At 40.1% G+C, this 70,766-nt stretch overlaps 6 protein-coding genes across 8 annotated transcripts in view; 1 reads left to right on the forward strand and 5 right to left on the reverse strand.

Annotated features, from left to right (window-relative positions):
* The window catches only part of atf4a (activating transcription factor 4a), a 4,542-nt gene extending 1,437 nt beyond the window's left edge, over positions 1 to 3,105 (reverse strand). The window contains exons 1-4 of one of the 2 annotated variants that reach the window (XM_084932013.1): positions 2,939 to 3,105; positions 1,827 to 1,988; positions 1,257 to 1,571; positions 1 to 283 (exon numbers count right to left, since the gene is read on the reverse strand). The exon at positions 1 to 283 is cut by the window's left edge and continues 1,437 nt beyond it. In XM_084932013.1, coding sequence (XP_084788139.1) covers positions 1 to 283; positions 1,257 to 1,571; positions 1,827 to 1,875 — 647 coding nt within the window. In that variant the 5' untranslated portion in view covers positions 1,876 to 1,988; positions 2,939 to 3,105. Of the gene's footprint in view, positions 287 to 1,256; positions 1,572 to 1,826; positions 1,989 to 2,938 lie in introns of both variants that reach the window. The other variant, XM_084932012.1, reaches the window with a different exon arrangement.
* Positions 3,106 to 4,600: 1,495 nt separating this feature from the next.
* On the reverse strand, positions 4,601 to 8,781 carry LOC146386002 (apolipoprotein L6-like). Its single transcript, XM_084930033.1, has 9 exons — positions 8,718 to 8,781; positions 8,025 to 8,144; positions 7,813 to 7,905; positions 7,448 to 7,540; positions 7,317 to 7,356; positions 7,172 to 7,223; positions 5,838 to 5,967; positions 5,570 to 5,758; positions 4,601 to 5,248 (listed from the first exon to the last, which is right to left on the reverse strand). Exons 1-9 carry the CDS (start codon positions 8,724 to 8,726, stop codon positions 4,826 to 4,828), a joined length of 1,149 nt encoding a protein of 382 aa, XP_084786159.1. The 5' UTR covers positions 8,727 to 8,781; the 3' UTR covers positions 4,601 to 4,825.
* A 7,205-nt stretch (positions 8,782 to 15,986) lies between these two features.
* LOC146386003 (apolipoprotein L6-like) lies at positions 15,987 to 20,882 on the reverse strand. The gene is made up of 9 exons (XM_084930034.1): positions 20,818 to 20,882; positions 19,580 to 19,681; positions 19,367 to 19,459; positions 19,001 to 19,087; positions 18,870 to 18,909; positions 18,725 to 18,776; positions 17,218 to 17,347; positions 16,950 to 17,138; positions 15,987 to 16,634 (listed from the first exon to the last, which is right to left on the reverse strand). The coding sequence occupies exons 1-9, from the start codon at positions 20,824 to 20,826 to the stop codon at positions 16,212 to 16,214; spliced, it is 1,125 nt and encodes a 374-aa protein (XP_084786160.1). The 5' UTR covers positions 20,827 to 20,882; the 3' UTR covers positions 15,987 to 16,211.
* Positions 20,883 to 24,688: 3,806 nt separating this feature from the next.
* On the reverse strand, positions 24,689 to 47,391 carry LOC146386004 (uncharacterized). 2 transcript variants are annotated; one of them, XM_084932016.1, is made up of 10 exons: positions 46,910 to 47,391; positions 35,312 to 35,518; positions 35,097 to 35,208; positions 34,932 to 35,022; positions 34,175 to 34,262; positions 33,920 to 34,053; positions 33,553 to 33,757; positions 32,470 to 32,554; positions 32,263 to 32,341; positions 24,689 to 30,016 (listed from the first exon to the last, which is right to left on the reverse strand). In XM_084932016.1, exons 2-10 carry the CDS (start codon positions 35,400 to 35,402, stop codon positions 29,036 to 29,038), a joined length of 1,866 nt encoding a protein of 621 aa, XP_084788142.1. In that variant the 5' UTR covers positions 35,403 to 35,518; positions 46,910 to 47,391; the 3' UTR covers positions 24,689 to 29,035. The 2 variants fall into 2 exon arrangements, with proteins under 2 accessions (XP_084788142.1, XP_084788141.1); XM_084932015.1 differs by lacking the exon at positions 46,910 to 47,391 and adding an exon at positions 41,020 to 41,224.
* A 36-nt stretch (positions 47,392 to 47,427) lies between these two features.
* Positions 47,428 to 52,031, reverse strand: LOC146386005 (3-mercaptopyruvate sulfurtransferase-like). Its single transcript, XM_084932017.1, has 2 exons — positions 51,196 to 52,031; positions 47,428 to 48,329 (listed from the first exon to the last, which is right to left on the reverse strand). Exons 1-2 carry the CDS (start codon positions 51,773 to 51,775, stop codon positions 48,031 to 48,033), a joined length of 879 nt encoding a protein of 292 aa, XP_084788143.1. The 5' UTR covers positions 51,776 to 52,031; the 3' UTR covers positions 47,428 to 48,030.
* A 1,232-nt stretch (positions 52,032 to 53,263) lies between these two features.
* rps19bp1 (ribosomal protein S19 binding protein 1) lies at positions 53,264 to 56,605 on the forward strand. The gene is made up of 4 exons (XM_084932018.1): positions 53,264 to 53,448; positions 54,735 to 54,911; positions 55,168 to 55,265; positions 55,669 to 56,605. Exons 1-4 carry the CDS (start codon positions 53,394 to 53,396, stop codon positions 55,816 to 55,818), a joined length of 480 nt encoding a protein of 159 aa, XP_084788144.1. The 5' UTR covers positions 53,264 to 53,393; the 3' UTR covers positions 55,819 to 56,605.
* The last annotated feature ends 14,161 nt before the right edge of the window (positions 56,606 to 70,766 follow it).

Genomic DNA, 70,766 nt, shown 5'->3' on the forward strand with positions numbered 1-70,766 from the left:
ACATCCATCTTCTTGGCCTCAGCTGCCACAGGGAGAGGGAGCTCCAGAGGGGGACTGGGAATGTCGGGCAGAGGCAAACTCAGCTCAAGGCTGCTGTGTGGGACGGGGATGTTTGTGTTAAAGGGATCTAGATCCAAATCCATGGAGGAGTCCAGGGAAGCCAGGAGATCTTCAGGGGAGCTGGGAGACTCATCAGAGGAGCAGGATCCAATGAAAGACTCCAAGTCAAATTCACTCAGGTCGATTTTCTCTGACATCCAGTCCATGCCGGCAAAAGCATCATCTGCTGACAAATATTATTCATTAATACTCGCAATAAACAGTTCAGAAATTTGGATCATTATTCTTACAGTGAATCATTTCCATGCAATACTCCATAAAGCTACTTATTTGTTAAATACCAGGGTTGTGAAGTGTACTGGATCAATTTTTACAACCTATAAAAAAGCCGTATGACAATATCAACACTATGTGGGTTATAGTCACGTTACTACATATGACAGAAAAAACAATGGGCAGATGTGAATTACTGATGTGGTTACACGGTGAAAGCTGCCGTTTAAAATATTGACCCAAGATACAATATCCCAAAATATTATGAGAGCTGCTGGCTGCAAGCATCAACAAAACGTACAGTGTTTATTTTTTATACATCAAATTTTCTTGAAATGTTGTGATGATGTTTTGAGACTTTATAACCCAACCGTATTCAACACATGACCTCAGGCGTAAATTTGATGTCTCCCTCGTCTCACAAATACTCAAGTGAGACTAAATCCATAAAACAAGGAATTTTACACCTTCAACTGATGCCAGGAAGAACAAAAGGCTAAATGTGTCATTTCACAATGACGTCTAACAAAACCAGTTTGAGCCGGTCATTACAGCACAACTCTGAGCCACACCCGCCACTCACAAACCAATAAATATTTGTTGCCCTACAAACATCCAGGTTTCTCACCCACAGTCTTAACGTCAGGTCTCAGCCTGCAAGCAAACCTCGAATACTTAACTGACAGCGGGCCTCTCCTCTGAAATACTCACAGCACAAGAAATACTCCCAACTTCACAGTCTAATGAGAGTGGAAGATGTAGTTTGGTCCTAAACATACTCCAATTAGTAATCTCCCATCATTTCTTTTATTTGGTTTCTAATCAGCTCAACAAGTAGTCAAATTATTTTCTTTTGAAAAATAATTGTTAAAATTTAGGACTTGCCCCCTGCTCATTAAACATGTATTTTAAGGCACTCTCACCTTTGCCATCATCTGCTCCAACATGGGCGTCGAGCAGGTCGCCGGCACCCAGCCAAGAGAGGGACAGCGAGTCCGCTCCGGCCTTGGTTCCCAGGAACGAGGAACAATGGGTGGGAGGGGGAGAGGGAGATGGGGAGGACAAAGACAGTGGGGAGAAAGACATAGTCTGATAAGGGGACGAGGAGGATGGATAAGTGGACAAAGAAAGGGAGGGCGAAGCTGGCGCCTTCCCCTCTAGGGAGGAGGGAGAAAGAGCTTCTTCTTCATCTTGGTCCAGAAGGGGCCCCATGGGGTCAGCCATCAGAAAGGAGGGCCCTGAGAACAAAAGATCAGCCCGTCAATTTCCAATTTTGGGCATCCAAATCATACAATCTGTCATTCATCCAATAACTCACTAAAACATCTAACCCATCTACAGATAATTCCATGCTGACCATATGGAACTGTATTTCATTGGCTTTAGAATTGTTGGGAATGGTATTATCATTACCAAATGTTATGCAAACAAAGCAGCACATTCAGCAGTGTTTGTACTAGTGCTCTGGCAATGTGTGTCATCACAACACACACCTAAGTACAGGGCCTCCACGTCCTCCAGGGCTAGCTGGGAGAGGGTCATGGCTGCTGCTGGTCAGTGGTAGCCGTGAAAAGGGGTACAAGAACAAAGGTGAGTCGAGAAGTCCAGGTATGCTGTCGACGGCAGCAAAGCTGAAGGTGGTTGCCGGGAGAGACCTGGTTGGAGGGGAGAAAACAGAAATCATGTTAATGGGAGAAAAATAAGGAATATAAGCAAATGTAAGTGTTGATTCACATGGAAACTAAAATGAAGTGACACATTTTATTGCAGGAAGTTGTGAAACGATATATTCAAACTTTATGAAAATTCAATGTTTGGCAGGGCCAAGTTTATTTGTAAATGCAAAGTTTCCCCAGAGCAGGTGTACTTCCTGAAACAAGCATTGTGCAGACAATGTAGGCTTCTTTGGTGGCGTGTACTAGGGTCATTAAAGGAGTTGACATCCCCATTATGGGGGAGGGGGGGGGGTTGTATCTAATTTTGGCTAATCCGTTCCCCTTACGCGTCAAAGCTGTATTGATGGGAAACTCCGCCCTCCACCGGGGGGATAACTTTGCCTAATTTGGTCATGCATTGGCTGGTAACTCCACCCACGCCTATGAGTCATGGCGGAGATGTGGGAGGGCAAACCGCCATTTTCACAACAGAGCCATCTGCGTGAGGCGGGGAACGAGCTAAAAACCCACAGCGCGCGCCATTTTGGACGCCACGTTGCCAATGTGAAACGTATACAAAACACTAAAAATGTTTATAGTATCACACTGACAACAGTGTCGCAGCCATGGAAAAAATTACAACTTCAAATGAGACGTCTGAAATGTTTCTAGTGCCCAAACGACGGCTCGTTAGCATGCTTCACAACACAAAGTAAGGCGCCGGCTCGGTCTACTTCAGCTGGTATACTGTAATTTGACACCTTAGCTCCAAACAAGGAACTAGGAATTAAAACACACTTAAAAAGTTGTTTTTTTTTACAAAAACAAATAGCCTTGATCAACAAGTTTAATAGCCAGTAACACATTCTAGTTGACAGGTTGGTTACTACAGGAAGTGGCTATATTTTTTTTCTCTTTAGAAGACTGCAAACATAAAAAAAGTTACTTACGCCATTTTGCCAGAAAAAGCCAGTGCACTTAGCCGTTGCACTGCCGGTTTGTTGCCGCTGCAAGGTTAGCTGCCGCACGCCTCTACACTGCCATTTTGGCCCGCTAGAGCTACTATGCGCAAAGTGTGTTTACTTTAGGAGCTGTAGGAACGAAGAGCAGGTAGCGTCGTCGCGTGGGGATTATATAAGACCGAAGTACTGCTGCGTATATCACTCCGCACCCAGCGCGAGGGCGTTTGTTCACTGTGAAACCAGCAGCGCGAGTGGGAGGTCTTCACAACAGTATTTATAACGTCAACAAAAGCGTGGCCACTCGACTATGCTGGTTAACTTAAACAAACGAGCCTTTTTTGTGAGTGCGATCCCTCCGCCTGACTCATGTTTATAACTGGTTGGATGAATCATTTCTTTTGCAACGGACAAAGTAGATCCACAGGCTGCTGTGACGTAAAATATAGGTCAAATCCAGGATGTAAACATTGAGTATTGAGTATTTTATGGGTCTTTAGCTGTTTTACTGTTTGTAAAAAAAACCCCATCCAAATCGCATTCTTGCAATAATATTCACTGTACTGGAGCGAAGATGTCTATTGTTTTAACTGGCCGACAGTTAATTTAGATCACAACGTGTCCCATTTTATATTTTATTTACATACAGACGGACATGATTCACTGCTTATGTCTAACACATGTAGGGTCACACCCTTGTCATTTTGAGCAGTCTTTCTCTGGTCAAACAAGCCTGGTAACTATTATTTGGACTGAACAAGACTGTGCAGACTGCAGAGCGAGGAGTCTCACTTCATACATTTCATCATAATTATTTTTTTTCACCCTACATGAAGGTTTAATGTGGTTGGGATGGTTTTGTAAAGAGAAGATATTATTTTAGATGACTGTCAAAGTAGTCAGCGAGGTAAATAAAAGGCTGATTGTCACTCAAATGCACTGTTCCTTTTTTCAAACCGAAGATAAAGATGGTGTTGAAGCCAAATATTAGAGCAGCCCACTAAAACCCAAAATTGGCATCTGAATGAAATCTTCAGTATTGTTTGTAGATACACTTGTTAGAGCCAGTCATAGTGTAATAAGCAAGTAATGACAATAAAGCAAACATAGATAAAACAACCTCCATCCATAGTTGAAATAGGGGTGGAAACATCAAACTTGTTCTGCAGACAGTACTGAAAGATTCAAGCTGCAGGACAGTGACTCTGAAAGTACACCTGGATCTGGTTTGTGCTTCTCCAAAACCAGTGTCTTTTGCTATGTTTTTTGTTGTCGTTTTAATCTCACTGAGATATAGTTTGACTACATTTCAGGTCTGGTACCTGAGTAGGTTTATGGAGAACATTTAAAATGTTTCATTTTGAGCTTTCAGTTAACAACCACTCACATTTTTGTGTCAATTGTTTTTAAATGTTATACGTAAAACTATACCACATATAAAGTCAAGCTAGGAAGGTCAAAAGTTTATGTATTTTAAAAATGTGTACTCAGCATCAGCTGAAACATTTTAAAAGAAGGACTACACTGCCCCCTGGTGGATGGCGTCAGTCTTTATTTAGTAGTCTTTTTTAAAAATGTCATTGGATTCAGTTTAACACCTAGCTTAAGCTGTTAACTCATCTTGACCGGAAAAACCAGCTAAAGTAAGGGAGGTTAACACAATCTCAGTTTTATACAGCATTAATAACCACATGCCATTTAAAAGAAACTGCTTGAAGTTACAATTCCTAAAGTTGCACCAAAAGCTTTGTTCTGTTTTCAAACCTGTTGCCAAAGAGGTAATATATATATCGATCAATAAACTTTAGTAAAAGCTGAAAATTAACATTAAAAGACAACCCCAAAGCAAAAGATATTCAAGTGGAGAAAAATACCCTCCTAACAATACTTTTCAAACAGTTCTTTGATTTTGATGAACTCATCCAGTCCTTTCTGGAGATCCACTATCAAGGAGCGGAGTTTCTTTGCCAACTTTGACTCAAAGCCCTTCTTCACCTTGGTTCCATCTTTTCCTTTGGTGAAGTACATATCCATGCCGAGGGCGAAGCCTTCTATCATCCCAGATGCCTTAGAGTTTGCCTCCAAGGCTGTGGCACATGCACCTCCTTGACCACAGAACTCCAGCACCTTGGAGGCCCTCTCTGACTTCACCTTGGTCCTCTCAAGCATGATGACACCATGCTGCCTCAGCTGCTCTATGCCCTCATTAACATAAAACAATTTCTCCTGAATGCCCTTGCTGAGGGACTCATAGTCAGTAAAGATCTTCTCAATTTTCTTCTGGTCCTGGTTGCATTTCACCTGGAAAAACATGCTTCACAATCAGTTCAATACCAGAAATTTAGATAACTAGTGGTAGTTTCCAGTTAGTACCATTTTTTAAAATTGTGATAACATAAAAACAGGGCTTTTGATCTCGAGAGACTTTATATTGTAAAAGAAGACATTCAGCATTTTAGATTGAAGTCCTGGAACTCCAACAGTCCCCTATGACAGCAAACACTTAGACAGTGGGGAGAAGTGTTCTTGGCCAAGATCACTGGAGTGTGAAAGTGATAAAGAAAAGCTGCATGTGGCTTTAACAGCAGAATTTAATGAAGCCTGTGCCTTAAAGACCATCACCTTATTTGCGATGGCTGCTGATGCACCAGTAACACCGCCAGCTGCAGCCACGCCGACCCCGACAGCAGTTAGTGCCAGCGAGGCTCCCAGCGTGAACGGGGACAGGATCACCCCAGCAGCTGCTGCCACACCTCCTGCTACAGTTGTAGCGCCTCCTGTGATGCCAGCGATTTTTGTCCCCTTTGAAACCTGAAAAAGAAAATGATTTAAAAGGAAACCCATGGACACAGATGTACATATATCCATAAATATATCCACACCTTCTTACCTTATCCAAGTTGTCAGCGATGGAGCCAAGCTCGTCAATTTTTTCTTGCAGCCCGCCTTGACACCCAGATGTCGTCGAGATGTAAGAATTGAAAGCTTTATAAAGATGTTCAGCTTTAACTTCTATGACCCTAGAATGTGTTATAAAAACTTTATTAATTCACCTTTAATATCGACAAAACCATTTGCATTTTAAACACACTTATTCATGATCCGCAGATAACAGACTGTAATAACTTTGGTGATTCTCTGACTTTTTCTAAATTAGGAAAAGCACTGCATTTATCACAGATGTCATACCACACACTGCACTTTAATGTACAATCTAAGTCTTCATTTGCTTCACGAGCTGCTTCTTTTGTTCATGGTAGATTATTTGGTGAAACACGTGTGTCATGACTGCCTGCTGTGAGTATATCTTTTCTTAAGCAGGTCACTTAGTTTTACGTGTTTCATACTATTAAGATTTGTTTTGTATTAAAAGTCTGCTTTTGTTTAGGTTTTTTTCTCTACAGAAGTATTTGGACCAGATGGAAAGCAACACTCAGGACACTATTTGACAATGTCTGTTGTGTAAAAAAAATCAGTGTGAATCTGCGTGTCGTTAATCATTTGAAGCAGGAGGCATGTAATGAAATTACAGGAAAGACTCCTCCAAACAGCTCAAATCGACAACTAACCTCAGATGTCTTTAGCCACATCATTCTGATGAATCTCATTTAGAAAAAATAAATACTTAAAAAAAAAAAAAAAAACTCTGAACATCTAATGTTTGGTTACTAAGGCAAATAAAATGTTCTTTGTCCATGTTTATGGAACTTATTCCTGTTTAGCTTGTTTAACTTACTTTTAGAAAGTGAAACTAATGCTTAACAATAATGCATTCATATGTAACTAGATTAGAGGTATGAGAGTTGCGAGCATAGCCTTTTTTCTTAAAGACATTCTTTATGAAAAAAGGCTATGTGAATGGCTGGGAAGTAAAGTTAGGCCTGAACTTAAACACATGCAATCAGCCAATCAGCTGTATGGTATAAAAGAAGTGCTGTAGTCAAAGGAGTGCACGAGTAGGTTCATGACAGTACTGTCAGTCTGTCCACCCTCTGTTAAAGACTGAAGTACAATGATGTCTGAAGAGAGGAAAAACTTTACATTTGTGTGATGTGTCTGCATGTCACTGAATTGAATTGAGCTGCATTGAAGTGAATGTGCATTGAGGAATCCAAACACATATTTCAGGTAAAAAATAATCCAAAGACAAACTTGGTGCCAACAAACAGTCATTTTAACTATAGCTATTGTTCCCACATGTAAAAGCATGGATGAAAAACTTACACTTTTTCTGGCACTCCTCTAAGTTGGAGCTCACTGGACAGAGTTTTCCAGGCTAGAAGCAAATGACACTACAGTTCAGCAACAACAGGATACCACAAAAAACAACATCCAATTGAAATCTTTTCAAGCTGGATTTTTTACTCACATGTTGACTCTTTGTAGGAGTTTGACAGACTCTCAGCATCCTAATTAAAGAGAGATGATTTAAAGTGACTACAACATGACAAAACAATCACTTGATATCAATTTAATGCTGTGTTTATTTTAAGTAATTACCAGGTCTTCATTTTCATCATCAAGCTGCAGCCGATGGGGTTTAGAAGGCAGTGGAGGGGGTTCATCTTTATCCTTAAAACACTGATCCAGCATCTTAGAAAAAGAGAAACAATCCATGTTTATTAGATCAACCTCGAACATGGTAATCCTGTTTGAACTGTGCACATACTTTATGTGTTATCTTACATGACAGAGAGTTTGATCAGAGACACCAGTTTCAGATTCTTTGAATGCACATGTCTGACCTTTGTACTGCTGCAATTCAACTGCTTTCAGATAAACTACATTTCTGTGACACATTAAAAGCATTCATTGTGTGAGTAGATGTGGACAGAAAAAAAACATTAGATATAGACCAGCGGTACCTTTATTTTTTCCACAAAAACTTCATTTCCTGTTGAACTCTTTCTAACAGTCCACTTCTTTGGTGCCACTGGTGGTGGACTCGAGCAGATGTCCTGAGTTTATAATAGAGAAAAAATTCACCAAATAATTAAAAATGAATAGAATGCAACCATATATGTTTATATATAGCCACTGCTTAAACTTCTGAGAGTGTAGGCGACTGAACCCAAACCTCTCCAGATTTCGTGGGAGACAGGGGAACACTTTTTCCTGGATCATCAAGACTGATTGGAAGGGAGATTTGCTTCCTTGGCAGGGGAGTCGGACGTGGCGAGGGAGTCGGAAGCTTTGGCTGGAGAAAAGAGGGAGCATAATTGAAGGTGCTGCCACAATGTGACAAAGATAGTTATGTAACACAGAATAAGTTTATCAAAGTAGAACTGTGGTCTACAATTTCAATGGCCCCCTCCCTGAACCTACTTTTAGAGACCATGAGTGCATGTTCATGATACAACATTGAGTCAAATCTAGTGATCTATACATTTTTACAGTGAAATTTGCCTCAAGATTTCTAAGGAACTACAAATCTGAACACATTATATTTCAATTCAGAGTCAGCTTGCAGAGCTGAAATTCAAGACAACCAAACTGTTAATCTACCTGGTCAAGCCCGCCAAACAAGGCTGCTTACATCTCTGAAGCTAACACGCCCATTGTGGACTGGTTTCACTTTTGCTTTGAGTGCAAATCTAATCTAATTCAAATTTTTTAATGATTCTGCCAACAAAACCTTTGCAGTTCTTTTGAAATATGTTGGAACAAATTCCAGACAGGTAGGATATTTTGACCAAAACAATATGCATGGCAGTTTGAGTAAAAGTTGTTGTCGTCTGAACTTAAATAAAATTCTATTTAAATTTCTTACCTGTGGCATTGTGTAACATTGCCTGCTGTCTCTGTGTCACTACAGGATGCTGCACTTTGGCTGGTTGATCCACTAAATGAATGCTCATCACAAAAACCAAACAGATTGCATGACTGTGACTGAAACGTCACGGCATGGTATCCATTCATCTTTTTTCATTCACTTCTGTTGTTGGACTGGAAAATGTTGTTTTTAGGATAACAACACCTGCCACTTGTCGCAAGAAATATTAAAAGAAATCATTTAAAGGAACACTTTAGGAATACTGTGATGAATAAATAACAATTTTCTTTCACCACCTTTTTAAGACTTAGACATGAAGTTGTTTTTTACTTTTATCAAAACCTTACTGACTTTGCAAAGGTTTCTGCAAAAAATGTAGGCATAATGCAGAGTAAAAAGGATCCAGACAGAAAAATTACATGTGACGGGTTTATGTGAAAAATTGCTGAAATGGAGAAAAGCAAAATAATACTCATGAAAACATACAGATCAGAAAACAGACAAAGAAAATATATACAACCTGAGAGCATAGCACCAACTACTGTAAGTCACACTACATACATTCAGCAGCCACTTTATTAGGTATACCTGTTCAACTGCTCAATAATGCAAATACCAAATTAACCAATCGTGAGTCACCAATTCAAATCATTCAGGCATGTAGACATGTTCAAGACAGCCTCATGAAGTTCAAACAGAGCATCAAGAAGTAAGGTATAATAGGCATGGTTTTTGGTCTGAGTGTGTCAAAAACTACTGGTCCAAAAAAAGAGAAATATCCAGAGAGCAGCAGTTCTCAGGGTGAAAATGCCTTGTTGATGTCAGAGACCAGAGAAGAATCACCAGAGCTGATAGGAAAGCAACAGTAACACAAATAACCAGCAATTATAAACAAATCATGCAGAAGAGCACAAGAAATCTTACCTTGAAGCAGTTGGGCTACAGCAGCAGAAGACCACACTTGAAGCCACACCTATCGGCTATGAACAGGAAACTGAGGATACATTTCACATGGACTCACCTGTACACCATTGGCCTTCACAGTCAGCAGATCTCAGTCCAGCAGAAGGAAACTTCCAGGACACAGACAAATGTACGCAGACACATATCATTATGCGCAGAGGTCCACCCTACTAACCAACTATTGGATCTCCATGTATGCACATATCAATGTGCCTACATTTAAACACACGCAAAGTTAGCCTCTATCAAAGAAACTAAAAAAAACTAAATTAACTAATCAATGGCCATGAGTACCACTCACAGAGAGTTGGGGAGTAGCTGCAATCACAGCATTGTAAGATGGTCTTTCCCTTATCACGTAAATGGCCTGGTTGACTCTCCACTCAAACCAGAGTTCCTATGTATCCAGCATGTGTTCATCATGCCTGCAGGCATAAATAGACTGCAGAGTCCTGGCCTGATGAGTTAGGTCTTCTGTGTTGTCCCATCCGCTTAGCCAGATAGCATAAGGGTACATCTTTTTCCATCTTACAATGCTGTGATTGCAGCCATTCCCCAACTCCCCAACCCCATTGTTAGTGTCAGTCATTATTGTTCGTGTTGGTGTCAGTCATTAAGCAAATTTACTGTTTATGAGTTTGGGGAAACCTGCAGTCAGCTAAGACTGAAGAACTCACTGAGTTATGAAATGTTTCTCTCACTGAAAATACTACGTCCAAATGAACAGAATCAACTTTTTGGAATTTCTTTACCCGGATGATTGAGCATGATTGACAATTAAAACACGTAGAAAGAACACGTAGAAAGGAAGGATAAAAGGAAAATGAATAGTGTAAAGGAAAAAAATACCCAACCATCCATCCATCCATCCATCCATCTTCCGGGTCACAGGGGCATCAGCCTAAGCAGAGAAGTCCAGACCTCCCTCTCCACAGCCACCTCCTCCAGCTTGGCCGGGGGAACACCAAGACGTTCCCAGGCCGGCCGAGAGATATAATCTCTCCAGCGGGTCCTGGGTCTGCCCCAGGCCCATCTCCCGGTGGCACATACCCACAACACCTAACCCAGGAGGCATCCTTATCAGATGCCCGAACCACCTCCTCCCGGATGCCTGAACTCCTCACCCTATCTCTAAGGGAGAGGCCAGCCACCCTTCGGAGCAACCCCACTTCTGCTGTTTGAATCCGTGATCTCGTTCTGAGATTGACAGGTAAATTGAGAGCTTGGCTTTTGCACTCAGCTCTCTCCTCACCATGACGGACCGGTACAGCGTCACGGCAGCCACAACACCAATTCATCTGTTGATCTGGGAGGTAGGAGCTGGTGAGGGAGCTAGTCCATCAATAGTGAACAAGGCCCCAAGATACTTGAACTTCTCCACTTGGGCATTAACTCGTCCCTGACCCAGAGGGCACTCCATCCTGAGGACGGGGCCTCAGATTTGGAGGTGCTGATTTCCATACTTTACACTCAGCTGCGAACTGTTCCAGTGCGAGCTGGAAGCCATTATCTGATGAAGCAAACAGAACCACATCATCCTCAAAAAACAAAGATGAGATTCTGAGATCACCCAAGTGACCATGGCATGTCAACCAAGACAGCCTTACAACATCCAGAGCCTTCAGAAGGCTATCTTACCAAGGAGATGTTTTACTGCCTCAGTGACCTCACCCCCAGAGATAGATGAGCTGTTTCCCTCGTCCGCAGATTCTGCTTCCTCCAAGGAAAATGTGCCAGTGGGATTAAGGAGGTCCTTGAAGTATTTCTTCCACCACCCGACAATGTTCTCAGTTGAAGTCAGCAGCGCTCCACTCACACTATACACAGTGCAGGTATAACACCACTTTCCCCTGCTGAGTTGCCTGATGGTTTGCCAGAATCTCCTCGAAGCAGTCCAAAAGTCTTTTTCCATGGCCTCTCTGAACTTCTCCCACACCCGAGTTTTTGCTTCAGCCACTGCCTGTCGGTACCTATTAGCTGCCTCCGAAGTTCCACAGCCTAACCAAGCCTGATAGGCCTCGTTCATCAGCCTGGTGGCTCCCTTCACCTCTGGTGTCCACCATTTGGTTCGGGGTTACCACCACGTCAGTCACCAACCACCTTGTGGCCGCAGCTCAGTGGAGTGGCTTCTGCAATTGAGATGCTGAACACGGTGCGTTCAGACTCAATGTCCCCAGTCTCCCTCGGAATGTTGTTGAAGCTATGTGTGTTGAAGATCTTGTGGACAGGGGCCTTAGCCAGGTGTTCCCAGCACACTCGATCTATAAGTTTGGGTGTGCCCGTCTGTCCAGGATCCTCTCCCGCCATCTGATCTAACTCACCACCAGGTGGTGATCAGTTGACAGCTCAGCCCCTGTCTTTACCTGAGTGTCCAAAACACATGGTCGTAGGTCTGGTGATACGATTACAAAATCGTTCATTGACCTGCAGCCTATGGTGTCCTGGTTCCATGTGCACTTATGGACACTTATGTTGGTGTATGTTATGGACAAACTGTAGTTTCCAACAACAAACCATCACTCAGGTTCAGATCCGGGAGGCCGTTCCTGCCAACCACGCCCCTCCAGGTCTCACTGTCATTGCCCACATAAACGTTGAAGTCTCCCAGTAGGACAACAATCCCCATGTGAACATAGAGGCAGTAAGCAGAGGAGATATTAGAATACCCAGCTAAGCCCGCTGCCTCTCACCAAGTGCAACTTCAGACTGAGACAGAGTCCAGTCCCTGTCCAGTAGAATGGTTCTAGAGCCCAAGCCATGCGTTGAGGTGAGCCTGACTATATCTAGTTGGCATCTAGCCAGCCTCATGCACCAACTCAGGCTCCTTCCCCACTAGAGAGGTGAAATTCCATGTCCCTATTGCTAGTCTTGGCAGCCAGTGATCAATCCGCGAGGGCCTCTGCTCCTGGCTGCTGCCTGGCACAGATTGCACCTGACCCTTACGGCGCCTCCTGCAGGTGGTGGGCCTGCATGACGATGGGCCCATGTCCCTTTTTTGGGCAGTGCCTGGCAGGCTTCATGGACTAAGGCCCGGCCACTTGACACTTGCCCTTGGGCACCCTCCCTGAGCCTCACTCCAGGGTGCAGGCCCGGTAAACCTATCCCCCTTGATCTTGCACTCATAGGGGTCCCCTGAATCCCTCTTTGTCTGGTCCCTCACCCAGGACCAATTTGCCATGGGAGACCCTACCAGTGGGCAGAAGCCCCCGGACAACATAGCCCCTGGGATCCCTGGGGCACTAAACTTCTTCACTACGATAACGTAGCGATTCGTGAGGTTCCCCTCCGATACCCCAAAGGCCCAAAAAAAAAAGAGGTGAGAATCCACAAACTAGCAAGAGGACACAACGTTTAAAAGGAGACATTATGGCATAATAAAGGCACCAGCTCTAAGAGAAGAGCTTCATCAAAAATGTAACTTTTTTTCCATTAGGTTTTTTCTCCCACTCCTTCCAATAAATAAAATATATAGCAACAAACAACAAACTTAAATTGCATTGATTGTTTATTTTAGTATCATTCTGTGACTTTAACCTTTATTTTCTATAAAATACAGTAAATAATTTTAAAAGGGTGCTGTTATTGAGTGAAAAATTACAAAGATTAAGCCCCAGCGTTTCAAGATCCTAGTAACATTCCTGTTTATGTATCTTAAAAGATACAAGATTTTTTGGGGCTGACTCTGTCACGGTTGACGATGGCCAACCGTGGGGAAGTGAGGAGAAGGGCCAAAAATGCGGGACTCTGCGATGCAAACAGTGCATTTATTTACAGTGTGGTTAACAACAGATGCACACAAAATCCCCTTTGCTCCCTAAACGTGTGTGCGTTCCCCTCCGACGTCCATGCTCGTGCTCCCTGCTGTCATGTTTCTGCACACCCTGTGCGTGCTGTCCTTCTTCTCCACGTTCCTCCTGCAGGAAAACAATAGAAGCAGCTGTTAAACACTGACCCCCGCGGGCACACACGATCCGCACTTCGTAATACTACACACACTGACTTGGAGTTTTAACTTAATGATCCCGCGCCGGTGGGAGCTCCAACACTCTGTGGCCAGTTCCCTAGCAGGGCCACACCCACCAGGCCTGAAGGCGCTTGTGAATAGGTGTTCGCAGAAACACCTGCATCCATACACACACACACCCACCCACACACACACACATATCTGCAAACAGGGAGAAGAGGGACAGCACTACCAAAAATACATATAATGAAAGATAAGTCCATAACTGCTCAGGGACCCTGACAGACTTGACGATTTTAGTTCATCAAACTTTAATGTGATAGTTTAGTTTAAGACATTAAAGTGGCTACATTTTGGGTAAAATTTATAATAAAAGAGTGATGCTGGACATAAGCAGCTGGGTTAGTATGACACCCTGCATATTTTAAGCATCAAGATAAACTTCAGATTCCACTGAATTTGTGTTAACATTGCCTTGATCTTTTGTTTCACACCAGTGATGATGATGGTAATGATGAAGCTCTATTTGTCACTTGCAGTTGCCTGCAGCGAAACAGGACCTTTTCCGACCATACATACATTACATAAACATCACATCGGGGAGGCAGGTCAGAACAGGTAGCGTAAAGCAAAACAATGTTAAACTCCAGCCGTGTGCCTTCTTTTCACATTGAGTCACCCACTCTGAGCAGAACTACGAATTCGGGGATAAGGAGCTCCTGGCAATCGAGTTGGACCTGGAAGAATGGCATCCTGGCTGGAGGGAATGCAACAACCATTTCTCATATAGACAGACCAGAAAAATCTAATTTATCAATGAACAGCTAAAAGGCTTAACTCTCTGCAAGCCTGCTGGTCACTGTTCTCTGCTCTTTTTAACCTCTGTCTCTCCTATCTCTCAGGCTCTCAGAATATCAAGCTAGACGTGCTCTCCTGCGACTATTCTCCAAACACCGAGCCATCTTCACCGGCTCCCATCCTACCTGCCACCTGCAAGGTGGGCGCCCTCACCTGGCGTATAGAAGAGGTCATCCGCCAAGCATTCCTGGGGGACCCCGATCATGGTACCAGTCATCCTGGAGCTGAAGTCAGCGCTCCGCTGCTTAGTACCCCAAAATCCCACCACCTGGGCCACATAATTACCTTGGATGGAATATGCACATACCTCACTTATATCTTCTACTACAGGATTATCGCCATTTGAAGGTTCTCTCAGCTATCAACCCTTGCTCTTCCCTGAAAACGAGCTCAACCTTGCTGTCCCCTCCGTGCAGCAGCATCTTCAGCGCTGCCAACGAACTTGGTACAAGATGCGACAAGCTCTCCTCCGAACCAGGGAACGTCATCATCTCTTTGCCAACCGCCGCTGCACTCCGGCCCCCTTGTACCAGCCAGGGCAGAAGGTATGGCTAGCTGCCAAAGACATCCCTTCTCATAAGTTGGATCCCAACATCGTCGGCCCGTATGAGATTGACACTGCAATCAGTGTCTGCGGTTTGGCTCAAGCTCCCTGCACCCTGGCAGATACATCTGACGTTCCACGTTTCTCAAATTAAGTCAGTCCTTTGCTGTCCACTGTGTAGAGCCAGTTTCTCTTTCTAAGTTTTTGTTGTTGTTTTAAGCTCACTGAGATTTTTTTCCCCTGATAGGTGACTGAAGGATTTGAGACTGGCATCAGGAAGTAAAAGAGACCATTTCTGATCATGGCTATTTTTAACTATTCATGTTATGAGGGAGCTGTAAGCTTGCAAGGGACTCAATAAGACACTATTGGTCCTGAAGGTGACATTAATTTGGACCCAAACCCTAATTTTTTTTAGGTCATTCAAACTTTTTTTCACCACCCAAGGTGTCCACACCTTATGATAGTGTGAAAATGTAAAAAGGTTTATAGCATAAATAGGTTGAATGATAGGCAGAACTATTTGAATAAACACTGAGAAAAAGTTTGACTGCATTTCTGTAATTGTCATACGGTTTGTATGACACACAGTCAGGTCTGGGGCCTGAGTAAGTTTATGGAGAAGTAACATTTAAAATGTTTCATTTTAAGCTTCCAGTTAACAACCACTCATGACATATGAAGTCAAGCTAGGAATGACAAAAGTCTATGTATTTTAAAACTGTACTCAGTATCAGGTGAAATAAAAAACAGAAAAAAGAATTACACTGCCCCCTGGTGGATAGTGTCGGTCTTTAAGTAATTTATTTAGAAGTCATTTTTAAAAATGTCATGGCATTCTGTTTAACACCTAGCTTAAGGTGTGAATCAACAAAAATCTGATTAGATTAGTTTTAGAAATAATCTTAACAGGAAAAATTGACTAAAGTAAGGGAGGTTAACACAATCTCAGTTTTATACAGCATTAATAACCACATGCCATTTAAAAGAAACTGCTTGAAGTTACAATTCCTAAAGTTGCACTAAAAGTTTTGTTCTGTTTTCAAACCTGTTGCCAAAGAGGTAATATCTATATTGATCAATAAACTTTAATAAAAGCTGAAACTTAACATTAAAAGACAACCCCAAAACAAAAGATATTCAAGTGGAGAAAAATACCCTCCTAACAATACTTTTCAAACAGTTCTTTGATTTTGATGGACTCATCCAGTCGTTCCTGGAGATCCACCGCCAAGGAGCGGAGTTTCTTTGCCAACTTTGACTCAAAGCCCTTCTTCACCTTGGTTCCATCTTTTCCTTTGGTGAAGTACATATCCATGCCGAGGGCGAAGCCTTCTATCATCCCAGATGGCTTGGAGTTTGCCTCCAAGACCTTGGCACATGGCCCTCCTTGACCAAAGAACTCCAACAACTTGGAGGCCCTCTCTGACTTCACCTTGGTCCTCTCGAGCATGATGACACCATGCTGCCTCAGCTGCTCTATGCCCTCAATGACATAAGCAAGTTTCTCCTGAATGCCCTTACTGAGGGACTCATAGTCGGTAAAGACCTTTTCAATTTTCTTCTGGTCCTGGTTGCAGTTCACCTGGAAAAACATGCTTCACAATCAGTTCAATACCAGAAATTCAGATAACTAGTGGTAGTTTCCATTTAGTACTATTTATTTATTGTGATAACATAAAAACAGGGCTTTTGATCTCGAGAGACTTTATATTGTAAAAGAAGACATTCAGCATTTTAGATTGAAGTCCTGGAACTCCAAATTAACAAAATAACAAAAATAAAAGTGAGTCAGAATAGATTTGAAAAATGTATTTTCTCTTAAAAATTTAGGAAAACCTATCAACCTACAGAAGCCATGAACAAAGATGTTTTAAGCCTGTGCCTTAAAGACCATCACCTTATTTGCGATGGCTGCTGATGCACCAGTAACACCGCCAGCTGCAGCCACGCCGACCCCGACAGCAGTTAGTGCCAGCGAGGCTCCCAGCGTGAACGGGGACAGGATCACCCCAGCAGCTGCTGCCACACCTCCTGCTACAGTTGTAGCGCCTCCTGTGATGCCAGCGATTTTTGTCCCCTTTGAAACCTGAAAGAGAAAATGATTAAAAAGGGAACCCATGGACACAGATGTACATATATCCATAAATATATCCACACCTTCTTACCTTATCTAAGTTGTCAGCGATGGAGCCAAGCTCGTCTATTTTCTCTTGTAGCCCGCCTTGACACCCAGATGTCGTCGAGATGTAAGAATTGAAAGCTTTATGAAGATGTTCAGCTTTAACTTCTATGACCCTAAAAGTCCATAAAGTTATAAAAACTTTATTAATTCACCTTTAATATCGACAAAACCATTTGCATTTTAAACACACTTATTCATGATAACAGACTGTAATAACTTTGGTGATTCTCTGACTTTTCCTAAATTACGAAAAGCACTGCATTTATCACGGATAACTGGAAAACTGCACTTTAATTTACAGTGTAAGTCTTCATTTGCTTCACGAGCAGCTTCTTTAATTTTGTTCATGGTAGATTATTTGGTGAAACACGTGTGTCATGACTGCCTGCTGTGAGTATATCTTTTCTTAAACAGGTCACTTAGTTTTATGTGTTTCAAACTATTAAGATTTGTTCTGTATTAAAAGTCTGCTTTTGTTTTGGTTCTTTTCTCTACAGAAGTATTTGGACCAGACGGAAAGCAGCACTCAGGACACTATTTTTTTAATTTTTTTACTCAGGACACTATTTGAAATCAGTGTGAATCTGCGTGTCGTTAATCATTTGAAGCAGGAGGCATGTAATGAAATTACAGGAAAGACTCCTCCAAACAGCTCAAATCAACAACTAACCTCAGATGTCTTTAGCCACATCATTCTGATTAATCTCGTTTAGAAAAAATAAAAACACACACACAAAAAACTATTTTATTTGCCTTAGTCACCAATGTCAAATAAAATAAAATGTTCTTTTGTGCCCTTCCATGTTTATGAAAGTTATTCCTGTTTAACTTGTTTAATTAATTTAATGAAGTGAAACTAATGCATAACAGAAAGGCATTCATATTTAATTATTATGATGAGAGATATGGGAGTTGCCAGCCCTGCCCTAGTTGTGTAACATTCATGAACAAAAAGGTCACAGAGAACGTGCCCCTTCCAGCATCACTGCATGCCTTCACTTTCACTTGCATTGTTCTTTTTCTTCTTCTTTTTCTTCTTCTTTCTTTCTTCCAAATGTTTTGTGAAATTTTGTGGTTTTGAGTCTCCTCCTCAGCTTTGGGCAGCAAGAGCCAGTGTAGCATGCAAAGATGTTCTTTAAGAAAAAAGGCTATGTGAATGGCTGGGAACTAAAATTAGGCTTGAACTTAAACACATGCAATCATCCAATCAGCTGTATGGTATAAAAGAAGTGCTGTAGCCAAAGGAGTGCACGGGTAGGTTCATGAAAGTACTGTCAGTCTGTCCACCCTCTGTTAAAGACTGAAGTACAATGATGTCTGAAGAGAGGAAGATGTTCACATTTGTGTGATGTGTCTGCATGTCACTGAATTGAATTAAGCTGCATTGAATTGAAGATGAAATTAATCCAAAGACAAACTTGGTGCCAACAAACAGTCATTTTAACTATAGCTATTGTTCCCACATGTAAAAGCATGGATGAAAAACTTACACTTTTTCTGGTACTCTACCAAGTTGGAGCTCACTGGACAGAGTTTTCCAGGCTAGAAGCAAATGACACTACTGTTCAGCAACAACAGGATACCACAAAAAACAACATCCAATTGAAATCTTTTCAAGCTGGATTTTTTACTCACGTGTCGACTCTTCAAAGAAGTTTGACAGACTCTCAGCATCCTAATTAAAGAGAGATGATTTAAAGTGGCTAAAACATGACAGAAGAATCACTTGATATCAATTTAATGCTGTGTTTATTTTAAGTAATTACCAGGGATTCATCATCAAGCTGCAGTCGATGGGGTTTAGGAGGCAGTAGAGGGAGTTCACCTTTATCCTTAAAACACTGATCCAGCATCTTAGAAAAAGAGAAACAATCCATGTTTATTAGATCAACCTCAAACATGGTAATCCTGTTTGAACTGTGCACATACTTTATGTGTTATCTTACATGACAGAGAGTTTGATCAGAGACACCAGTTTCAGATTCTTTGAATGCACATGTCTGACCTTTGTACTGCTGCAATTCAACTGCTTTCAGATAAACTACATTTCTGTGACACATTAAAAGCATTCATTGTGTGAGTAGATGCGGAAAGAAAAAAACAAACAAACATTAGATATAGACCAGCGGTACCTTTATTTTTTCCACAAAAACTCCATTTCCTTCTGGACTCTTTTTAACAGTCCACGTCTTTGGTGACACTGGTGGTGGACTCGAGCAGATGTCCTGAGTTTAAAATAGAAAAAAAAAATCACCAAATAATTAAAAACTATTAGAATGAAACCATATATGTTTATATATAGCCACTGCTTAAACTTCTGAGAGTGTAGGCGACTGAACCCAAACCTCTTCAGATTTCGTGGGAGACAGGGGAGCACTTTTTCCTGGATCATCAAGACTGCTTGGAAGGGAGATTTTCTTCCTTGGCAGGGGAAGGGGATGCTTTGGCTGTAGAAAAGAAGGAACATAATTGAAGGTGGTGCCACTATGTTACAAAAAGAGTTATGTAACACAGAATAAGTTTTTTCAAAAAACGCATCTACAGTTTCAATGCCCGCCCCCCTCTATTTTTAGAGACCATAAGTGCATGTTCACATTACAATGTTGAGTCAAATCTAGTGATCTATACATTTTTACAGAGGAATTTGTCTCAAGATCTCAGGTCCGCTAAACAAGGCTGATTACATCTCTGCAGCTGACACACCCATTGTTGACTGGTTTCACTTTTGCTCCGAGTAAAATTTGATAATGGCTGTTTATCAGTTTATCTATCAGTGGCATTGTTCCAAAGTCAGCCTTTGACTAAGAAAGTAACAACGCTGAAGACATGCCAAAGATGCATTCAAACATACAAGCATTTCTAAGGGAATATGATGTTGGCAATGATGGTACCCATACAGTAAATATGGGAAGCAGTTGTATGCAATAGGAATTCCAATGATTTGTTCTGACTACATTATTACTTAATAACTCCTTTATTATTGACTCCAATCACCTTCAGCGTAATCAAGTGCACGATGCTTGTATATATGAATATATGTATGTCAATGTAACGTAAATGTAACATCTAAATAAAGTTTCAGAAGAAATCACCAAAAAAAGAAATGACAAACAAGCACAAACAAGCAGCATATTTAAGACATTTACATGCTCACACTGTAATGACCCCTCCCTACGTATGCTTGGTATTAAGCAGTGAAGACGATGTTTTTCTTGACTATGTGACTCAAGGTGAGTTGCATAAAGTTTGCAGTTTACAAAGCAAGCACAAAAACTGACATTTGAAAAGCTTTCAGCAACATGGTGATATGGAAAATACTAGAAAGCAGTTCTAAAGATAACAGTTTACTGTGAGGTTTGCGGAGACTGAGAGCAGGACAGAGCCTCATTGTTCAGTGCAAAATGACCAAATTAACTGCCAAAACCTGATTTTTAAAAAAATATTTTATGATTCTGCCAAATAATATTTTGGAACAAATTCCAGACAGGTAGGATATTTTGACTAAAACAATATGAATGGCATTTTGAGTAAAAGTTGTTCTGAGTCATCTGAACTTCATTAAAATTCCATTTGAATTTCTTACCTGTGGCATTGTGTAACGTTGTCTCTTGTCTCTGTGTCACCACAGGATGCTGCACTTTGGCTGGCTGCTCCACTAAATGAATGCTCATCCCACAATTAAAACAGGTTAGGCATGACAGTGACTGAAACGTCATGTCATGGTATTCATTCTCTGTTTTTCATTCACTTCTGTTGTTGGACTGGAAAATATTTTTAGCATAACAACACCCGCCACTCATCACAAGAAATATTAAAAGAATACTTATATTCTTTTTTCTTTTTCTAATGAAATTGAACGCATAAATGTCATTGTGTGAACAGAAAGACAACTTCCGCTTTTGCTTAAGTTTTTCTAAACATGGATATACATTGGGGGGGGGGATCTCATTAGTAACTGCTTATACAGAGCTCTGTATGCGTGCCTTTTCAAGTATGTTAAGCAGGATAACTGTCTTTTATGTCACTATAATACAGTTGCACCAGTAAGACAAAATTTCATATTTGTAACACAGTTTGTTTTGTTGTTTTTTAGTCACTTTGGTGGAAATCTCAGAGCTGGAACATTCTTCTCATCACTCTTTCCCACTAATGATCATTGTTTTGAGAAAGCAGCTACAGATGTGAGAATTGCACCAAAGCAACTGAGAAAAACTGCAAACCTTTTCTCAGGTATGAGAATGAAGAGTGCTAATGTCATGCCAGGATCCGCTGTAATTCACGCCCTGGCTTTACAGGTTGTCTCAATCAATTAGGCACAATGTTCACAGCAGGAATGTTATTCTCACTGCACTTCATGTAGTTCTCAAAATAGTTTTATGACACAGACTCACCTGTACTAAAGACAGGACAATAATCAAAACGTTTTTCACATTTGTCAAATGTGCCAGTAAGTCAATCACTTCAACTCTGTGATTAATGAATAACAATCTTTCACCACCTTTTTAAGACTTGGACATTAAATTGTTCTTTACTTTACCTTTGCAAAACCTTACTGATTTTGCAAAGATTTCTGCAAAACTCTAGGCATAATGCAGAGTAAAAAGGATCCAGACAGAAAAATTACATGTGATGGATTTATGTGAAAAATTGCTGAAATGGAGAAAAGCAAAATAATACTCATGAAAACATACAGATCAGAAAACAGACAAAGAAAATATATACAACCTGAGAGCATAGCACCAACTACTGTATGGTCCAGCAAAGTCATATTACATACATTCAGCAGCCACTTTATTAGGTATACCTGTTCAACTGCTCAATAATGCAAGTATCAAATTAACCAATTGTGAGTCCGCAATACAAAGCATTTAGGCATGTAGACATGTTCAAGACAGCCTCATGAAATCAAACAAAGCATCAAGAAGACCAAGAATACCAGTCAGACAAGAAACCATGTCCATTATGATTCCCTTAGGCCCCCTCCTCAATTCAGAGATGGTCTTTCCTTTTTCACGTAAATGGCCTCTTTGACTCTGCACTCAAACCACACTGTTAAAAAAACATCCTAAAAAACCCAGTAATATTCCGGCAGCTGGGGCGCCAAAATACTACTGTAAAATAACAGAAAATAACTTCCTCATAAAAATACAGTTATTTTCAGTAATGAAAATAGAGTTTGTTGCGCTAATTTTACATGGGATTCTGCCTTTTCCAAGTGCGTTTAGACATTAAATTAGGAACATTTTAACGTGATCAAACAATGAAATTACCTATAAACAAGGTCAATGAATGTGTCAATATGAATCATAATACGTAAATGTACAGAAATATACAGTTAACAGTTGGTTTAAATAATAATGGATTGCATGCCCTGGGACAGAGGCGAGGCTGCCATATCGCACCATCGGCCCCTCTGGCCATCACCAGTAGGTGAAGAGTCTCGACCACAGACACAACGACGGAGAGTGTCCGAGCCAGGGCGCGAACCAGCAACCTTCTGATCGCAAGGCGAACTGCCAACTCTTGAGCCACGATCGCCCTAAATAGCAATGATAATAATACTTATGTGATGTAACACAAGCTTATAGGAATCATGTTATATACTTTTCCATAGCATTACATTTGAATTCAACAGTTCAATCTTTCAAATAACGGACAGATATTTGTGAAATCATGATACATTTCTGAATGTATTTTAACAATCTAAATATGCATATGTACAGACAGATACATTTAATAATCATGACAATTATGTTTTATTACATTACAGTGATTTAACATTAATTTACATTTGAAATGTGAAATCACAGTCTATTTACGTAACTTTAATGATATTCTAGAAGAACAGAACAAAACTGTAAAATGCACAGTGAAATACTTTTATATTAGGATTTTTTCCTACAGTGCAGCCATACCCGCAACCTTGTGGTTGTTAGTTCACATTCATTGGCCGATGCTTAGCGTCATGTTATTATGTGTCCCAACATCCAATGGCATGTCACATTGTTTTCATGGCCACACCCTCACCCCAGGTGCAGAGGCCTATTTCTGTTCAGGAATGTTGTGAATACTTTGAGATTCATATTAATTGCAATTCCTACCTCTACATTTATTTTTTAAAATATATAATTAGCACAGCGTGGCCGTGCAATGTTTTATATGTTTTTTTTTAGTTTTTATTCCTATTAATTATATTTTCACTTGTTACCTCTGAATTATTGAATCAGACCTAGATGACATGAAATTTTCAGCACAATTATAATTCAAATACTCCTTTAATTATTGATTATTCTCATTAATTTTCAATCATTTTATATATTTTTCCATAGTATTACATTTGAATTTAACAGACCATTCATTCACATAACAGACAAATATTTGTGAAATTATGATACATTTCTGAATGTATTTTTACAATCTAAATATGCATATGTACAAAAAAATATATTTAAAAAACAAGTAAATTGTGTTTTACTATATGTACAGTGATGTTATGTTATTTTACCTTTGACATGTAAAATCACAGTCTACTTATGTAAATTTAATGATATTCTAGAAAGACAGTACAAAACTGTAAAATATACAGTAAGATACTTTGACATTACTATTTTTTGGAACAGTGCAGCGCTCCTCCCTGTCCAGCATGTCTTCATCATGCCTGTAGGCATAAATAAACTGCAGAGTCCTGGCCTTATGAGTTAGCTCTTCTGTGTTGTCCCATCCACTTAGCCAGATGGCCTAACGGTGCATCTTTTACCATCTTACAATGCTGTGATTGCAGCCATTTCCCAACTCTCTGCAAATGGCCATTGATCAATGGTCATAACAATTTGCATATTAATGGTCATGAAACTGACCTCACAGCACATTGTTTGTGTCAGTCATTGTGCAAATGTACTGTTTATGAGATTGTGGAAACCTGCAGTCAGCTGAGACTGAAGAAGTCACTTGGATGAGTAATGAAACGTTTCTCTCACTGAAAACACTACGTCCAGATTAATCTACTTTTTGGGATTTCTTTACCTGGATGATTGAACATTAAAACACATAGACAAAAATGGCGTAAAGGAAGGATAAAAGGAAAAGGAATGGCGTAAAGGAAAAATAAAATATCCCAAAAAACGAAATACTGCAAAATTTAAAAGTAAACAAAGATTAACAAAAGAGGAAGTGACATGACTGTTTAGACAGACGTCATGAGGTGGAAAGAGCAGAATGCTGACTGATGTAGATCTGTGGCTGCATTAAATACTGGCCTGTACTGTGCAGGCATTCAGTATTTTCTTTGAGGACCATTTAGCTCTTGTGGCAGGAAATCTTAGTGCATTAATAATTTGATTTTCTACAGTATGGTATTTGTTTAGTAATTCATTGATTCAGTGCATAAAATAAGTTGATAAACAACATGTTAAATATCTAATAATCATATCAAAAAGTGATAGTTTTGGGGGGAGTTTCTTTGACACGTGCTGACTAAACAGAACAGGAAGTGAGAGCAGGGAGAACAAGAGTGAGCAGTTTAGTGAAAGGAACAGGAAAGGTGAAGAAGGTAGCATCCTAAAGACGAGCAAGAGGACAGTTTAAAAGGAGACATTATGGCACAATAAAGGCACAGGCTCTATCACCAGAGCTTCATCAAAAGTTTTACTTTAGCAACAAACAACAAACTCAAATTGCATTGATTGTTTATTTCAGTATCATTCTGTGACTTCAACCTTTAAGTAGCATATAATGTTTGACATTTTACATAAATGTTACTATTAAATACAGTAATAGTATACAGTATTGACTGAAAATTCCAAAGATTTCAGGTCTGGATTTAGCCCCAGCATTTCAAGAGCAACGCTACTGTTTATGGACAAATTCTTAAAAGATACAAGGTTTTTTTTGGTGCTGACTCAGTTTTAGTTTTTTATTATTATTATTATTATTATTATTATTATTATTATTATTATTATGTGCAGCAATTTATTGAAACATAAGGCAAAAACAGAGTTACAGGCACAATTCTAAAGAGTGTGAAAGTCACTTTTCAGTATGTCGACCTTTTGTTAAATATACATTTTTTAAAATAGGGAACATAAAACACAACATGTACAACAAGAATAAACAAACAAACAAACACAAAAAGCAAGGGATGTACCTACTAGTTAACATATGTACATAACAATTCAAAAATATAAGATACTGGAATATGGAGGTTCATACAAATTCGGGACGCCTTGACTAAATGTAATGTTTCCATATGTCCCAAATTTCAACAAATGTGTCATATTGAAATCTGTTAGAGAATGTAATTTTTTCCATTTTAAACAACCGATACACAACTTCATGTCAGTCATTTAGTGATGGAATTTTTACACCGAGCCATTTAGTCTTTCGGGCAGCCAGACTCAAAATGCCGTATAACAGAGCACATTGCTGATACCAAGTGTCATTTGAAATTACCATATTTATTTCCCTTTCCCATTTCTGTTTGATGTAAATTGTGTTCATATTCTTAACTTCCTGTAAACACTTGTACAGTCTAGAAATCACTTTGAGACCAGGATCCGCATGGTATGCCTTCACAAATATATTCAGAACAGGAAGAGAGAAAAGATCTATTCTCTTGGGTATAAAGTTATGTAGATGATGCTGGATTTGGAGAAACCTAAAAAAATCACTATTGCTTAACTGGCATTGATCTTTTATTGACTGGAAGTCCCTAAGAGTTCCCTTATCATAAAATGTACAGTATACCTTTAAGCCTTTAAGTCCTGCCCACTTTTTGTATGTCGCATCTAACTTTTTGGGTAAAAAAATCAGCTGGATTTTAGTTGATCAAAACTTTAATGTGATTTCAGTTTAAGACATTAAACTGGCCACGTTTTAGATAAATTTTATAATAACAGAGTGATGCTGGACATAAGCAACTGTGATTCCCTGCATATTTTAAGGATTATGATAAACTTTAGTTTTCACTGAGTCTTTGTTAACATTATCTTGAGCTGTCTACATCATTTTAAAATGTATTAATTTTGTTGTTTGTTTGTGTTGTTAAAAGAGTTTTGTGTTGCTGTGCAGAGTGAAAATCTCACCTGATGTAGTGTTAAGGTGATGTTCACCAGTAGATGGCAACAGAGACAAATGGCACAGGTATTTCTATACAAAAAAAATTTCACACTGAAAAGCCTCAGTGGGAATTTTTGTTTGCATAGAAAGAAAAGGAAAAAGTGTCTTCAGGTCTTTCCAGTGTTTTTAAAATTGTGTTTTTCAGATTCACATCAAAACTTCACACAGACACACACACGTTCGTTTTCACATCTTAGTGAGGACACTGAATTGACATAATGCCCCTTAACCCACCATCAGAAATCAATGCCTAACCCTAACCCTTACCCAAAAACCTAACCATGACCTAATGGCACCCCTAACCTCAAAACGACATGTTGAGCCAAAAAACTGTAAAATTGCATGTATTTCTCGTTAATTTTTATTGAGATTTTAATCATTTTTAGTTTTCATGGAAAATAACTGTTATTCATGAAATGACATAATTTCAAATAACTTCTTAAAGTCAGTAAATAGCTGCCACACAAGAATAAATAAAATCAAATTTATGATATTTAACGGAGTTAGAAGTTAGCAGGAAGTTAGCTCACTAGCTTCTATCTAAATACAATATAGCATGTCCTGACTGCGGGGTTTTGGAAACAAATTAAAACGTACAGCTCTGTTATCACTTCCAACATAAATGAAGACAGAAAACTAAATAGCAGTGACGTTTGTAGGGTTACTGAAGTTTGGCTAGCTGGTATATAATGATGTGCTATGTGACCGCTAGCGACACAGCTATGTTAGCATAATATATACAAGCTAACTTTTTTCCCACTCGATAAAAGTTAATGTGAGTGTTCTCGGTGGTCAGGAACAAATGTAATCGCATGGCAGGATGCTGTAAAAGGACCAAACTTCAGCCACTGCATGGGCTGGGCTGTAGATTAGCGGTAATAAAAGCCGAGGGAGGTCAACAGTGATCACTGACTGTTTTAGGAGCTTTTTGAGATTAAATAGAAGAAAATACAAAACATTAAACATGTTAACAACACAAAAGCCATATTAAACGCAGACTACTTTAGGCCCGGAAGTAGGATTCGTCACGTCATCACTTAACGACCGGATATGTTTCCTGCAATAAAGTTACCAAGTTAGTCTGTTACAAACAAGCAATCCAACATTGTTAAATACGCTGCTATATGGCCAAAAGTATTGGGCCACACCTCTGACTCAATGAATTCAGGTGTTTCAGTTCCATGACTACAGGTGTATAAAATTAAGCATCCATGCAGTCTGCCTTTGCAAGTATTTGTGAAAGCATGGGTCTGAACAGTTCACTGCTCTCACAGTGTGGTACCGTAATACTATGCTACGAAGTGTCAGACAACATAAGCTGAGAAAGCGAGTGCAGGCGTGCATAGTCAGTAAAAGCCACCAAGGCTCTGCACCAGTGTTGGTCAAGTTACTTGAAAAAAGTAATCAGTAACTAATTACTGATTACTTCCCCCCAAAAGTAATCATGTTATTTTACTGATTACTTATTTTCAAAAGTAATTAATTACTTAGTTACTTAGTTACTTTTTAAAAACACGATTTACAACCTGAATAGGTGATAAAGCGATAGATCTTTCAGCCCAATTCTACTTTTTCTACATAATCCATCATACAAAATGTAATCAAATGGAAAAGTCTCTTTTTAAAACTTGTTTTATTAGTTTTAATCTTTTAACTTTATGCATCAAGCAAAAATGTAATTATATGCAACATTCTCTGACTGGAAGAAATTTGTTTAATATTTAAACCTTTTTTCTGCACATTCCAGCACATAAATTTTTTTTTTGTGTTTACACTCATTCTTTCAAATAGATGCAAGTGAAACACAGCAGAAAATAAATAAAATCAAAGACTCAGCGGTCCTTTTGCTCTATTTTCACCTGTAAAGCAGGAGTGGCGTAGGAGGAGGTTTGCCCTGGTGCAGGTTTTTGTCACTTTTTATGGAATCAAACTCAAAGTAAGGTCAGTACTTCCACGCTTTAAACGCTGCATGCTCATACTCTCTCCTGCACTCGATATATTATCCATTGTTGATCTGCACACAGCTGCTGTCATGAACGTCGCACTCGCTTACCTCATTGTCATGAGACATTCTCGCAAAAAAATCACGGTTTCAGTAACACAGTAACGCAGCGTTCCTACGGGAAAGTAACGGTAATCTAATTACCATTTTTGCAATAGTAATCCCTTACTTTACTCGTTACTTGAAAAAAGTAATCGGATTACAGTAACGCGTTACTGCCCATCTCTGCTCTGCACAGCTCCAAACCTCCTCTGCCACTGACATCAGGATAGAAAATGTGCACTGGAAGCTTCATGGTTTGGATTTAAATAGCTCAATATGTATGTGGCCAAAAACTTTAGTCCATGTAGGGAAGTTTACCACAGTTTACACAGATTTACGCAGTTTAGAGTCAGTCAGGTCAGCTAGTGTGATGGCAGAGAGGGCAGCCTTTACATTGTAGAAAGAGTCACATTATTTTATTCTGGGGTGACTGTCTATGAGCTTCTGAGCAGGCATAAATATTGATATAAATATATAAAAAACAAAAGTAAAATACATTCATGAAACTGTCAAAGTTGCTGAAAACTGAGCAGAAGAGAAAGAATTATGTGATGTTACATTTTCCTGAGAACTGACAGACTGTGATGACTCCTCCAAGTGCTACATGCTATTTTGTCCTGCTAGTTGAGCCTGCTGTCTGTTGTCAGCCCTCCTCCTGTTTCACTGGCATATATCCATCACCAGAGGGCTCCACCGACCTGCCTGTTGACATCAGAGCAAACCCCTGTGTCATGTGACCTGGCTGGAGCTGCAACGCTGGACTCAGTCGTGGCCCAGGCAAGTTCAGAGGCAGTTGTGGAAAAGAGAGCAGGGAGCATGGTAAAGCACTGGAAGGATGAGGTGGAAACAGGAAGCGTGTAGATTCAGTGGACTTATCAACATCCTCCATGCCCTCATCCTGACTCAGCTGCTCCTCTCCCCCACTGCTAACACCTGAATCCAAGCTGGGAAGCTCCGGGCTGTCAGCCTGCTGTTTCTCCACTCGCTCATAATCAGAACAAACCTGGATAGACTTGCCAAACACACCTCCGCTGCTTCCAAACAGCCTCTGAAAATCTGCCTTTTGTTTATTCCCTCCCTCCTTCTCTTCCTCAGCCTCAGGTTCCTCATCATGGCTATCAGTCATATTGATGCTATCTGCCTCCATGCTCTCTTCACTGACCTCTTCACAACTGCACATGCCTGAATCTAGACTCTGGAGCCTAAATCGATCATTGTCGAGCCTCTCAGTTTTCTCGTAGTCTGAAATCACCTGCACTGGCTCACTGTTACTGCTGCCTTTGAGCAGCAACATTAACGTCTCCTTTTCTTTCTCTCTCGCTTCATCACTTTCCTGTTCTGCGCTTTTTCCTTCACCCTGAGCACCAACAGGACCATAAGGCGTGTCAGCCGCACAGGGCTTCAGATTCCCAGCAGTGAGTGAGGAAATAGGAGGAGGGCTACAAAGCTCAGAGTAACTTGGGTTAGTGAAGGTGGAGCTGGTGGAGTCATAGCTGCCTTTGTTCAACACCATCTTCTCATCTGGCTTGTAGGCCACAGCAGCGTCAACAGGCGAGATTAATTCTACAGTGATCATTTCCACTGGTTTCAAGAAGGAGTGAAAGTATTCACTGGGGAACCCACTCTGGAGGAGAGAAAGTCACAGAACAGAAGAGATTAGAAAGATTTGAAATATATAAAATTATCAATCTGCACTTCAAGAAAAGGATTAAAAAGACGAATGGATCGGTGATCAATTTTGTTTGTCTGGTTTGACTGTCTGCAGCACAACTGTCAGTAATTCTCTTTATATTTTGCATGCTGCGTCTGTTTATGAGCTGCAGTTATCCATTTTTATTTGTAGATGGTTATGACAAAGTATTTGAACTCAAAACTAAAGAAGATTCAGTATTCGACTGTAAACGACCACGGCAGACCCAGTGGCATTTTAATCATTCTTTATTAATACTTGATGGTTGCTGTCCACAATACACACAGCGCTGCAGCTCTCCCACTGCCAGCTCAACGTACCAACCACACACAGGACCCACTACAGTATTTAAGTAGGCGGGGCATGATTGCGAATGCCATGCAGGTGCGTCTGCCCTCCCTGCACGGCACCGCAAGCCACGCCCTGTCACATCGACTTACAGTCATATGTGGCTGACACACAGCTCAAAATAAATGCTAACGATAGCTGCTAGTCATGTACATTTACTGCAAACATGTTCACCATGATAGTACACAAATGATATTTTTTACTGCCCTGAAATGGCAGTTTCAATTTTTTCCATTTTAAACTGTAAACTGTAACCTGATTACACGATTTAACAGTAGACAGTACAGAGGACGCATCTAGAGCCTGCACAGCAAATTTAAAGGTGTTAAATGTTTTGGTGTTAGTAGTCTTCTTGCAAAAGTAGAGTTAATTTTACTCTAAGTAGAGTCACATTCTTTTAATGTAACTCTGAGGTGTAAAATGATAGTAGTTAAAATCGAGTGTTAAAAATGAGTGTTTCTATGTCAAATCTGGAGGTGTTACAATGGAAACATTAACTCTTGACCTCTTAACTCTGAACTCCTACAGGGGCTATGACACCAATAGAGTAAATTCACAGACTCCGCCCCCAGCACCATAGGCTCCAATTGAAGCTGAAGTGAAGCCGTTTCAGAACATTTTGCTCTACATATTTGAGTTGTTTGCCATGCTTGGTAAGTCATTTTTTCAAAGATTGTTTCAATTATTATTATTAGCTTTTACTTCTGTGGCTCTTTGGAGTTGAGACAAAGCTGTGTGAAAGGCATTAGCCATGTTGCTCGGTGATAGCATAATATTCTGTTTTAGCTAGTGAAAGGTATTGTTTACGGGCAAATACCACAGCCTTGAAAAAAAGCTTGCATGTGAATTTTCAGTCAAATTTTTGGTCAAATACACCTAAAACAATGTCTAGAATGTGAAATGTTGGTATAATGGTGCTACTTGAAGCCTGAAAATGATCTCCCATAAAAAAAACCAAGCAAACAGCAGTAGCAGATGTCCTGACTGGGTTCTACGTTAGCATTTAGATCCCTCCAGAGTTTTGTGCACACGGTTTAGGTAAAAATGAAAAAGGTTGAGGTTTTACATTTAGTTCAGTATTACCTGTTTCCTGTGTCCTTGTCTTTTGGGAAACTACTTTACACAAGTAATGGCTCAAAGAGGATTCCTTTTTTTTACTGTGCTGCAATTGATTACTGGATTATTTGTGCCATTAATTAGTGTCAACTAATTTTTATTCAATCTCCACATAGGATATGCTTGTGAAGATGGAATATGGAGGAGAGCAGAAGTGTGTTGAAGTTCCACAAAGTGATGAATGAAGGACATGCATATTGTATTGAAGAAATAAGTGATGAGAATGCTGTTATTTGCATTTACCAGCTCACCTATGTCAGACCTTTTGATAAACAAATTTCTAATGAAAGTGAGAACATGTACACTCTTACATCTTTCAGAAAATGTTTTGAAACAGTTTAGAATAAATGTTTTTCAAAAACCATTGCGTCTTTTTAGTAAATGTTTATTTCCAAAAGAAATTTCTAGAAGTTCAGAACAGGAAAATTCCCGCTTTTTAGAATTAATTAGAAGATAACTCTCACGTAGTTAAACTAAAATACTCTTTGAGAGTTAATATATAAACTCTTAACACCTAGTTAGCATTAGTAAGTGTTAAATTATCAACTCCAGACAGATTTGGTGTTTAACACTAAATCAGAGTTAACGTACCAACTCTCCAAAAAGAGTTAAATTAACACTCTCTGGTGTGGACCCATATAGACACTTTAATAGTGTTGAAATCAAATCTGACAGTGTTAATTTGGACATGCTGGATTTGCTGTGTGTATGCTTACCTTAAAATGTACATTCTGCAGGGAGGATTTTCCTGGGTCTGGTACGGGCTGACCTTTCATTGTCTTTACTACATAAACCCTGAGGCAACAAAATTAAAACCAAAACCAAAGCCGTCAAAAATAATCTTTTTGTTTTTAATACATCACACCAGAATAACTAATCATAATATAATGCACATTGAGATATTTTTGGAAACGTTTTCTTACCAGTGTTTTTTAGTTGTGCAGAGAATGACTGCCATTAACACTACAACACCTGCTGTAATTATGCACACAACAAGACTAGGAACATCTGAAAAATACAAAAAAATAAAACAGAATAGAATAACTGTATCGTCCACACTAATGGAAAATTGTCTTTGGTTCACCAAGTCAAAAATCAAGCAGGCAATAAAATCATAAGAAAAATATTGGTAGGAATCAGACCACATTCAAACCTAAGCATAAATAAAACTCCAATATACCTATAGAAATACTTCACAGTATATGATGGATTTTTTAAAATATTAAATGCTTTTGACACAAAGGATCTCTTATAGACTTTTTTGCTAGCTAGAGGCATTTTGTAACGTCATCCTGACAGCATTAATTCAAAATCAGAGTGAAGAGGGTGTTTGGGGTCAGTAACAATAGACCAGGCTTTCCTTAAGACAACTTGAAGATACTAGATTCCAATCAAGGCTGCTATCGACCAGTAATTGTTCTGGTAGTTCTAACAATCATGTTACAAAATAACAAAATATTCTCCAATTAGCTTTCCTGTAAATGGAATGAGCATAAAAACATAAATCTTGTCCTTAAAATGTGTTTCCAGATACTTAAAGATATTAATGACTCTCACAGACTGACCAGAAAGTGAAGCCGGTCATGGGGATTGGGTAATTCAAGACAAGCTTTTTCATTTTTCATAAGGAAATAATGAAATTTACACCCTTCTTCCAACCTGCATCCCTGAGCAAAATCATTAGGGCTCGAGTTCCTATAGAAGACCAACAATAGCCATATCATCAGCATATTTTCACTTTTCTATCTTGGAGCTGCATGTCGTTTACATAAACAGAGAATAACAATGGTACTGACTGTACTGACTATGGCTTCATCAGGTAAAACAAATACAGATTTTCTGTGGGCTTTAGTTGCTCTTATAAAATGTGTGTCCTTGTTGTACTGAAACAGAAGACAGAGCCGATCACGTTAGCTTAGAAAAATGAGAGAAGGCAGGACTGAGAACTCTGCAGAGTTTCTTAAACTAAACTATTTGGCTTTGGAGCCATTTGGCAAAAAAAGTACCTGATGGTGGTTTTCTTTTTCCTACTGGTGACTCCCATGATGCAGTGGGGCTCCAGTCGCTCCAGGCTCCCTCGGGTTCAAATTCAACAGACCGCACACGAACTCGTACCTCGTACTTCTCGCCTTGTATCAGTTTGTCTGGCTCCAGCTCTGCCCTGCACTCATACTCGCACTGAATGTAAATTTTTTTCTGCATGGTGGGATCCTGACAGACAGAAAGATTTTTATATCACTTTATTTACTCTTGCTCTAAATTCACACAAACACAGGGCAAGTATCGTGTGTACACACTATTTAAACGTGCACTTTCAGGATCTCGACTTCATACCCAAACTCATTCACTTTGTGATACAAAATCTAAACTTACACTCCATGACTGATCCTGCTGCTTCCACTGCACTTCACTTTTGTATGAACTGATCATTTCATGTTCGGGGTCTTCGGACAACCAGGAAACAGAGGTGACGTTGACTTCTGGCTTCGAAGGAGGATTCACCTTTACTGTAAGAGTGTGCACATGAACAAACACACACACACGAATCACACAAATATGTTCTATGGGCTCCGTAAATAGGTCATATTGTAAGTAACAATGAGGTAGTATATTATAGGTTACACTCACTGTGACAGGATGGCATGTAGGAAGTGATTAGACTCTGCTTCATATGAGCACAGCTCAGATTCATGGACAACACATGGAAAGACTGAAACTGAAAGAAATTGTTTTGAAAAATTAAATAAAATGATCCAAAACTAGTGAAGATCTAAATCGATTGGTAAATTTAAAATGTTTTGATTTAAATCTACAGATAATAGTTTCGATGTAAATCTAGAAGTGATGTATATATGCTTGAGGCTTGAGGTTTTCCTTGGTGTCACAGAGTGAAATTCAGATTGTGATCACAAGAGTGGGACCAGTTATGCTTCTTCTTCAGTTTTGACATATTATTATTTCATATGTGCAGGTATACCCGCACATATTAGAAAAAAAGGGGTCCAGAATGCTCTCTCAGTTTAGCTTCTACGTTTTGAGAAATTAGCATTTTGACTTTCTTGTCAGGAATACTGATAGTAGTCTGTGTCTGCACAGAGGCCATAATTAGCTTTAATTTCACTTCATGTGCAGAAAAGTAAAAATAAAAAAGAAGCCTGATCCTGTCTGAGTTATACTTCCTGAAATTCATGCATAGATATTCTAATATAAAATGGAAACCAGTGTGCTTTAAATGTCCTGCTGGCCATATGCTCATCACAGGATTCTTCACATCTGTCTATACCTTAAAAAGCAGATGATTCTTTTTTTCTCTCTTGCACAGATTTTAAACATATTTTTAATAAACAGGGTATCCACCAACAATGCTAGTTGTTTACACACTCACAGTGTATTCCATTTCAAAGATCAGGGAGCACTCCTTTAGGTCTGGTCTGGACATGTCAACAGACTTTAGGTCACAGGAAGTGCTGTAAGAGCTGAGAAGAAGAATATTCATTTGATTTTGCTGTATTATGCATCTAGGTTTTCTTTTTGTGACTGAGGTCCTTACATGTAGTGAGATTCATACTGAGCATGTATGGTGCATGCAGTGTCATCAGACACGTATTTGCTGTTCCATAAACATGTGATGTTTCTATTGTAGTCAGTGTAGCAAGTGAGATCTGTGAGAATTAAAACAGGAGAGATGGGATGAGAATGAGTAAATATGTCAAACAACAGATCTTAAAATCAGTTAAACATGAATAAAGAGGAATAAAGACTAACTCTCTGGAAGCCTGGGACACTCATCACTTCTGCAGAGCAGCAGCACAGGCAGCAGAATAAACAGGGAAAGGCTTTTCTTATTTCTCTCCATTTGTTAAGTCCTTTGAGGCCACTGGGATGGTTTGTTTCCAAAGCTCAGTGACTGGAAGATTTGAAGGATTGTAGTCGCTCCAGACTTTGGCTCACTGCTTCCCAATTTTTCTCATCCTGCCCAGATAAAAAAAAAAAAAAAAATTTAAAGTGTTTATTAAATCATCTGGTTGACAAGATGCAACAATGTGACAGAGGAGTTTGTCACAGTTTTATTTCTGCTTCCACAAATAGAAAAAAACCTGCTGCCTACAAACACATCAAGAATAAGTTGTAACATAAGCAGTCGATGGAAAAACAGAAATAGAAGTGTTTCAGATCCTGCCCCATTCCTCTGCGGTTCCACATCTGTACAAATGTGACATTTGTTCTCTTGCAGAAACAGGATAAATGAACAATGATGATTTGAGACAACAAAGTTCCAATGTAAATCAGGCTTATGCATCAAAATCAACACCAAATACAATGTCATTGATATTTCCTTTTTCAGGGTAAAACAAGACCAGCTGTTTTTTCTGAAAGGCCACACTCATACAGCCATTAAAACAGGTAATGAAAAGAAATACTCTGGTCAAATTCTCATTTTACACTCAGCCACGCACACTCAAGACATGCAAAACCTTTCATCAGCTTCCTTTTTGGAACATACAGCAGTCTGCCTTTTTCATCCCACCCACATTTGTGCAAAAATGTCAGCAGTTTCTATTCAATCTCCATTGGAATTCAGTAAAACTATTTAATAAAATACAGTTTAAATATCAAACAGTTCTCTTAATAAAATAATAATAATAATTGTGTCAGCTACACAAACCCAAACAGATAAAAGGAAAAAAAAAGGTTGAATTCATTGCTTTTCAATTCAAGCAATTCAAGCAATTAACACTGTAGAGGATCTTACTTTGAATCGGCACTGCTCTCCAGACTAAAATGTGAACTTCTGATTAATTATTCTTCATTTCTGAGCATCTGAAGCACGTCAACACGTGTTTCTTACTTCCTATCATTTCCTTCAACTGACAGATAAGGTTAAATTTAGTACCTGATGACACATTTAAACATGCAGTCAGGTAGAAACTGGCAGCTTCTGCGTTAATGTTTCAGTTTTACACTTCATCATCATTTATTAGTTTGTTGACTACAGCCTGCCATTTCCCCCAGCCTGTTGGATTTTTAACCGTGCACAGCAATGCACACAAAGGGCATGCTACAGCTAATACTTATAAATGTATTAGCTGCAGCTGCCTTTGCATGTGGACCGCAATGACATTTAAACTCTGTGAAAAACAGGATGAAAAAAAAAATGTGTTTGTGTGGATTCGTGGTTCTTGTGGTTTTGCAGCCAAGTGCAAGCTGACCCACAAAGACCCACAGCCTAACCTAAAACTTTCACATTGTGCGTTTACTGCAGTATTATCTGTAAAGACTTTTTTTTAAAGCATTTTATCTCATTGATATTCAAGCGAACCTTTCTTTTCATTGTGATTAACGCAAACATATTAAGTTTATACTGCACAGCGCTGACGCAGATTCTTTACGTTTAGATTCACATTCATAACATAACATATATTCTGCTTTGTAGCATAATAGAAAACCTAAACCTGCAGCTAAAACCCTAAATATTATCTTCAGACACAATCCATAGAATAACTGTTCCAAGTGTCATGCAGAAGTCAACACTTGTGGCAGTTTGTGGCAAGCATACCATGAGTTGCTGCAGTTTAAAATGCAGAGGAACATTTTAAAAATCATTTACTGATAAATATTTGTGGTGCCAGTAACATTTCTTTAAAAGAAAAAGAAAAAAGAGAAAAAGTGTTGTTCTCCTTTTTTTTTTAGCCTAAACCGCTGCACACTACTGTTTTTCTTCCATTTCCGTGCACGGGGGAAAGCACATTATGTTGGTGCTTCTACGGTCACCTGTTTGCAAGGTTTAATAAAGGTCAAAATGTTTTTCTGAGAACTCAAATGTTCCATTATTCTGACAGGTTCACTTGCTGCTAACGGCACTTAAAAAAACTTAATCTGATTGCATGCAATGAGATGGGTGACAATGTCGCATGTAGTGATCCAAGAAGATAACAGCCTTGCAGTCTTCCAGAATAAAAAAGAGAAACACCAGTATGGGATAGGAAATGAAGTAGATTCCTTATTGTGTCAGATTATGATATGAGACTGCTTATATTTTATTCGTTATCTGATCTTCCGCATGCAAATGGTCTGACAACATACACCTACCTGACACCTCTAATGCACTGCTGCTCCTCAGTGTGAGGAATCTGTAGAAACTGACCTTTCACTCTACCAGATCTATAAACGTCGCACTGCAGTCACATCAATCTGTAGCAGACGGCTCAAACAAGACGCATGTTTGATGTGGGTGTTTTGGTTTAATCACAGCTAACTCTTTCTTCTTGCCTGGGTAGAAGTCCTCTGCAGTTAAAGCATTCAGACAGACTTTCAAAGAACGGTGAGTCTTTTAAATGCAAAAGATTCATCATGAAGTTCCATGAGCTTCTGTGCCAACACTTACCTTTATTCAACTTCAACAATATTACTAGTAAACACTGCACACATTTTCATAGCTATGATGACAGAGCCAAGCTATATTTATCTTTGAAGCCAGGTGAAACTGTCCATTTAGTCATATTTAAGCATTTCTTAAAGACATAAAGGTCTGGATTATGTAAAATTGTCTACTTGTAACCTCTGGTGTTGTGTATGGAATACAGAGCATGAAATTATTCACTGTAATTACTTTGGATAGGAATGCCTCAGCCTCAATTATTCCCACTCTGACAAACCATCTTTTTTACCCTTACAGTGTCATCAAAGCCAAGTCTTATGGACAGCCTTGTTTCAGCTGAGTAATATTGTCCAATTATGTCCAATGTTTCTGAGTTCAAGTATCTCGGGGTCTTGTTCGCGAGTGATGGGAGAAGGGAGCCAGAGATCGACAGACGGATTGGTGCTGCGGCTGCAGTGATGCTGCACCGGTCTGTTGTGGTGAAGAGGGAGCTGAGTGTAAAAGCGAAGCTCTCAATTTACCGGTTGATCTACGTCCCTACCCTCACCTATGGCCACGAGCTGTGGGTAGTGACCGAAAGAACGAGATTGCGGATACAAGAGGCGTAAATGAGCTTCCTCCCTAGGGTGGCTGGCCTCTGCCTTAGAGGTAGGGTGAGAAGTTCAGCCATCCGGGAGGGGCTCAGAGTAGAGCCGCTGCTCCTCCACATCGAAAGGAGCCAGCTGAGGTGGTTCGGGCATCTGACAAGGATGCCTCCTGGGCGCCTCCTGGGTGAGGTGTTCCGGGCATGTCCCACTGGGAGGAGGCCCCGGAGCAGACCCAGGACACACTGGAGAGATTATATCTCTCGGCTGGCCTGGGAACGCCTTGGTGTTCCCCGAATAAGCTGGAGGAAGTGGCTGGAGAGAGGGAGGTCTGGGCTTCTCTGCTTAGGCTGCTGCCCACGCGACCCGGCCCCGGATAAAGAGGAAGAAGATGGATGGATGGATTGTTTGTTTTTGGTTAGACTTCAACAAGACTTTTTCTGTTCTGGTGGATTTTTTTTTAAAAAAGTTCATAAGACTGAAATCACAAGTTTGTTTTTAATCAAACCTGAAGTCATGTGATTAATGACACGGGTCAAAGTCATACTGGACAATCCACAGACTTCCCCACCTAACAGGAGTTTTGAATGATTTGCGTCAGTTGACCACTTATCCAATCGTGGAAAACCCGCTTTGTTAATAACTTCAAAAAATCAAGATTCCTCTTCTTGCCTCTTCTTATCAGACACTATCTTAATACTTTACCTTCTAAGAACCATTTTTCATGTGTTAAGCACTAGTTCTCTTTATATCATTTGTCGACTGACTTTTGGACTTCCCCTACACTGGTCCTACAGCAAAGTGAAAAAGTTGACACTCTTTGATCTCTTTTTTTTTCTCTTTCGTCTCTTTCTCTCTTTCCTTACTCACTTCACTGACACACGAGAAAAACAACCACAAACTGAATACAAATACACACTAAAAACTTAAACCACATCCTAACCCCTTTGTCTTCCCAGAAAGGTATGTTTATTTCCAATAACAAAAAAAGCACAAAAAAAACCTCATTCACAATCCATAAAAGTCTGCTCTTCATTTCTTGAACTACTTTTTTCTTGACATTACTGGTGCAGCGGTTTCTGAAACCACAACTAGTGGTGAGCTGGAGTAACATGTTTTACTCATTTCTGTGGGCATACAGATCAGAACTGCTTCATAATAGTCATCATGTTAACCTTCAGTCACATGGGCTTAAAGTCCAGTCCACCCTGTCAACCTACATGACTGACAAAAATGTCACTCATTAGATAGTTGGTGTCAGGAAATGCAGATTTTCCCTAAGCAACTGGTGGTTACAAGAAAGTTGCTGACCTGTCTGGGTATTTTTTCTTTCCTTCTTTTGTTTTTTGGCTGATGTTCAACCAAAAAGAGGCAGTAAAGATGTTTGTTGCTCTCTGACTATAAGTAGCTAAAATGAGCATGGTTGTCAGTTGGTGGAACCTTGTCTTGTTTACTGTAAGTGATTAACGGAAGCATCGTTATTATTATTATGGTGTCAGAGACAAGAGCAGAATCTGCAGAGTAGTTTTTATGTGATCAGATACTTGGAAATGAGATTGATTGATTATGCCGCTATGGCTTGAATTCTTAACTGAAAGGGTTGAAGGTGGGAGAAATTAGCATATCATAGCCGCAGTCTAGGAGTAGGCGTATCCTGAAACAACAGCGGCAGCAGCAGTATGACTGTTGAGCATGCAGGGACACATAATTTTGTACAGACATACAATAAATTCCCTGAGCTGTTTCCTCTAATGCTGCTGGCAAGCAGGAATTTGGGTGTTTACAGCTTACCACGAGCTTTGTGACATGTCTGAATTTCAATTTGTTTAATACTGTTTATGTGTAAAATCAACATGATAAACTTGCTTGTTAGCATGCTGACACATTTCAAACTGCAACCCCCAAAAAAGCTTTTGTGTGCATGAAAGACTTTTGTTTATTTGACATCTATCCACATGTCCTTTTAGAAACCCTTTAACTCTGGCGTCCTTTCCTTCTCTCGCTCCTCCACACTATTTTGTGTCTTTGCTATTCTGCCACCTCCCCCTGCCTCACCCCCACACCTGTTTTCCTGTGCCTTTTAAAGTGCACCTTTCCGAGTTAGCATTTTTATTAAAAAAGACAGCATTAGGTATCTTACTGGGACTAGTTTTTATATCTAAATATATTTCTGTCTACATGGACCTTTAAAGTTATCTTTAGTGCAGAATATATTACAATTACAATATAACTGAAAAGTGAGTTGCATAAACACAATAGGTGAGCTTTAACTTGTTATGATTTTATGAGTTAAACACAGAAAAAAAGAAAGCCTTTTCCATTCATCACATGCACGTAACCAGCCACTTCTAATCTCACTTCAGAGTAGACTTTATCACTTTCTTCATCACGACTGTAACTACTGCAACACCATCTTTCCTCACCGCAGGTTCATTCATTCATAGCAACTAAAAATTGTGTTTGATGTCTCTTAGAAAAGAGCTGATAAACCAAGTAAAAATTGAACTTACTGTTCCAGAGTTGTTCAGCGTGCCATCATTTCCATGTCTGTAGGGTTATTCAGGCCGTGTACCCTAAACATTTCTTTGACTAAAGTTTTGCCGTCTTGCGTCTAGTGACGTATTGGAAAATTTTCTGAGAAAAGAAGAGGCTGCGGTGCTGTGGTTTCCCTTGGGGTTGTTACTCGGTGACATTCAATCAGCGTGTCAAGAAATGTGAAACATGGTGAAAACCCCTTTTTCTATGTTCGCATAAACACTTTCTGTTCCCTTTGCACTGAGTTTCTATTATTTGTAAAAAAGAAAAAAAAAAAAAAAAAAAGGCATGTTACTATGACTTGGTAAGAAGTAAAAGAAACTATAATTTCATGCCTCTGTTTTGTTTGCTTTGCTAACTGAAATTCAGAGTCAACTCTTTTTAGGGCCAGGTTAAATGATTAGTTGGGAAATGTGCTTTCTTACTGAGAGTTTGATGGAAAGTTCGATATCTCATATGTTTACATAAGAAATATGAAGGTTAGCTTAGCAAGTGAGAAAGGCTGAGAATGGGGGAAACAGCTGGCTTACTACATAAGCTTATTGGTTAATTGTGAAAACCTCTATTTGTCATCCTACCTGGTTTTTCTGTGGGTAAAAAGCAGTGTTGGTGTTACTGTAATCACAATGCATTTACCCGTTACTGAGTAATACAACACATCACTGTCCTAAATTTAGTTTTGTTCTCGTGTGCATGCACTCACACGGCAATCATCCCACTGCAGTTTCCTGGAGGCACGAACAGTCTATACTACAAAAAAGTGACTGTGCCCAGTTAATAAACAACTATCCACTGCTGGTGAAATGCTATCAGTTTGGGAAAGGACTTGAAATTAGAGGTGCTGAAGTGTGCACGTGTGCTAGAGTGTCGTACTTTTTTTTAATATGCCACCGTTGCAAGTACCACATCCAGCTGCACACAGCAGATGAAAACAGACAGCCTAAATCTGACTGAACTGGGCCTCACAGGTGAGAAAGCGTTAAAGACAATATTTTAACACAGACACCGAAACAAATATTAATCATGTGCTGTGACACGTCAGGCACACACAAGCAGATAACCAAAAAGTAGGCCAGTCTCACGATTAGGGGGGCTTTTAAGCCACAGCACACAGGATATACAAGAAGCCAACTTGTGCATAACTTACTAGAACCTGGCCAGACACGTATAAAAGGTTTAGGCAATACATTTTGTTCATGAGGGGTTGAATATCCTGAAACCCTTAACCCCTCCAAAAATGATTTTCAACAAGAGCTATACCTCTCATGTACTCATTTTCAATTCTGTCCATCCTGGTCACTCTTAGTAAAACATCTTGGCATTTTCAACTCTGCCACCTCCACGTCAGCCTCCTGCCTTTTTGTCCAAACATACATCATAGCAGGTTTCACCACCACACTGGAAATCTTTCCATTCACTCTTGTCACACATCAACCTTGACCCTCATCTCCACCCACTGCACTCTCTTCTTCACCTCTGTTGTCTACTATATGAGGCTTTGGATGGTTGACCCCACCTTCACCACCTCTGCTGTTTACCGTTCCACCTGTATCCCTCTCATTCTCACTCATGTATTCTATCTTCTACTGACTTTCATTCCTCTATTCTCCAGTGCAAACCTCCACATGTCCAGGCTCTCTGCTACCTTCTCGCCACTGCAAAATATCATCTGTAAGCATCGTTAGTCCACGTAGACCCTTGCCTGACTTCACCTGTCAGGCTGTCCATCACCATCAAAAACAGGAAGGGACTCAAAGTCAAACCCTGATGTAATCCCATCCCCACCTTGAACTCATCTGTCACTTCTACCACACACCTAACCCACTGTCTCGCTGGCGTCCTGCATGTCTTGCGCCACACTCACATACACTTCTGATTTCCTAACACACTACCTCAGGCGCCCTATCATATGTTTTCTCTGGATCCATGAAGACACTGCAACCCCTTTTGACGTTCCAGCAACACTTTTTAAAAAAATATTTTTTGGCCTTTTTCTGGCTTTATTAGATGGAGACAGTGAAGACTGACAGGAATGCAAAAAGAGACAGAGGGGGAGACGTGCAGCACATGGTCGCCTGCTCATCCAACTATGCTAAACCAGTGCCCACCCAGCAACACTCTTAAAGCAAACATTACACCTGAAGTGCTCTTTCACAGCATGAAGCCATACCGCTACAGCTTTTCACATCATCTTTGTTCTTGGAAAGGAATGAAGAAGATGTGTACTTCTTCTCCATTACTCATGGGTCCTCTCAATCTCCAGGATTGTGTTAAACAATCTAGTTAAAAAGTCCACTGCCCTCTCTCCTAGACACATCCGTACCTCCACTGTATGTCATCTGGATTAACTGCCTTTCCACTCTTCTATAGCTGCCTCACTTCCTTGCTACTAATCCTCTGCACTTCCTCATTGGCTAACTATCCACTTTCCGTCCCCCTCTGGCTCTCATTTTTTACATTCATTAGCTTCTTAAAGTATTCCTTTAATCTTCTCAGCACACTCTTCACTTCTTAGCATATTGCCTATATTATAACTAATATTATAGTAGTATATATTATAATAGTATAATATTATACTAATATTTTGTACTGTTGTGACATCTTGTGGTGGGTATTAGCTGATTGCTCATTGCACCTTTTGTAACTACTGTTGACTGCTATGTAATGTCATTTGTCGATGATGCTTGATATTTTAAGGAAAAAATATGATTATGTTATATTTTTACTTTCTAAATCATGCATTTCTGAGACGGATGAAAAAAGGAACAGTTTATAAAGTGTTTTTAGAACTTTATCTTTTATCTTTATCTTTTATAGGCGATGTCTGCCTTTGCACTGCTGCGAACAGAACATTAGATCTCTCTAAGCATCAATAGCATGCTAAAAACAGCTAACAGCAAGAGACCAATCAGAGATGGAAATATCTCAAGACTCTAGTTTCAAAAAAGCCTTGAACTCTAAAGAAAAAAAGACCTGAGGAAACACTTTCCTGATGGGTCTTAATGACAAGTTCCAACATTTATTTAAAACGTGATTTATATAAGTTATGGTGCCCATTAGACTCATAAAGGACATTAAAGCCAAGTTAAGATCACCAACTGTACATTAATAGTTATGTATAGACAAATAAAGGATCGTAATATGAATTTAATTATGTAACTATAACCAAAAGATACTTAATAAATGTCAAAATGTTGGAGGTGTTCTTGAAGAAAAACCTTCATTTACTGTTTGACGAGTAAATGTTTGACTGTTCCACAAGTTTTTTAACAATGTCAGTTTCAATTCTGTTCAGTGTTATTTACATAGTGCCAAATCAAAATAACAGTTCCCTCACAGCACTTTTTATTGTGATGTAAGGCCACTATAATGATAGAGCGAAGCCCCCAACAATAACATGACCCCCAAATAGCAAGCACTTGTCGACAGTGAGAAGGAAAAGCTCCCTTTTAACAGGAGGAAACCTCCAGCAGAACCAGATTCAGGGCGAGGCAGCCATCTGCTGCGACCGTTTGGGTGAGATTTACGGCAACACTTTAACAAGAACTATTTAAGAATTAAAGCCATTTTATATACAAAGTAACACATTTTTCAAGTGGATACAATCCTGAGACAACTCTGTGTGTAGATGCAGGTGCTCAGCAAAGCTGCTCAGAGAAACTAATTAAAAATACTCATGATTAAATGTTCAGACTATTTCACCTGAGCTCCTATTATACAACAGTGCTGAATGCCAAGGTTTAAAACTCTAGTGTAGTGCCGCCCTCGAGTGGAAGCTTTAGAAACACAAAATCAAATGGCATTTAATGTTGGTTATTATAAAGTGGAAACTTCACAAAGATAACTTCACATTAAAGCCCTGAAAATATAATCAGTGTTAAAACAAGCGAGCTTTTTCTTATTATTAGTATTTTTATTTGTTTTTAGTCTAACTAGAATTTAGGTTGTGTTTTGAAATAAAATTAAATTAAACTTAAAATGTAAAAAAAAATCAATTATTTATGACATAGTCAAAGGAGCTTGCAAAGAAAAGCGTCTGGACTTCTTTAAGTTACTTGAAGACGTTTCACCTCTCATCCGAGAAGCTTCTTCAGTTCTAAGGTCAAATGGTGGAGGGTCCCAGATATAAACCTAGTGGGAGTATCCCCCCACAGAGGGACAAAAGGACCCCCTGATGATCCTCTAATCGCCTGAGCCAAGGTGTGAAACTGGGTGTGGGTCCCAATCAGCCAGAGTTTCGGGTGTGTTCATTGTGAAACCTGGCCCCACCTTATCATGCGAATTCCTGAGGTCAGATGGCCCAGGATGTGAGTGGGCGTTAAGGCGTCTGGGAAGGGATCTCAAAACTGGATTATAGATGGCAGAGAGTTGGTGTCGTAAACCCCCGCCTCTGTTCAAAGATGGTCGCTCACAGTGGACATAGATGGCTTCTTTCACTCCTCTTTCAAACCATCTGTCCTCTCTGTCCAAAATGTGAACATTGGCATCCTCGAAAGAGTGTCCTTTATCCTTAAGATGCAGATGGACTGCTGAGTCTTGTCCTGTGGAGGTGGCTCTTCTATGTTGTGCCATGCGCTTGTGAAGTGGTTGTTTGGTCTCTCCAATGTAGAGGTCTGGGCATTTCTCGCTGCACTGTACAGCATACACCACATTGTTAAGTGTGTGTTTTGGCGTTTTGTCTTTCGGGTGAACCAGTTTTTGTCTGAGCGTGTTGCTGGGTCTGAAATGCACCGGGATGTCATGCTTGGAGAAAACTCTCCTAAGTTTTTCTGATACACCGGCTACATAGGGGATGACAATGTTGTTGCGTCTGTCCTTCTTATCCTCCCTCGCTGGTGTCTGGTCTTCAGAAGAAGACGCAACAACATTGTCATCCCCTATGTAGCCGGTGTATCAGAAAAACTTAGGAGAGTTTTCTCCAAGCATGACATCCCGGTGCATTTCAGACCCAGCAACACGCTCAGACAAAAACTGGTTCACCCGAAAGACAAAACGCCAAAACACAGACTTAACAATGTGGTGTATGCTGTACAGTGCAGCGAGAAATGCCCAGACCTCTACATTGGAGAGACCAAACAGCCACTTCACAAGCGCATGGCACAACACAGAAGAGCCACCTCCACAGGACAAGACTCAGCAGTCCATCTGCATCTTAAGGATAAAGGACACTCTTTCGAGGATGCCAATGTTCACATTTTGGACAGAGAGGACAGATGGTTTGAAAGAGGAGTGAAAGAAGCCATCTATGTCCACTGTGAGCGACCATCTTTGAACAGAGGCGGGGGTTTACGACACCAACTCTCTGCCATCTATAATCCAGTTTTGAGATCCCTTCCCAGACGCCTTAACGCCCACTCACATCCTGGGCCATCTGACCTCAGGAATTCGCATGATAAGGTGGGGCCAGGTTTCACAATGAACACACCCGAAACTCTGGCTGATTGGGACCCACACCCAGTTTCACACCTTGGCTCAGGCGATTAGAGGATCATCAGGGGGTCCTTTTGTCCCTCTGTGGGGGGATACTCCCACTAGGTTTATATCTGGGACTCTCCACCATTTGACCTTAGAACTGAAGAAGCTTCTCGGATGAGAGGTGAAACGTCTTCAAGTAACTTAAAGAAGTCCAGACGCTTTTTTTTGCAAGCTCCTTTGACTATGTCATAAATACGATGACCTGGATGACTGAGAACCTTCACAGACATATTTATGACATAAAAAACAAACCAAGAGAAAATAGAGAAACAAACCAAGAGATTATCTTGGGACTTCACTGCTGTTCTAAGTTATCACCAACAACTTTCCCAAAGGAACTCATGTTCACAGCAAGATAACAGAAATCATTTATCAGAGCAGCACACTCACCAGTTAAGAGCCAGGACAGGGTGACTACTCCCACACTGCAACAGCACAAATAATGAACATGTCCTCTCGGTGACACATGTACAACTATACTGCTCAGAAAAAGCAAAAGGCTTTTTTAATGCGAAAGAGGAAGAGAGGACATTTGAGTCTCACTTCCTTGTCACAGGTCAGCTTTAACATTTCAACTTATGTACAGCAACTCCTTTGCTATGCAGTGGAAAAAAGCCTTACGTGTAATACGTGTGACTATCACCAAGTACGTCACAACAAAGTGGGTTTTGACGCCACCTTTTTGTTTCCTTTAGTGCAAGTCTATTTTATATCTGTTCATGCTGAACTTTACTCAAGAAATGACTATTGTATATGGCAAAAGTGATTTACTTGTTATATTAAAAGCAATATTTTTAGCATCAACATTGCATCACTGAAATCATTTTAAGCCACCACAGAAAAACAGTCTTCTAAAATGCTGTACAGTAATTGGCAATGTGTAACATGACACGAGACAGTAGCAATCATGATGATATATTAATTTATTTTTTCTTTAGACACAAACTTCTGAGGATATCTGACTTTGGAAGGGGAAAAAACAAAAACAAACAGAAAAACATCACTATCCTTAGGCTCTAATCAGTCAACAAGTCAAAAGTCCATCGTTTAAACTGCATTATTATAAGAGCCTAACAAAGTAGACTCTGCTCTTTGTCCATTTTCAGTCCTTTTTAATCAGTTACTGCGTCGATAAACATGTTCATATTTATTTTACCAAAGATTAGACGAGATTACAAAGTGTAGGTGTCTTTGAGTCCGTGAGCTGCCAACAGGTGGAGACTTGAGGTGGGGGGGACGGGGTTAAGAAGTTCAGTTTAGTGTCCACATATTGTTGACTTTAATCACAAATCATCTATCAGTATATAATAGATGAACAATTTAAAAAAAAATCCCCAGTGGTGTATTATTAATACAAGAGCTTTTTGGACATTCTGGGAAATTTTGCTAACCTGCTGCTGGCTGTGGCTTCACAGGAGGAAGTCATACAAATCCCAAATGACCAAACTTCAACAGCAACAACAGCACAAGCGATCCAGCCTAAAACCATCGGTCACAGGTCCTTCCTGTTATCACAAATGTTTCCCTCTCCCATCTGATATGACGTGCTCGGGCACAGCGCGGGTGTACCACTCCGACCATCCACCGTCATACACCGACACCCCCGGGTGCCCGCACTTGTGGGCCGCCAGTGCCACGTGGCACGCGGTCACTGCAGAGCCGCATAAGACACAAAGCGGGCGGTCGAGATCCACACCAGCACGGGCAAACAGAGCCTCAAGTTGTTCCTTTGGCAGGAAGTGGCCAGAAGGTGACAGGAAGGCGTGGAAAGGAATGCTGATGGAGCCAGGGATGTGGCCCGGCTCTGTGTCTGTCAATCAGAAAGAGCAGATACATACAGAATATGATTAAATAATCTGAAATAGCAAATGTGTACTCTTAATTAGTTAAGAAATGGGCAGTTACACAGAAACATGCAATTAAAAAGACCTTTAGAGATCTTTATTAGCCTTGGTGGCTCTGAGGCTTTTAAGTCATGCTAACCCTGTGTTGATCCCTTCTGTTTTTCTCAGTCTGGATTATGTTCTACACTTTGAATGTAGACTACAGTAAAATTCTTGAGCTGCTGCTCTTTTTTTCTAAATATTTTGCAGGGAAAATGGAAAATATGTGCAGCAATTTATTGAAACACATGAAAAGATACATGGAAATACAGTATATGAGGCAAAAACAGAGTTTGTCGTTATTTGGTTAGACAACCTTTATTCTTCAACACAGCCCAAACTCTATTTCTTTAAGTAGCAAGTAGTAACTATGACATCACCCATTGACTAGTAAGTGAAGTCTCGCTGTGACGCATTTTCATCATTGTGACTGTGGTGTTTTAAAACCACATGTGGCAAGCAACTGTGAAACCAATGACACGGCACAATCATTGGGTAAAAGCTTACTATTGAAGTTGTGCCAGCCATTAAAAAGAATTCAGGTTTAAGGCACTTCTGTTTTGGCTTCACTTTTTAGACCTTTCTAGCTACACCCCTCCTTGATGTAGTCTCTAATCCTGGAGTGACCTTTTACATCACAAATAATTTTACCACACATGTTTAGTGCCATTAGTAAAACTGTTATGATCCCCATTTCTGAATAACTTGTTATAGAGTACACATGATTAGCAAATCATTATAATCTGCCTTTGTATTGACTGCCTCTTATTATGGCATTTCCATCTCCACTCTGCTAGCATCAGAAAGAGTAAGAGGCGTAAGTTATATTGGTCCAGCTCAGCTGCACTCGACTCTGAATAAATCAGTAGAGAGGCATGAGACAGAGGACTGTTAAAGTCCATGACCGAAGATGACAGTCTTAAATATAAGATAAAAAAAGGAACATAATGTGATCATTGATGACTCAACCCTGTGACCTTTTGGCTACAGAAGGACCATGTGGACGAAACCCCAGAAAGGGTTTCTTCAGATCACATTTTAAATGTGAAAAAAAAAAAAAAAAAAAATAGCCAGGTGTTAATAAACCACAACCACACTGGGACAGGTGGTATTTTAGTCTTGACTATATCAGTTATAGTGGAAAATTGGTTCAGTGTTTCAAAAGCAAAACTCTGAATCGAGGAAAAGAAAGCAAAACCCGCATTTGCTACGTTTTTACTACCACAGACAAATATGTGTGTTTGTATCGATGTTTGATATGAAAACAGACATTACAAAAACTGATGCGTATACTCCCAAGAGAGTCAATCAGAAGAGCAGATTTAGCATGTGAAAGTTTTATTTGTTCCCCCCCAAATTAAATCCAGGCTGGATTTACACATGCAATGAAAAGGGAAGTTCTTTTTTTTTTTTTTTAAGAGAGCAGTCAGAAAGGTCACTGCTCAAACTGCTTTCAGAAGTGTTCTGCCTGCAGAGGAGCCCTGTAACAGCACATCAGAGCTTTACCCTCTAACAGTGTGTGTACTGTGAGAAGTATATGGATAAGACATCTATACCTTATCACTGTTTTGTCCATTCACTGAGTGCCGTCTTTAAAAACATCAGCAGATCAAAGGTTGGACTATTGCTGCATCTAAATGTTTAACCATTCACTTTGTCTGCTACTGTGGAACAGCAGTGTGTGTGTGTGTATGCATGGTTCATTGACTATAACTAAAATGTGGGCTATCTAAGTATGACCTGTCTGCCTGACCTCTTTTCATGTTTGTGTTGTTCAGTCATCCAAGCCCAGCCTGCTGGGTTTGCACAGAGCAAACTCCATAAAACTCTATGTACAAGGAACTAGCAAACCATTATCTTGTTTTTTTTCCCCCCATTGCATACCTGTGTCACCCTGACGTCACTGTCAGAGTCAAACTGTAATTGTGTTTTATAAGATACTAATTATTGTCCATGTTTGTTCATTAATTATCCCATCACTAGTAAAGAGAAGGGTGTCAGGGGTCAATAACATAAAATATCATGAGCCATGATATCCTCCCCTAATAACAATAATAACTTATTGTGACACATTTGTGTGTCTATTCACCTCCACTGCCATGAGTTTGAAGTCTTTATTTTGCAGTGTACAACTGCCAGAAAAACAAATCTGCACAGACAACAGGAAGACATTTGGAGAATTTCAAACTGGTAATTGATATCCGCCGCCAGCTGCAATCCTCGAACCAGTTTTTGATCAGTCATTCTTAAACACTCTTAAACAAGATGATTGGTTCAATCATTCTGTTTATCTTAAAAACAGGCACAATAAGATCATCAATGTTGTCTATAAACCCTTTAATGAAAAGTGACGATCAACGAGTGGGACGTTACTGTGAGTCACTCAGTCATCACTTTGACCAAGATAAAAATTCTATAAAAAAATGCATGTCACCATCTTTTCCAAGGGAAAAGAGTGTAATGTTGGGTTCTTTAGAAGTATTTCAGTTACACACGGACATGAGTCAGACCGGAAATCCTGGCACAAGTGTGTCCCAACAATAGCTGAGTTGTGAAGTTATCTTAATCATAATCAACGCATTTGTCATCAAGAGGCAATAAGAATAAAGATACAGTACACGCCCCCTCATGTCAGTGTGCCTGTAGTCTGAGGATGCTATTTGAAATAAGGGTGTCAGTAATCTGAAAATGTAATGAAGTTCTGAGAAGAATGGATCTCTTCAAAAGCCTGAGTGGGGCATGCAGGACTGTAACCATGTAACCATCATAAAGGCTCTAATGCAGACTACTCACTGTCTCTGGGTTCAGGGTCCAGCCCTTTGAACCTGCCTGTGGGCCTGGCATCCACCACCTGGAACTTTTTAGTCTCCAGGTTATCCAGGATATCCTCATAGGTTTTTATCCACGAGCGGTTCAGAGAGGCTTTGAACTCGGTCGCTGTGGGTCTGACGTACCGGTCACTCACAGGTCGACCCTCCAGCTCCCAGTTCCTGAGCCCCCCATTGAGCATAGAGACCGCACTGTGCCCGAACACTCGGAACATCCACCACACGCGGGGCGCCGAGAACGCCCCGAACTCGCTGCCATCGTAGACCACGACGTGCGTGTCGTTTTCTATTCCCAATTTCCCGACGTATTCCGCAAAATAGTCCTCTGACGGCAACATATGGTCCAGAGGAGAGGTTTTATCGCAGCACTGGTCAATGTCAAAGAAAGCTGCTCCCGGCACATGCTTCTTCTTGAACTCGGTCTTTGCGTTTCTCCGCAGTTTGGGCAAATACCACGAAGTGTCCAAGACCCGCATTTTCCCCTGGACCTTTACAGCCTGAGCCAGCCACTTAGAGGTGACCAGAGCGGTGGCTTGGAGAGCCATGGTGAACTGGAGATGCAGACAGGCTACAAAGTTTACCTAAGTTTCACAGTATTTAACAAAACCGAGCCAAAAGTCGGGAGCGGTCGAGTGAGCAAAGGTACTAATGGTGGCGAGAGAGCGCATGCCAAACCGTCACGCCCCTCGGCTCACCTGACACTGATAAAAGTGAAAGGGGGACACAGTAAAAATGGCATTAGCCTACATTTTAGACAAAGTCTGAAGCGACACTCATTCATAAGCCTGCAGCGAGACACGCACATTTTTCCAACTCCAACAGAAAACGTAATCTATTAACCTATCTCCGTGTGAAGTGAAAATAACATAGGATTGGAGTCACTTGTTCCATATTTGAACACGATCAAATATTGTAGCATATTTGATTTGAGAGTTGGCAGTTCGTCTTGTAATCGGAAGGTTGCCGGTTCGAGCCCCGGCTCCGACAGTCTCGGTCGTCGTGTCCTTGGGCAAAACACTTCACCCGTTGCCTACTGGTCAGAGGGCCCGGTGGCGCCAGTGACCGGCAGCCTCGCCTCTGTCAGTGCGTCTCAGGGTGGCTGTGGCTACAATGTAGCTTGCCATCACCAATGTGTGGATGTACTGTAAAGCGCTTTGGGGTCCTTAAGGACTAAGCAAAGCGCTATACAAATACAGGCCATTTATCATATTTGCACAACCGACTGTTATTAACAGGCCAGTAAACTTGGACGCCCCATTGGCTAATTCTCTTCACCTAATCTGGAGACTGCTTCGACCTACATTTTAAAATAGCATGACTTATCATTTTACTACATTTTCTCCTTGTCCCACAGTTTCCATAGTGCGCCTGTTCTGTTTTGATACTACTACTACTACTAAAATGGCCTGTATTTGTAGCGCTTTACTTAGTCCCTAAGGACCCCAAAGCACTTTACACCAGCGGTCCCCAACCCCCGGGCCTCGGACCGGTACCGGTCCGTGAGTCGTTTGGTACCGGGCCGCGAGAGTAGAGGCTCAGGTGTGAAATGTATGGTTTTCAGGGTTTTTATAGGTTTTCAGCGTTATTTTGTTATCGTTTTTATCGTTAACTCGGTTTTCCTGGGTCTTTTCACGTGTGTTATGAATAAATCTTCTTTTTTTTGGTACCGGTACTAGTTTTATTTTGTTGTATTTATCCGCGACACCTTAAAGGCCGGTCCGTGGCGCAAAAAAGGTTGGGGACCGCTGCTTTACACTACATTCAGTCATCCACACATTCACACACACATTCACACACTGGTGATGGCAAGTTACGTTGTAGCCACAGCTGCCCTGGGGCGCACTGACTACTACTACTACTACTACTACTAATAATAATAATAATAATAATAATAATAATAATAATAATAATAATAATAATAATAATAATAATAATAAGAAGAAGAAGAATAAAAATTTTAAACTAAAGTAGTAGAAATAGCACAACAGGTCATCCAGGTAGGAACTTTGTTCATTTTACGTCGTCAAGCCGACTGCTTTTAACCGACGCACGCGAGCTTGCCGGATGTTTATGGAACCACATGTTGTTTCCCGGTTATAAAAGCAGATTTCTGTGGATGTAGTTTGTGGAAAGTAGAAGAAAACGTTTGTAGCTTGAATCAGGATGTCGGCTTCGTTGATCAGGAGAGGACTGGAGCTGCTGAGCGATGACATTAAAGGTCAGTTTAGCCTCTTGAGCTTGCTATGCCAGTTGGCTAACAGTATTGGATATTAGCGCTCTCGCTATTATAATTCTGACCATAACTTGTGACTGATCTCTGTTTTTTTTATATTATACATTGTTATAGTTAGGCCGTAATAGAGGGGGTTTACAATGTTGCTTTAAGGTCTAAAATTGATTACTTGAATATTATTTCGGAGGTTTTCACGTTGTCGTCATTAAACCATAGCAACGTAGAGCCCGAAGAAGACGTATTTGAATAACGGTACTATGCTTAACCTCAACCTACATAACATTCCTGTGAGGAAAGCAATTCCTCATCCGGGTGAGCGGGTACTTGGTCTCAGCACAGCTGATGTCAGGAGGACCCTGAGAAGAACTGACGTACCCAAGCAGCGCCTCGGGACTGGTGCTCAAGGAATGTGTCATGTGAATGGGTCATGTCCTCACAGACCTCTTCAATACCTCACTGAACCATGCAGTTTGTACCATCATTCTTCAAGAATTTTACCATTATACTAGTTCCTAAAAACAGTCCACAGTTCCATGTCTTAATGATCATCACCTTTTAGGACTCACAATGTGCATTTCAGTTCCGCATTCAACACAAATCATCTCCCAGCATGAAAGCATGTGGCAAGTGGAGACAATTGATGGGGACTGGTGTACCACAAACAGCACTGTCTTACATACACAGCTTCTCATCAATAACATTGTGGAGGAGGTGGACAGCAGCACTAAGTTTCTAGCTTTGTTCTCTTGTAATGGGAGCACAGCAATGTCTGCACTTCCTGTCTCAGATGAAGAGTGTGTATTTGGAGCAGAAGAGCCAGATTCTCCAAGTTTCTTTCTCATAGCCATCAGGCTTCTAAATTGTAATTTTTTTTAATACCCCTCCCATCTACCTACACACACACACACACACACACACACACACACACACACACACACACACACACACACACACAGTGGACCACACTTGGACTGATCTCCCTGCTGCTGTGATGCTCCATTGCTATCTATAAGTGTAATACACTGGTAATTTAACAATACTGCTGTTTTTTATGCATTTTACATTCATTTTTTATAGCTCTGTTTGTTACTACAATTTTTTTTATTAATGTTGTGAGCCAGTGCAACGCGATTCCATTCAGATATGCTATAATTAGTGTATAGCTTTTGAATGACAATAAGATCGATTCACACTCTTAAAAGAACATGTTTCCTTGTCTGCAGCTTACTTTGGGTTTTGTGCGTGTCTTTTTGCCATGTGTTTCCTGCCAGATGTCACTAAAATGAAGAAGAAGAAGCAGCAGCAGACCCCCAGCTCAGCCACAGTGATGGAGCTGGTGAGCACCAAGCGGCAGGGAGTTACCAAGCAGGTCAAAAGACTGCAAGGCCGTCTCGGGCCTGGCAAGAGCAAAGCCACTGTTAAAGACAAGAGGATCAAGTCTGCAGTGGGTCAGTCTGCTTGCTGTATTTCAGTCTTCTTCATGCTTAGAATAAAAGACATCTGTGAAAAAGTAAAAACAATTGGTACAGAGGCTTTTGCGTTTTTATGTAAGGACCAGTAGGTGGCAGCATTGGTCTTAAACTCAGTTGTAAAATGTACAGCCTTTCACTGAAAAAGAACTTAAACCTGAATAATTGTTCTGTTACTCTTTTACAGTCTAGTTGATGTTGCTCTAAATTTCTTGTTCTTTGGTTTGAATTGTAGAGGAGTTCAGGAAGAAGCAGGGGAAGAGCCATTTGAGTGAGAACCTCAAATATTTTATGGCAACTGGCTGTAAAGCAACAGATTCTGACACACTGAAGGTAACCAGGTCATCAGTCCCTCACATTTTACAAGTACTGTCATTGTCTGTGACTTTTATCTATTCTTGAAACACTGGAGTCCAAAATGTTAAGCAGGATTTAAAAAGAAGAGTCATATTTACATAAAAAAGCAGCTTGCTCACAGACACAAATACTGGTGGCATCCGGTGGTACCTCTCAGCCTGCTCGTAGATTCAGCAGTGGTATCAATTTTAATGTCGGCAAAAAATAAACATCCTGTACAGTAAAGATCCAAATCCCAGGATTTTATTTATTTATTTATTTTTTGCATTATTGATAACCCAAATAGATTCATAGCCATCACTGGCTACTGATGAACTGCTTTTGTTGTCTACAGGTGGCTTTGGCCCTAACGTGCTGATTTGATTTCTGTCTGACTTAGATCGTGAACCACAATAAAGGGAGGCAGTCAAGAAATCACCCGGACAGGCCTGTGAAGAAGGCCAAAGAGACAAAGTCTTTGTTCACAGAGGAGGAGTTCCAGCAGTTTCAGAAGGAATACTTTGGCAGGACTGTGGAGGAAAAGAAATAAAACAGACACAAAGACACTGCGCCCACAGCAGAAGCTCCAGGGCTGCGTTTGGAGGATCGAAGTGGATTTCTGGACCAGATTTTGTTCTCATTCATGTTCATGTAGTGTCTGTATGGTTTGGGTTTTTTTTTTTCTTCTTCTTCTTTTTTTTTTTTTTTTTCTTTCAAGGGTGTCTGTGTGAGTAATATGTGTACATTTTGAACCAACCACAGGTTGAAGTTCATAGACAAAGTATGAAAAATCATTTGCAAAGAGAGAGGAAATGACTGAGATATGACTTGTGTCAGTCATAGCTCGCGAGTCCTTTGTTTCTTTGTTTGTGAACTACAAACGTAATGAAGCTCACCTTTAATTCACAGCCAAGAAAAATACCATATTCATGGCTTAATAACCAGATAAGCTTAGGAAGAGCCATTACAGGGCGGTGTGAGAGAGCAAATTCCTGAAATTATGGGCTTATGGATGACTTATACAATACATTTGTTTCTCATCCCTTCTTCTTTGATAACTTCTTAGACTTTTTTTTTTTTTAAGATTATTGAATTATTTTTTCAATAAAAGCTTTAGTTCTGGGAATAAAGCTGCATGACACTCGATAGATCAAAAGATATTAGTTGCTAATTAATCAATTATTAAATAATATCACAGTCAACACAAAGGTTTGTTATTTCTATTGCAACGACCTTGAATTAATAGCTTCCATCATTTTCATCATTCCTCCTATAAACACGTGTTTTGATATGGTCGTCCTCAAACTTGTTGCTTTATTAAAGTAATGAAATAATGACTCCTGTCATGGGTTTATTCTTGTTCAGTTCAGATTAATATTTTGCTTTTATTAGGTTAAAAGGTGAACTAATAAGGTTTGGAGGGGAAGAGCACAGACATTTCCACTCTTTACATTTTTTTAAAGATTAACCAAAAAAAGCAGTTTCATTTAGTGAGCTCTTAACTGTTTCCCCTTCGAGATGGGCTTTTTTTGTTTAAGGGAAAGAGTGCCACCATAGACCTAAAGGGTTTTCACCATGTTTCATGTTTTTTTAATTACTCATGTCGTCAAGGCAAATCAGAGCACCACATCCTCTCTTCTCAGAAAAAAGGAGTCAAACTTGAGTCGAAGAAATGTTAAGGGTACAACGTGAACAACCCAGACATGGACATGATGGCACACTAAAGCACTGGTACGTTCTTAATGTGATTTTTCGCAGTGGCTGTTTGGCTAGTGTGCATAAGTGACTTTAGAACCCTAAATTTCATCATATTTATATCATTAACATTTTTCTAACATTGTGTTTTAACGTTATATTAATATGGGACATAATGCTATGAATGCTACACATTTGTTGACAAAAACAATATTTTGGAGTAAATTAATCTGCAGGATTACATAATATTTCATAAGGAAGTCATGTGTCTTTATCATCTGCAAATCAGCAAACTTTATTAATCCCTAAGAAAATTATGTGGGTTACAGTTGCTCCAGTATAAATAACAGTAACAGAACCAGACCAGACTATTTAACAATACTAAATATACTCTCTCTAAGGAGAGAGCATATTTCTCCTGTTTTGGCTTCCCTTCATTGGCTTCCTGTTAAGTCCAGAATTGAATTCAAAATCCTGCTCCTCACATACAAGGTCTTAAATAATCAGGCCCCATCTTATCTTAATGACCTTGTAGTACCATATCACCCTATTAGAGCACTTCGCTCTCGCTCTGCAGGCCTACTTGTTGTTCCTAGAGTATTTAAAAGTAGAATGGGAGGGAGAGCCTTCAGTTTTCAGGCCTCTCTTCTGTGGAACCAGCTTCCAGTTTGGATTCGGGAGACAGAAACTATCTCTACTTTTAAGATTAGGCTTAAAACTTTCCTTTTTGCTAAAGCATATAGTTAGGGCTGGACCAGGTGACCCTGAATCCTCCCTTAGTTATGCTGCAATAGACGTAGGCTGCCGGGGGATTCCCATGATGCATTGAGTTTTTCCTTTCCAGTCACCTTTCTCACTCACTATGTATTAATAGACCTCTCTGCATTGAATCATATCTGTTATTAACCTCTGTCTCTCTTCCACAGCATGTCTTTTATCCTGTCTTCCTTCTCTCACCCCAACCGGTCGCAGCAGATGGCCGCCCCCCCCTGAGCCTGGTTCTGCCAGAGGTTTCTTCCTGTTAAAAGGGAGTTTTTCCTTCCCACTGTCACCAAAGTGCTTGCTCATAGGGGGTAATATGATTGTTGGGTTTTTCTCTGTATCTATGAAGCGCCTTGAGGCAACTTTTGTTGTGATTTGGCGCTATATAAATAAAATTGAATTGAATTGAATACTATATGTTACAGATTTAAGACATTTAAGAAATAGCACAATATATACAAATCACTCAATAATAAATATCAAGGATTGACGGAGATAATTATAAATAAATATCAAGAATGTTGACATGGTGCCCTAGCATGGAACAACATAGAGGATAGCACTGACCACAAAAGACTCACAGAACATCCTGAGCATTGTCTGACAGATGTTGAAGGACCTCAGAAAATAGAGACGACTCTGGCCTTTCCTGTAAAGTGCAGTGGTGTTTGTAACCCAGTCCAGTTTATTGTCCATGTGTACTCCAAGGTATTTATAGTCCTCCACAATGTCCACATCGACCCCCTGGATTGAAACAGGGGTCAAGGGCTTCCTGGTCTTCCTAAAGTCCACAATCAATTCCTTAGTTTTGCCACATTGAGCTGCAGAGGATTCTGCTTGCACCACGTGACGAAGGAGTCAACCACAGCCCGGTACTCTATCTCATCACCCCTGCTGATGCATCCACCTGAAGCTGATATGGTCTGACTACGGGTCGGAGCTGGTCCAGGATGATTTTCCCAGGGCCTTCATGATGTGGGAGGTCAGTGCCACAGGCCTGGAATCCTGGGGGCCACTGGGACGTGGCGTCTTTGGTACAGGGACGAGGCGTGATGTCTTCCTCAGCACTAGGACCCTCTGCAGACTCAGACTCAACATGAACAGTTTCTGAAAGACTCCACAAAGCTGGGGGGCACAGACCTTGAGGACGTGGGGACTCACCCTGTCTGGTCCAGCAGACTTGCCTGATTGGAGTCTCCTCATTTGCCTCTGAACCTGTTCGTGAGTGAAAGTGATAGGTAGGAGAAGGGTGTCTGGACATTCACTAGAGGCAACAGTGCAATGTGAAGAGAGAGCTGGAACAATGGAGTCGGTGCAGCAGGTTATGTAGTCGGTGATACTCTCAGTAAGCCCATTGATGTCCTTGGTGTGAGGCTCACAGAGTGTCTCCCGGTCAGTCAAAACAGCCCTGTAGACCCGCTAAGGCCTACTCTGACCACCTAATGTTTCTCATGGTCACAGAAAGCACCAAAGAGGAGCTTCCTGACAGAACCACAATTCAAAGTCTCTTTTGTTTGGCAGGGCAGCTGTCATGGATCTTATTGCTACAATGATCACTGTTATTATCGATCACACAGCAGCTTGTGTTATTCTACTGCTGTTATACATCCATCGTGGGATCACTTCTGTAAAACGTATTTTTGTCACCGTTTTCACATGATACTAGTTTCTCACATTGCCCTATCAAATGTGACATAATGACATAAGGGAATGAAAGATCAGTATTTTTAGTTATTACTTAGATCAAAATTAAATGTGAATTGAAAAGCCTAAGTATGTTGCATAGTTACTACAAAAAAGCTTAAGTAACACTGTTCAGCTTGTTATAAATATCATCTCAGTGAAGTGATTCAGGCAGATGGCCACATGAGGTCATATAAAGTTTCCATCACTAAATAAGTATTACCAGGCTTGAATTTGCCATTGGATTTAATAGCACTTTCAAAGCACTGCGTTATCATTATAAAGTCCATCAGAACAGCTCCCTTTAACAGCTGGTATATATGGTTTATTGGTCATTCAGTCTAGACAAATCTAGTATAATATTTCAATAAAGAGAGATCATTTTGAAGAACTGGACATGATTTATTGAAACAGAGAAATTAATTTCTCTGAGTTCAATGTTCCAGAGAACCCCCCCCCCCCCCCCTCCCCCCTCCCAGAGTCTAGGTACTGGTGGTGGTGAAGATGAAGACTGAGGCTTGAAAGGAATTTGTGTATGAGGTGGAGATGGGTTGCATGAATGAGTCTGAAAGAGGATAACAGCAGTTTTAATATACAAAGTGCAGACTGACTTTCCCAAAGGAAGCAGGCAAGAAGATGATTAGACTAGAATAATGAAGTCAGTATTGAAACTGGCAGTGTGGGAATGCAGTGGTGATGTAGAGAACAGAAAGCAGCAGCCTAACACCCAGGAAAGCTGGCAGATGAGCAATTGCAACAACATGCGCATAAGCTTCATTTAAAAAAAAAAAAGAAAGAAAAGTGTACTATATACCAAACAATGAATTAGCACTTGTGCATTTTCAGTATGGTAGCAATAAGAGTAAGTTAAAAGCTTAATTTAAAATGTAAAAATTTGGTGCCGTGTTATCAGCAAATAAACAGTCAAAAGGGCTGTATTAGTGAGCTCTTAAAAAGATTAGGGATATTTGCAATGCCCCATCACTGTTTGGTTCAGTGTATGAAAGTTAAAAGCATAAATATGAACTCTGAAGTTATGTATTATACATATTACATCCTTATTCTCATGATTACAGACTTTTTCAAGATTTGGGTGTCTTTGTACTTATTTTTATTCACCTTAACATTTCAGGATCTGCACTTTTGCAGTACTTGGAAAGTACTGGTTTTAAACAAAGACATCTTTGTTAGTCTTTATAATATTCAGGTCCAGCACAATGCTCAATTTTTCTAAATACTTTCAGTTTTGAAGTCTCTTAAGCTTACAAGCACAGAGTATTATTATTGTTGTCTTTTATATAAGAGACACAGAATGTCAAAATCCCTGCTGTTTTATTAAAGGTCATTGACATGAATACTGAACCAGGAGCCAGTATTAAGACTTACAATGTTCACAAGGTGCATGGCTTTGGGGAAAGTCTGCTGAGATTTGGGAGTGCCTAATACAGGTGTTTACAAAAAAAACAAACAAAAACAAAACCTTACACATGTCTGATGTTCCTGCTGCAGAGACGACGCTTTGAGACGAGGTTCCTTTCTGGGTAACACCTGAATGTGTAATAGAATTACCAGTATTGTTATCATTTCAATATTAAAGACGTTTATTAATTCATGTTTTACAAAATGAGGATACTTTTAAAATGACTTTACTTACTTTTTTAATATAAACTGCTTCTCCAATTTAGGATAAAGTGGGTGCTCAAGCCTGCCCCAACTGTGACAGTCCACCTTAGGCAGGTAGCCAGTTCATTGCAGGGATAACTAATAGAGACAACCATTCATGCTCACATTAATACCAATGGGAAATTTAGAATCACAAATTAACAGAACATGCATGTCTTTGAAGTTTTAGAGGAATCCATAGTACCTGAAGAGAACCCACACAGGTACAGGGGCACATTTCTCCACACAGAAATGAACTGGTCTTAAGTGTCAATTTGAGCTTGAATGGTTGTCTGCATTTTTGTGACTGTACTTGTCAGTGTTGGGGAGTAACGGAATACATTTAAAATACAAAATGAGTAACTGCATTCCACTACCGTTTAAAAAGGTGATAATTAGAAGACAGTTACTTTACTGAAATAAATGAATTACATGGCGATCCTTTCCTCTTTCATGTGTTAGGCTATCCCCTCTCTAATTTTGGTAATTCCATGCATTGCCAGAAACCCAAACAAAACACGCAAAAGGCTGTAATGTAAGCATCCTGTTTATGTTGGTGGCGTCAGTTACAAAATGGACCTGGAGCCAGCGCAACAGAGCCAGCAGTGCATGGGCAGGAATGCATTTCTTACTTGGAAATTCTGACACCACTTCATATTTAAAGAAGAAAAGGATGGGCGAAATCTGACCATGCAATGCAAACTGTTTGTCAGCAACCAAGCTGCTCTCAGCGTCAAAAGGCTCAACCTCCAACCTAAAGAACCATCTGGAAGTAAGTTCTTAAAAAAAAAACAAAATAAAAAAAACAACAACCTGTAGTTAGCCTACTGCAACTACCTTGTTTCAGTTGTGGTAGCTACCTGGGTTATGTGCCACTTTAGTATCTTAGATGTACTATTGCTGTGTAATTTATTACTATCACTGAAGGCTACTCGCCACCGAGCTAACATTATTAGCTGACGTAGCTGAGGTTAGTTCATAGACTGCAGGCTGTTAGACTTGATGGATAGCATTAACATCCTGCTGCAACTAATCATGTGCAGTTCTGAAAGCAGTCTGAACTAACCTCAGCTAACACCAGCTAACAATGTTAGCTCGGTGGCGAGTTTACTAATGGTAAAATCACGCAGCAATAGTACATTCATGTAGTTGTAAGAAGCATGCCAATATATCAAGTAATCCAAAGTATTCAGAATAGGTTACATTGAGTAACTTAATTGAATATATTACAAACTAGATTTTGCCATGTAATCTGTAGTGTAATACAATTTAAAAGTAACCTTCCAGACACTGCTTTTTACTTACCCACAGTGTACCACATTTCTCACCCAGTGCCAAGTCTGTTGAAAAAACAGGACCCAAATGCAGGACTTCCAGAACGAAGCCAGTGAATTTATTAACAGTGAAAAGCAACGCAGTGCAAAATAAACGTGATATTCTTAGCAGTGACTTTCCAGCTCCCGGGATAATGAATCCTTTTCTAAAATCTTTTCTCCACAGCTCCACACACTTGGCTCCTTCCACATACTCTCCCACGGTTTGCTGAGCATGAACAAAACACAGCTTTTAGTTTTCCTTACTTGCCAAGGCACGAGAACGTTCCACAGCTGCACAAGCTGGGGTTCACTGGCTATTGTCACACAATAATCCAGCGGTGACTGAAGCTCAGCCAGTCTCTTAATTAGGTCTTGATTAGATAGATTAAATAAAACTTTATTAATCCCTCGGGTGGGTTCCTCCAGGAAATTCGGAGCTCATCACAAGCAGAAGCTCATCTGATGAGCTCATCAGAAGCAGATGGATGTGATTATCAGAAGCAGATGCATGTGATTATCAGAAGCAGATGCATGTGATTATCATCAGGTGTGGCTGGTTTCAGAGCAGGAAACTCTCCAGGCCCATGTTTGCATGAAGGTGCGGACACAGACGTGTGTGCGTGCACACAAAAAGATCGAAGAGAGTGAAGAGGAGCACAAAACAAACAATGACAAACTGCAGGTCAGCCGGATATGGCAGGAGGACCATGACACCAGGTAACATGCGTTAACACATCTACATCCCTGAATTATAGTCGTATAGACAGTCCAAGTAGGCAGCATGTTTTCATGGTGGTTAGTTGCTTTTGCATCACAGCAAGGTTCTGGGTTTGAACCCAACCTCTGGCTGGGGCCTGCCTGTGTTTGTGTGGATTCTCTCAAAGTACTCCGGCTTCCTCCCACAGTCCAAAGACATGAGCAATTTGGACTCTTCAATAATTCAATAATAAGTAGAAGAGGATGGTTAGATTAAAAAAAAAAAAGTTATCTGCTATAGTACTTGCTAGTAAATATTTACCAATGTCTTACATAAGGATTGTCTTACCAATCCTTATGTAACCACGTAGCCATAAAGTCTTATTATTTCCTTTTGTAATGACGTCCAGGGCCAAAATAGGCAACCTAGAATGTACATTTATTATTCGAGGTTTTGGAGCATTTTCTGTAGGACTTTATATCTTTGGTGGTGAGTATTTAAATTTTGACTTAATAAAAACAAAAACAAAACAAAAACACAGCATTTTTGGGACTATAAGGCGCACTTAAAATCCTTTAATTTTCTCAAAAATGAACAGTGCGCCTTATAATCTGGTGCGCCTTATGTATGAATTGTGGTTGTGCTTACTGACCTCAAACCAATTTTATGTCGTACATGGTTCTCAAAAATTTGTCAAAAAATGTTTTAGTACGATTAGGGATGGGTATCGAAAACTGGTTCTTGTTGAGAACCGGTTCCCACTGTTTCAATTCCTTGGAATTGTTTGCCATTTTTGCAAACGATTCCCTTATTGATTCCAGTCGCCCCGAATGACGTCACCACGTTGCGGAGCGTCATTTACCTGGCAGGAAACACGGCACCTAAGCGGCTCAAACGCTCAAAAGTTTGGTTATACTTTACGAGAACGGAAGACAACAGGGCAACTTGCAAAGTAGATATTTCATTTAAGGGAGGAAACACTACGACTATGCAAAAGCATTTGCTCACAAAACACGCGATAACCTTAAATGAATGTCGTGTTTTTAATTCCGCTCCGGACTCGAGAATCTCAACCCAGCAGCAGCGGTAACGTTTGCACGTCCTCTCCCGTTAATGCGGCAGGTAAATAATCAACTAACAGGGCATATTATGTTAGCGCGATCTGCCTTAATACAAAACCTGTCATCACTGTGCGTTTAGGTGACCATGATGAGAGAGACAGACAGAGTCTGGCTGGCTCAGATGCTGGCAGTTCTCGCTGCAGTCTACCGGTAGCGTCTCCTTTCAGGCCAGGATAGACGAATGTCACCGAGCAGTGACTAAGTTTGTGGTAAAAGGCTTGCACCCATTTGCCACAGCAGATGCCCCGATTTTCGGTAAGTGAATGTGTTTAATTGTAGGCAGGGACATTACTGGATATTCTTGTGTAATTGCTACAGAATAATTTATGTTATACTTTGTTATCGCTACAGAAGGATATTTATTTTATTATTTTACATTTACAATTTTTTTTTCCCCGGGGACCCTGTGACACCCCATTGAAGAGCCACAGGCTGTGGATCTCTTAAGATCTCACTGTTGGGTTTGTAAGGCCATGTTACTCCTAAATTTCTATCTTGATCAAAGAGAAGATATAAAACAAAGTTCTAAGCTAATCGACCTTAGTGTTCTCCTTTTTTTTAAAAAAAAAAAAAAAAAAAAAAAAAAGAAGAAGAATCAATAAGAGAATCGATAAAGAATCGAATCGTTAAACAGAATCGAAAATGGAATCGGAATCGTGAAAATCTTATCAATACCCATCCCTAAGTATGATTTTGGTAAGCTACGAAGCTGCACCGCTTGATGGATTGTCGGAGCGTTACAGCTACTGTACTCAGGAGCCTCACAGAGTAATCTGGGTCCAAAACTCAGTCTGCTTCAGGTCCCAAAGTCAAACGAACACTGCAGCATCACTGAGAGTTAAAAACCCTCTAAATTTAGTCATCTTTAATAAGATGTTGCGTTTTACCAGGTGTAACAATTAAGTTTAAATCCAGGGATCCATGAAAACAGAATTTATTAAATTTAATGGAGTGAGACGTTAGAAGGAAGTTAGCTTGCTAGTTTCCACCTAAACATGATATAGCATGTTCTGACTGAGAGATTTCTGAAAAAATTAAAACCTACGGCTCTGCTATCACTCCCAACATAAATGAAGACAAAACTAAACAGCAGTGACGTTTGTAGCGTTACTGAAGTTGGACTAGCTGGTATGTAATGATGTGCTACGTGATCGCTAGCAACACAGCTATGGTAGCATTGCATAAACACAGTGAAGCTGGAGGATGAACGCTAACTTTTTTCCACTCGATAAAGGTTACTGTGAGGGTTCGGTTAGGGACAAATGCAATCGCATGGCAGGATGCTGTAAACGGACCAAACTTAAGTCAGGAGAATAACTGAGATAATCCATCCACAATACGAGGTTAGACATTTATATACTGCAACAACATGGGAATAGGGCAGCTCTGAGAGAATTCAACATTAATAAATCAATGGTACGGAAGTGGAGGAAGCAAGAAGAATGAGTTGAGTAAAATTTGACTTATCTGACTGTTTTGTTTTGCTTAATGTGCCTTATAATCCAGAGCGCCTCATGCATGAAAACAGACCCATTTATTGACAGTGCACCCGGTGCGCTTTATGGTCTGAAAAATACGGTCGTAAAAGTCAGTTTGTTTACCAAGATACAGAAATGTCCATCAACAACACGTTTTAATTAGTTTGTATTAGTTCATTTGATTTGTTAGAATGATGATGAGGTTGCTGATGCTCCAGAGCCTCCATGCTCAAGGAGAATATGAACTCGTTACCTTCAAAGAAACAGGTAACGTATTTCAGTTGATGTAGTTTGACACTGTAAATATTCTTAAAGAAATTAATTTGTAACCTAAATGAAACCCCTTTCTCTTCCCAAGAAGTACTTCAAAAAAGGTCTACAAAAGGCGTGTAATGTTTGTGTGTGATGGATCATTGGTGGTACTCCAAACAATTTCAATTACGTTCTGCAAAACAAGTCTGGAGGATCTGCTGCAGAAGTACTTTTCAATAATCATTGGCATCCATCATAGACGTTCAACCTTCCTGGTCTTCATTGATGTTTGAGCCACATCATGAAAAATGCTAAGGATCTTTGTGTATATATTAAGAAATGTGTGTACATTTATATCAATAACTGTATGACAATTTAATATTTCTGGTTTAAAAGTACTACTAACAGTAGTTCCATGTACTTTTCCCTGCATTTCAGAAAACTGCAGGCTTGGAATGCATGTGTTTGGGCTCCTTAAATGTTGTTCTTCAATGAAAGACATGACATGGATGGGGTTGTCCATAGTGTAGCAGTAATTTTTTTGCAGGCCTTGTAGTGGCAGGAACGTAACAAAGCACTACAACTTGAAACTCCTCATGCAAAAAAGGGGACTCTGGATGTTGATGAAAAGTGATTGCTAAAGACGGGAAAGTAAGTTAGTAATATTACTTTGTCATTCCAAATGAATGTGTCTCATTGTCTCACAGAAACTGGGTGCAGGTTACATAAAAAAGATAAATTAACTGAATAAAATGCAATCTGTTCGTTTTTAAAAAAATAATTTTGAAATCATACTGTCATGTGTATCTAAACTACCAAAACCTTAATGAGAAATTTAAATAACACCACACATAACTCTGCATGAAAGTAAGAAATATTGTTAAAAATTGTTTCATACATTACTGAATATTCATTTACAGAAAGATGTTGGGGAAACCCCGCCAAAGACCCATTTCCTGGAAAGTGTTCATGCAGCATTACTGGACTGTGAGGGTCCAGGATGTCATGGTACTTGTCCTGCCTACTTAGCTCAGTAAAGTCCATGAAAAATGACACAATCCAAGAACCAGGTATTTTGAAGCTGATAAGTGCAGCAGGAGTTGTAGAGCAAATTGAAAATAACATATAATAAATTAACCAATGTACTATTAAATTTCAGAATTACACACAAGCCAGTAGAACCCAGGTGATTTTTGGGGAAAAAAAGCCATTGGGATCCAAACAGAACTCGTATCCAATGAAGAATGACAAGGCTCGTGCATGGGAGGCAAAGGTGTGAGGATTGGAGGGATGTATAGGAAGTTGAGATGAAAGCCTACATTGAAATTTTGATTCTAGCTGGCGTCTACCACTCAAGGCATGAAGCAACACGTGATTTGTGGGATGACAAGACCAGATGGGCAATATTTCGTGCTACGATGCCCCACTACCGCTATTCTCAGATCAGTGCTAACATCCACTTTGATGACAGGCTCACCTGCCCGGGACGCTTCAGGGATGATAAGCTTGCTGCATTTCATATCCTGTGGGGAAAAATGGGTTGCTTGTTTTCCCCTGTTGTTCAGTCCAGGGGTTGATGTGCGTGTCGACGAACAGCTTGTTGCATTCAAAGGCTGCTGTTGATTTCGATGGTATATATGCTCAATAAGCCCGCAAAATATGGCATTAAAATCTAGGTCACCCGTGATGCGGCAACCTCCTATGCCTGGAAGGTGCAAATTTACACGGGGGGAAAAGAAGGGGAAAAAAAATCACACTCCCCACCTGGTAGTTCCCGGGCAGTTAACCAGGATTGTGCTCCAACTGACAGAAGGGCTCCAAGGACAGTTCACATGGGACAACTTTACGTAATTCACCTTGGCAGAGTTACTCCTCAGAAGGAAGAGGGAGAAAAAAAATTGGCTCTGGTTGGCACAATCACAAGAAACAAACCAGAGTTACGATAGATTTGTTCCGCTACAACAGAGGAAGACTCTGTCATCTGTCTTTGCCTTCACCAAAATGACCATGGCAGAGTCCTACGTGCCCAGTTGAGGGGAGAATGCTTTTGAGCACAAAGCACAGGCAGTGATGGGGAAAATATGAAGCCTGCAGCAATCCTGTGCTACAATAGGTGCAAAGGCAGCGTAGATGACCTGGACAAGGTTGTTGGCATACGATTGAAATACGATTTTATTCATTTTAACATACATGAATTGCAATGTATAATAGTTGATGCAATACTCATTAAAAGGATACAAGCATTAACCCCATGGTGTACTCTAGTCAACAAGAAATAGAGACTTCATTGTGTCAGTCAAAGCTTACATCAGCATGAAAATAAAGCAACCCTGGTAACGACTATAAGGTATGGAGGTGTTTTCCCGCATAGAGCAAGATGCTTGACTGGAGGTTCATGACCGTTGCCATGGAGGAGGACTGAGGAGAACAAACCAGGGGGTGCCAAGTCTAAATTATCTCCCCATCAATAGCCAATTACAATCATTTCCTGTTTTTCATGTGACTAATATGTACTTTAAATTATGAACCGTACTTCACTTCTCAATGTCAGGCAGTCTCCACACCGAAAAGTCCACAGCTGTGCAACCTGAATCTTTAACTGCTTGATAATAAAATGGTGTGAACTGCTGGATTGTCTCCTAAACTTCGAAGAACTACTCCACACACTGCACAAAAAGTAATGATGCATAAAAATCATTGATACTATTAATTACTGATATACACCGAGCTGAAGTGATGGTCAAGTATAAATCAGGTTGCATGTACTATTTGGAAAAAAAACAGAAGTGCATTTCTCCATTTATAAAACCTTAGGATTATGTGATTTAAGTGGCATTTAAAGGATTAAAATTCTGAACATGAATTAAATGTTGGTTTTCATGACCAAGACTGAAGCCAATCCTATAACCCCCCCCCTCCTAAAAACCCCATGTCGGTCAAAGTGGAGCATTTGAATAAATATAGTATAGTATATAGTTAATATAGCTTTGTTTTGCAGGAGCTTTCACAATATGAAAATACATAATCAAAACACTTCCTATGCAGATCCAATCCAAAAGTTTATCAAGTGTCACTGAGCAGTCTTTACCTTCAAATCTAACCCCCCACCCCCACCCCATGAAGTAAAGCAGCTGGGCCTTTAGCTAGCAACACAATGTTGAATTTGAAATAACCTGCCACTTAAAAACACGTCTCCCTTCCTGCTTCCTCTTCTTCTGTAGAGCTAGCTAGATTTTGAAGTATTGCAACCACAAAATGCAGACACCTGCACTCCTTCCAGCCCGCTTTAACCCCTGAATATAAACGCTATAAATAAACCTGGAGTAACGAATCTGGTTTAAAAATATGATGAGTAGAACCTACTGATCTTTGTTAAAAAATGCAGGTAGTAAAAGTAAAGAGTTGTCAGAAAAACAAATAGCTGAGTATAGATTTAAGTACATTTACCACCTCATACAGTATGAAATATTGACGCAACCCGCTGAAGCCATTTTCCAACCCTCCTCACATTTTCTTTTTTCTGTTACGTGTATTATTATGACTAAAATCTGTCCATTCAGAACAAACCGCAGATTGACGTTCACATTTAATCAGTATCTGTTTCAAAATTTACCAGAAATTATGCGGATACATGCAGTCAGCAGTTATTTCTCTGACTAAAGTCATGAAACTAGTTCTCCAAATGATGAGCCTGTAAATGTCTTAAACATGTTTATTAGTCATATTTTCTTTGTAAGGATTTCGCCTGAGACTTCAGTCAGACTATTTAGTTAATATCACAATTAGAAGTCATATCATATATATCTGTATATACCAGCATGTAGCACTTGCTAAAACTGAGGATTTGCCATTGAAGCTTACAATAAATCAGTTGTTAAGTAATATAGAAAACTGCAACCAGCAGCTTTCTATATTTGAATGAATAGTTTACTTCTTTTCTAATATCCTACCATAAACACCAGAAGTCTGAACAGGAAGAGGTACCCAGGCAGACCCAGGACTTTTTTTTCGACAAATAGGGCTTTCACAAAGCTCTGGGAAAATGTACAGGTCGCAGAGGTGAGTTGTCTAGGGAGAAGGACACAGGATGAGTTAATCCCAAAACTTCCAAAAATCCATAAAGACAAAAAAAGACTGATCCAGATTGCTTACTTGATTTATTAGAAGGTGACGTCCAGAAGGGGTTTGGGTCTGCAGGGTGGTGACTTGCTGAGGAGTTCTTGGAGCATAGGTAGGCAGGTGAAGCGGTAGGTAATCATTGAAGGGTCCATGTGATGAGATGGAAAAGGAGGAGTACTCCTGCAGTCAATGAGGAGATACTGGAAGAGGAGGGAAAGGACTGCTAGAACACAAAAGGTAAGTTTCACAAAATTAACTTGGTTTAGTCTGTTTACCATACAAAACTGGCAGATAATCTGATGAAGACTGGGAGGAAATCAATTCAGTAAATTCAAATACAAAATTTTAAGAGTTAGTACACAAACCAACTGACAGACCACAACACAAACCCGGATAAGTGGCACAAAATGGATGAATGAATAAAGACAGGACCTTTTTAATGTAATGATGGACTGTCAGTTTTTTTACTTAGCTGATTGGTTCTTGCCATAATATGAATTCTAACAGTTGTGAAATCGGGCTGTCAGCAGGGTACCAACCTGGCCTGACAAGGCACACCTGTAAAGTGAAACAGGTGTGAGGTGACTAAATCATGAAGCTTATTAAGAGAAGGCCAGGGGTTTGCAGCGCTTTCAACAAAGCAATGGGTGGCTACTTTCAGGAATCTCCGATGAATGCATCAGAGGGCAATTTGGAGGGCAAATTCCGATGTG

The sequence above is a fragment of the Perissodus microlepis genome, chromosome 6 (genome assembly GCF_051167445.1).
Source record: "Perissodus microlepis isolate ML-2025 ecotype Zambia chromosome 6, ASM5116744v1, whole genome shotgun sequence".
NCBI lineage: Eukaryota > Metazoa > Chordata > Actinopteri > Cichliformes > Cichlidae > Perissodus > Perissodus microlepis.

Coding starts and splice junctions, on each gene's coding strand:
- LOC146386002 (XM_084930033.1), bottom strand. Junction 7,357..7,447: donor ATGATGAAAATGAAGACCTG/GTAATTACTTAA, acceptor CTCTTTAATTAG/GATGCTGAGAGTCTGTCAAA. Junction 7,224..7,316: donor CTCCTACAAAGAGTCAACAT/GTGAGTAAAAAA, acceptor ATTTGCTTCTAG/CCTGGAAAACTCTGTCCAGT.
- LOC146386003 (XM_084930034.1), bottom strand. Junction 19,088..19,366: donor TTTTTGTGGAAAAAATAAAG/GTACCGCTGGTC, acceptor TCTTTTTCTAAG/ATGCTGGATCAGTGTTTTAA. Junction 16,635..16,949: donor CAGCAGCCATCGCAAATAAG/GTGATGGTCTTT, acceptor ATGTTTTTCCAG/GTGAACTGCAACCAGGACCA.
- LOC146386004 (XM_084932016.1), bottom strand. CDS start 35,402: ATGGAGAGAAATAAGAAAAGCCTTTCCCTGTTTATTCTGCTGCCTGTG. Junction 35,209..35,311: donor GTGTCCCAGGCTTCCAGAGA/GTTAGTCTTTAT, acceptor TAATTCTCACAG/ATCTCACTTGCTACACTGAC. Junction 30,017..32,262: donor TGCAGAATGTACATTTTAAG/GTAAGCATACAC, acceptor TCTCTCCTCCAG/AGTGGGTTCCCCAGTGAATA.
- LOC146386005 (XM_084932017.1), bottom strand. CDS start 51,775: ATGGCTCTCCAAGCCACCGCTCTGGTCACCTCTAAGTGGCTGGCTCAG. Junction 48,330..51,195: donor GGACCCTGAACCCAGAGACA/GTGAGTAGTCTG, acceptor TCTGATTGACAG/ACACAGAGCCGGGCCACATC.
- rps19bp1 (XM_084932018.1), top strand. CDS start 53,394: ATGTCGGCTTCGTTGATCAGGAGAGGACTGGAGCTGCTGAGCGATGAC. Junction 54,912..55,167: donor GAGGATCAAGTCTGCAGTGG/GTCAGTCTGCTT, acceptor TTTGAATTGTAG/AGGAGTTCAGGAAGAAGCAG. Junction 55,266..55,668: donor CAGATTCTGACACACTGAAG/GTAACCAGGTCA, acceptor TGTCTGACTTAG/ATCGTGAACCACAATAAAGG.